The following is a 72089-nucleotide window of genomic DNA, read 5'->3' on the forward strand; positions in this document are numbered from 1 at the left end:
ACTGGGCTTTAAAGCTTTGATATCGATTAGTTTTGTATTTTATCAAGTTAGCGAAGAACTGCCTGCATGTCACAGCGTTAGCTTTGACACGTGTGCTTGTAGCTAAACTATTTAGATAAACATAGAACTGATCAGCACATACACTAATGATACAAACACTAGACACAATAAGAAGAAACCGCTAATGCTAACTGCTATCCATGTGTAAGCAAGAACATATCTGAAATCGTACTTGATTATAGACTTCTGCATTTTATTTTGATGATCACAACAAAAGTACTGACACAAAAAGAGCTGAGGTTCAATAAACCTTTATCGTTGTTATAGCATCTGTTTTAATATATATATTTTTTTACAGTACAGTTATTCAGTGTCAATGTTGCCTATGAACTTTTGTCAACAATACAGAGATAAACTTCACTGCTGAATAATTGACAGGCAGATTTTAATATTCATTTGACATTTTGCTGCAAATTCCTGTTAAAAACTCAATTTAACATTCAAGCCGATGGTTCATTTTGATCAGAATGAATATTTAAGCAATGTCATTGTGATGGTTGCTGGTTAATGACTCCATGTTTTTCACGTATGTGTTAAAGAAACTTATTTTTTGTATATATATATATAGATATATATATATTTATATGGCACTTGTTATCATAATGACCCAACCTAAAACTCTTATGATTGATATATTCTTTTAAGTTGATTTTGTCAATGAATATATATCTCAATAAACTTTTAATTTAAACATATTTCTGGAGATACCCTCATTTATATTTCTTTTCACAGGCCATAAAAACAGCCTTGTTTTTGTATGGCAGCCTCAATCCCACTTGAAGTCTTGCCCCACGGTTTCAAAGAATTTGATATTAAATGGCCTATAAAACTCCTGCAGCTGCTCTATGACCTCCTGTTCGATCTGTACATGAGTCCTGCCCTTGGATTTGCCGAGGCAGCGCGGCTGGCTGCTGCTCTCCGGTTTCTTGAGACAGGGAAAGCCTTTGGTTCGGTTAAAGTAAAAGTGCTTGTCCGTGATTATTCGTTTCAGCCCTAAGAAGTCCTGAACACGACCCATTTCCCCTGCTGGATCCGTGATCAGCCGCTCCCCGCTCACAAAGTGCATCTGCGACAGGCGAAAGTACTGCAGCCAGTTCTCCAGGTGCAGGATGTACATCCCGATCCGAATGGCGTTCCAGGAAGAGTCGACGAGGCCCTCACTTTTGTTCTTAAAGGCCAGCTCCTCAAACGTGGGGATGTCGGGCTTCTTGGAAAGAGTCTGTGTGTAGTCAGAGATGGCTCTTGTGACTGGGTTACGCACCACAACAATCAGCTTGGTCTCGTGGGACATGCTGCAGATACGTCTGGGAGCCTCTCTGGTGACAAAGTAGCTGGGTGTCTTCTCTAATGTGATCTGGCTGTCTAGCGTTCGTGGCATTAATCCCCTTGGGAGACAAGAAAAGAATAAAACACACATGGATGAGTCAGCAGATGTTATTTCCTATCCAGGAGCATTTCAACATGGCTTTTCTGCTGGAGGGATGACAGTTGATAAAGACAAGTAGAAGTCAGAGGGATGCCAACATTAATCCCAATGTATATTGCATATACCAAGATAAAAAACAATCCTAGAATTACCATTAAGTTATGTATGTCTCATCTGCCAATATCTCTTTAGAAGGCAGATTTCAGATGTGGTTAAACAATATTAAGATAACTTACACAATTAAATGTATAATTACTGTTATTTATACTGTATTGCTGCATTAAAAAAAACACATTTATTTGCAAAAGTTCTGCAAAAGAATGTTCAGTCAAATGTAAAAACGATTAAAAGTAACAGTTGTTGTAATGCTGCGGATTGCCATGTTACTTCTATTTTGGAAGTAATGGTTACTGATAACAACATCAGCAGTTTGAGGATTAAGGTGGAGAACATTGTTAGTTTTAATTTGCAGTTACTGTTAAAAATATCTATGGTGGCCTACTGATGCAAACGTGCATTTGTTGTCAGGTTTGTAAAGATGTTTTATTTTTATTTTCATGTATTTTGGCACATTTGTATTTTTTAAATTTTGCATAGGAAACTGCAACACTTTTCTCCAAATGGAAGTGTTTTGGGTCGTTGTAACGTGTGTGCACCTGTTGGCCACCGCAGCTTGCTGTTCAATTCAAATTGTGGACAAAAAAGAATTGCCAAAGAAGTGCACTGGAGTCAGTAGAAGTATAAAGCAACAGTAGAGGAAGCACGTTGTTAAAGTACCTCAGAACTACATTCATAAATGTCCAAAGATACCCTCTGCAACTGGAAATACAATATACACTTTGTAACAAGTAATATAAAATCTGTAGAAATTGTAGTACTACAAACACAGCTTTATAATACATCATATACTTTTTATCGCAAACTGTAGAGCTAACTTCCAGCTTAAACATAATTTGAAATAACTGTATCCCAAATAAAAACAATATTAATGATTTGTTGGGCATTCATTGGTTACAACACAGCTTGTACTACCAAAGCATGCATCATAATTATCATCATCCTGCTGCCAAGATAATGGCTGTGCAAACTACCCGCCAATGTTTCTTCTTGTCATGTGAGTTTTCCTTCCCCAGTATAATATGTCATTCTGCTTTGTCACTGCAGTTCAATAAAATTTGAGTAAAGAGCATCTGATGTTGGCTGTTCAGAGAGTAAATGTCTCGGCCGCAATTCATCCACGCTTGGCTCCCTGTAATCGTGCAAGCAGAAAAATAACTGTGCTGTAGCATCAGCACAATAACCCTGCAGTGAGGTGAGAATAATTACAAAATAGCATGATTAAACTGTTTATTAAACTGAGATGTAGCTCCTGATTCCTCTATTTTACAGCAACCGGTTTCTGGATTTCAGGAACCACATCGTTCTGATGATTAAATACCACACTTTCTTTAACATTTCTGGGGGAAGGCTTTGATTAAAACATAACCTTTCTCAAAGCTTTCCCTCACAAGGTAAGGGTAGCAATAGGTTACCTCGAAAGTCCTGGAAATATTGATCCATTTAGTTTTATTTATGAATCTTGAGTTGTTGGCTCGGGTGCCTCTGGGCCACCAGGCAACTATTAATCTTTCATGAGAACAGCACCTTTTCGAGCAAACAGCTTTGCTACACACTAAAAAATACAGACATTTTCCAGGCGCTGCAGAATATTGTGTTGTGGAAACTGACTTTATTATAAGGGTTGTCAATTCCATGCCTTTTTATTATCTTCGTAGATGAAGATTGTGTAGATGAGAGGACATATCGCAAGACTGGGCTGACAATGTGAACACAGACAGTGAAAGGTTTTAGAAGGTTTTGCTTAAAATAGTATGAATACAGATGCCTCCTGATGAAGATCATGTTTACACCCTAACATGAATTAACTGGAGGATTTCACACTGAAATGTATCCCTGACACCAGTTGTTTTTGATCCGTTGCAGAATATAAAACTTACTAAGCCCGTCTGTCAAAGGAAGTTATAACATGTCCTAAACAGTGACTTATTGATTTGAACAGCTGTGAGTCTAAGCGGCGTGTAAATTGCATGTCACGCTGAAGTTACACAGCATTGACGGGAGTGATCCAGACAAGATGAAAATAAGGGTGTTGAAAAAGCAAATGGCTGAGTGAAGTTTGGAAGACAGCGGCACCACTGGGATCAATTATCATCAAAATGTAAAGAAGGGTTTATTTTACTTTAAAGTGTTAGGACAGACTTGAAAGTCATTTAAACTTACACAAATCATCACAGTCATTCACATCTAGGTCCCCTTTTTCATTGGATATTAAAAACATGTTCCTATCTGGATAAGACCACGTTTTCCCAATACATATTAGAAGAGGAGCAGCTGTCAAATAGTGAATTCATTTAGATCATTTTTACATTCAGAATTAGTTCCAATCTTTTCAATAACATTTTGAAACTCTAAAAAGAGCCATATAATGTAATAGCTGTATCATGTTTATGAGATTGGGAAGCTAACTCAAAGTCAGACGGTTCAAACTGTGGGAGTCTGGATTGCTCTGACTTGGCTGGAAAGTCATGCACATTCTCTAATGAGCTTGAAAACAAAAGCATGAGGAAGCTAACGCATGCAGAAATTAAGCAACTTTTATAGCAATGGATATGGTTACATCTGAAAAAAGCATTGAAGTTCTACTCTATACATCCATGGCTCATACTGTATTACACTGACAACAGCAATGTGCAGGGAAACACTTTGAGGGCAGTCACAAATGCAAGACAAGTGGCAAAGCCGGAACTGAGACGGAAAGGTATACTGCTGGAAAAAGAGGTGCTGCAGCACGGGCAGTATGGGACAAATAAAGAGTCTATTGAACATTAAAGCATGGAAACATGTCACAAAAGAGGCACTAAATACAAATACCGCAAAATAAGCATAATAGGGCCCTCTTTGAGTATCTTCTCATAAGAGAAGTTGCACTGAAATAAAAACAAAAAAAATCTTTCCTTCATTATTTGATAACACATTGTTAAATAAACACAGAAATATAGCGAATGCATTCTTGCTGAGCTACATCGGAGTCAAATCTCGCCATGTAGCTCATTTAACTGATATCTACGGCTTTTAATCTGAGCTCAGTTTTTGGTTTTCCATTTAAAAGGATCGTATAACTGGCCGTGACTGCAGCCAAGAAGAACAAAGTACAACCCAATGATCAAAGTATGTTAGTCTTTATTTTTCGGGGCTATTTGTACAGTAAAGGATGCTTTCATGTCAGTGGGAGCACCGTGGATCAATAATTACCAAGTCGCCTGCCTTGAAGGGATGCTAATAAGGAACAGTGGGGGGCACCTGTCTGCAACCATTGGTTTGAACTACAAATATGTAGTTGAGGATCAATTAAATTATCTGGTTTTCTCAAAATGATCATGATTCAGCTTAGCTACAAATGAATTAAATGGTGGTATGTTAACCTTTAATGGCCATTTGTGATATGCAAGTGACAAAAATAGATTGATTATTTTTTAAATTATTTTCAAACACACCAGGCAGCGGCACTCTATCTGTTCCTTATAAAGATAGCAGGAATCCACCCAGAAGGGAAACATGTGATCCCTGAGGCAGGATTCTGAACCAACCATCATTTTTTTCAACATGCCCCCGAGAAATTCTGCACTGCACACAGCATCTGAGAGTAAAAGATAAAACTGAGGATCTTTATGGCGGTGAGTCCTTTCACTAAGAGCTGTTCTGTCCTTGCTTGGTAATGATTATTTCCAGTTAGAAAATCTACATGATTGTAATACCAATGAAACTGCTCACCGATATGTCTGACTCACTCAGCCTGCATGTATCAGCAGCAAAAAGTTAAACTAAAATACACTTAAATATATGAAATATATCTTCCTTTGCTTTTGCTTTGGGAAACACACACACACACACACACACACACACACACACACACACACACACACACACACACACACACACACACACACACACACACACACACACACACACACACACACACACACACACACACACATACCTTGATTAACTGACATTTGAGTGAAGTGCTCTGATTGATTACCACCTTCTCACTCAGAGTCTACACTAACTTCTTCGGGGTAATTTACAGTTTTTTTCCAATTCTTGGTGAAACTTTAAGTCAGGATGCATTACGGGCTCGGCTGTGACATTTTAATCACTCAGAGGAAATGAACCCAGGTGTTGAAGATCTGCTCGATACTGTAAATGAGACCTGTTCGTGTTTGAAAGCTGATTTGTTCTGGATGCTTCATGATTGCGTTTCATGCTTTAAATGCATAATTCGTGTTGGTCCTTTCTGTATACATTTGTTCTGGATTCAGTATTACTTCAACTGCTATACAATTCTCTGCATGTTTACAGTGTGTTACTGTAGACCTTAATAAAGGAAAACCACCTTTTGGCATCCAGGCACTAATTGGTATACACATTGTGTTCCTCTTATTGTGAAGCTTTTGATTTTGATTTGATTTCACAGAAGAGAGACTTTACAGTATATGAAAATGTGTGAGGGAGTATTGCCCTTAATGAAAACAGAAAAAAAGCAAACACTCAAGTTAAACAGACTTATTAGATGCATCTATATTGAATTTGGGTTGGTTACTCTAAAAATGTATTCTGTTACAATTACAGAATAATGTAAACAGAAACCTAATCTAAGTATCACGATATAAAATTAACTAAAAAGTGAGAAAATAAATAGCAATAAGATGTTTGTTTTTTTACTTTGGTGTAATATGTAACAATATAGAACAATATAACCTTAAAAAAAATAAACCAAGATAATTCATATATGTGTCCTCTGCTCAGAAGTCTTTTTTATGGTTAAACCTGCCTTTCATTAAGTATATTCAGGCAGCATATATTGTACAATTTAAAAAAGCAAGTAGGACATCTGAGCAGACTGAAATTTCTCCGTTTTGGTTTAATACATACAGTAGCTGTATAGATTCACACTTAAAGTATGAGCCTTAAGAACAGTTCAGCTTACGAAGAAGAAATTAAATCTGCTCCTTTTACGTCAAACACATAATACTGCTAGTAATCCTCTATTTAAAAAAATGCAACAGTAAGGGAATACAGTTACCTTTTTTGAATCCTGTTTAATGGAATGTTTTATATTAGCTTAATAACCAAGTAAAGAGAAAAAAAATGAGCATCCTTCAGCGGTTTTTATCTACAGGTAGTTAGGGTCAACAGTGGAAAGCATTGCAGTCATTGCCACTCATTAATGAGCTGTGCTGTGCTGAAAGCTATAGTCTGCATATTGTAGTGACCCTCAAAGAGCCTGTTGGCTATCTCGCTGAACAATTTATCTCTGTTCTTGTGGTGCAGGCAGGAGGTCTGGAGTCCACACTTAACTTACCCTCTGGACGCTGCTACATCATTATGGAGGAATAAGACGTAAACATAGATGTCTGTATTTCAATAACCAAGGACTCGCCATAAAACCTTGTGTGATGTGCATATTTTTGGTACTCAGGTGGACCCGCTGCATTTTGGGGCTTTTAATTCAACACAATCAAACTATTTTATGTTAAAATATTTAACAGATGTGTACTTTATCCCAATTACAAGCAATATAAACTGCATATATGGTTAATATTCCCATTATCTTTGTTAGAACACATTAATGAATTAAAGTGCAACTCATTTTCTGTTGGTTTTTTCATAACATATAATCAAAAAAGAAAATACATTATAATCAAGATATAAGTGGAATAATGCAACCAATTTATCAAATGAAGCAAGGTTTTACATAACAATTGATTTTTCATTGATTTGAATTTCATCTGAAATTCAACCCATTCACGACAGTTTACACAGCACAAGCTGACCACACACAGCCACCAGTCAGTCAAGACAACACATCAGTCCCATTGAACACATTGCTTTTTCATACCAGACTATGGGCGGAGTTCTTACTGTGTATGGGTTGCATATGTGCATTGCACTTGATGCATGTATTTGTGTTTTTCTGTCCATCTTGGGTCCACATACTTCGCGTGCCAGACATGTACAGTATTGCAACAACATTACACACTTACTGCAGATGGTGGTTCTGTATGTCGGGTGTAGGTCGTTTTGGAACTGGCTGATGCTAAATCTCATCCTCTTCTCCAAAGTCGGACTCAACATTTTCAGTACTATGATCCTCAAATTATGTAACCTCTTCCTCTACATCATCATCAAAATCTTATATTTCTTCCAAAATCCATTGCAAGGCCATCTAAGCATTGAATGTTCTGGCCATCTTGATCAGTTGTGATAAGGAACCACACTGGCAAAGCTATATTTATTGTGTCCTGTCCTCCAATTTCAGACTGGGATAGAACATGAGAGAAGGTAAAATGTGCGGGAATGTGAGAACAGATTAGTGTCATACTTGAATTCTACAACAATGATGCAACCTTGTGCGGGAACAGCACACACACACACACACACACACACACACACACACACACACACACACACACACACACACACACACACACACACACACACACACACACACACACACACACACACACACACACACACACACACAGGAGGATAGAGTGAGGTCCACAGGACAACACTACAATTTCGACATCCTGTATGTAATGTAAATGTTTAGGGGGGGGGTGTACAACGTGTGGTCATTGAAAATGTGTTCTGATATATGTTCTCCGTAGTAAAAGAGCCAAGGCCATTAAGTCTGAGTTTGAAAACAATAATTAATTGTATCGTTTTTTGCTTGATAATAAATGAAAATGGGTCCCCCAGACCCGAACACCATATACGGGTTATACCCAGATACAACAATCTCATGCAGTACACCTTCCTCTGGGAGAACACTTAATACAGTTTTCCTACCTAAAGCAATTAATCCACAATTGGTTTATTTGTGATTAATAGCAGTAATGATGCATTCCCTTTTGCTAGTTAATATCTGTATTTTGCTCTATTACACACAAAGGCTTAGTCATTAATTTGTGTTCTACATAGTTAACATGGTAGTATTTTGTATGAGCTGAACCATTCAAGATGAAACATTTAAACCAAGGGTCTGCCCTAGCACTTCACAGAGATGTGGAGAAAAGATCATCAAAGAATAGGGTATACAGTCCTTAGGCACATTTCAGTTTGAAACCACCCGCCTGGACTGCATCTCTGTTCAGTTTCTTTAGATGAGTATAAACAAGTTCATCATCGTGCAATATCTAGTGTATCTAGTATGTATCAGAGTTTTTTGGTAAAGCACAAATCATTTCCTAACTATGCAGCTGAAATGAACGAGTGCTCGTCTGGTGAAAACTGCTATGAGGGTTAAAAAACATAGATTTTCTTCAAAACATCTATGAGCAGTCCATTACTAGAATGGGATGGAAACTTCGGAAGCAATGGAGACGAAACTCAGAGAGACACGGGAGAGCTGGAACTTTGAAGGCTGAAGGTTTATTATGAAGTTAACGGCCGGAGAATTAACAAGACATGTGCTGCAGCCACGAGTTGACACAGCGGTTGCCCGACCAATTCTGAAGATCTCTTCTGAGGTTCGAGGTTTTTACCAGTTGAGAGTCTATTATTAACATTCCTCATCAGCGAGACTAAACAAATATGGATCCTAAATGTAACTAGCACCTACGTTCCAGATAAGAAGGGCTTCTAGATGTGCCTGAACAATAACTATCTCATGTCAGCTTGTGCTCGGTCAGAAACTGACAACAACAACAAAGCACCCAAGCTGCCCCTCACTAAGGGAGATTGCAGCAACCCCAAGGCCGAAAGACCTATGCCATGGGAAAAGAGACAGAGGAAGGAGAAAATGGTGAACTGTGTCAAAGGTTAACCACCTAAGCAAAATATTCCTTAACATCCATCCATCCATCCATCCATCTTCTCCCGCTTTTCCGTCAGGGTCGCGGAGGTAACAGCTCCAGCAGAGAGCCCCAAACTTTCCTTTCCCTGGCCAGATCAACCAGCTCTGACTGGGGGATTCCAAGGCGCTCCCAGGCCAGCGAAGATATATAATCCCTCCACCTGGTCCTAGGTCTACCCCTCGGTCTCTTCCCATCTGGACGTGCCTGGAACACCTCCCTAGGGAGGCGCCCAGGTGGCATCCTCACTAGGTGCCCGATCCACCTCAACTGGTTCCTTTCAACGCGAAGGAGCAGCGGTTCTACTCCGAGTCCCTCCCGAATGACTGAACTTCTGACCTTATCCCTAAGGAGATGCCAGCCACCCTGCGGAGAAATCCCATTTCGGCCGCTTGTATCCTTGTATGATATTCCTTAACAGAGAATCACAAACAATGGTCCTATCACAGCCACAGTCTCCACCCAGAGGCCCAGCTCTTACCTTCTCATAGGAGTGTTTTTTTTATACGCAGAATTTTGTGTTTGCAGTGTTTCGTTTATGCAGAACTTAAAGTAAACCCTGCACATGTGTTGTCAAGTTGGAGAAGATGTTTCTTAATTTGCATGTGTTTTGGCATCAGTTATTATATTTGCATCGTTTTTGAAAGTGTGGTGCGTTTCTCCTAATGGAAGTGTTATCGGCCACCATAGGTTATAATAGACTGGTAAACAGGCCTTTGTTACACCCAATAGCTGCCAGATCAAACAGCAAAACATGAACAACTTCTTTCCAATATAACACTGGAATAAAAACAATAACCATAGAGAACAATCAAATCCTAACTGACTCACAATCCAAACAGATATAGAACGATAAAAGCTATTTAGTACAGAGCTGTTGTATAACTGTAGACGTTGAAGATCCCCCTACCTGTATTTGACACTGCATGCATATGAATAAAAAAGGCTGCAAATTGCTGCATGACCTTCATGATGTGCATGATTTTGTTTCATAGGGTGAAGACGGTTGACTGTTCGGCTCCAGAAAAGGATGCATTGTTGAACAACTATAACCTCCAAAGAGCAACAGCGCTTCATCAGAGATGCAGACCATCAGAAAAAGTAAAGGTCAGCTTTGAATCATCTCCTTGTGAACGATCAATGAACTCAGAATGTATTACTGTCATTCACTGTGGTTTGAACTTAAAACAGAATGTTGCACATTGTCACTTCAGGACAAGTTCTCAGTAAATGTTTGCAGAATAAATACTAAAGTGTCACGCACCAGGCAAAATGCAAGTTCCATACTTACACCTTTGTAAATTCACATTCAAAATGTAAAAATTGCAAACATCAATTTTACATAGTTAAATTATTTTGAGGAATTTAGCCAAACATTGATCTGATTGTGATTTAACTTAGGAACCATTAATCACAATGTGAAGTGTTTCTGCAGAGCTTTAGAGAATGGCTTTGCTCCTCCCCAGCAACAAATTATTGTCATTACCACGATGAATAATGAACCTAGCATAGTGAATAATATGCAAGCTCACAGGCTGACCATGGAGAGACCCAAATGAAACTGTCCATTACATAGCTGTTTGTTTGGCCCTCTGGAGTAATTTAACAACAAATTAAAAGAAAAGGTCTCCTGGGCTCCATGTGCTAGTGTGTTATCACGTTAAGCAGAATGCGGAGCGATGGTGGTCGTGGTGTTTGGTCAAACACAAAAAGCTTGAGTAAATAAACTCAATTTTCTAGAAGAATTGATTCAAACTTTTATCAGAGGAATTGTTAAGTCAAGTATTATCCAATCAATCTGAACTAAGCCTTTCAAGTGCAATTACGTGTAACACAAGGACAACTAAATCCCCAAAACACAGAATTCCATGCAAAATTGGACAAAACAATTAAGCATTTTCTTGTAAGTAAAAACGTCCCCAGAGCCTGTCATAGCAGCTCCAGGATAATTCCTTCTTAAAAATTCCTTTATATATTTTCAATTAGAGCTTTTGAGTATTTGGTTCTTGTATTGCCAAAGTTTCCGCAATAAAAACATCAGATTTTTTTCCTCCCATGATTCCATGTCATTTTTACACGTGATGAATGGAAGGTTTCAAGTAGCTGTCTGCAACTCTTCTGACTCTGGGAAATTGCATTTCATTTTCATACAAACCATTTGTCCTGAAATGTCCTGAAAAGGCAATACCACACACCAACACGCACGCACGCACACACACACACACACACACACACACGCACACACACACACACACACACACACACACACACACACACACACACACACACACACACACACACACACACACACACACACACACACACACACACACACACACACACACACACACACACACACAGTTGCCTCCCTGCCTTCCAAAGCCATTAACAGTTTGTATTACTCAGGTAGACTGTGCAGAGAAAATGTTCCTATGCTGCGTGATTCTCATAATGTGTGTGCAACTGCACTTTCTAAAAATGGCATCTTCCTCTTTTCTTGATATGGCATAGATCCGGTCTCCACTGGAGAGGCTGCTCCATTATTAAAGTATCACTCACTTAGATTACAGCTGTGATGACATCTGATCATTAATCACCGGCTACAGAGGCCTGCCGCCTAGAAAGTCTATTAAGAGTTAACAAAGAGCGGCCCAGACAAATACGACAGTCCTGCAGGCCAATTCAGCTTTGAGAAACAGAGGTGAATAACAATTCAGCACTCTGGGAATCAAGCACCTATTTTTCTAATTAAATAGTAGACTAACTGTTTGAAAATATCAAACGGAACGAGCCAGATGTCTTGCAGCTGAGAATTATTGGCCTTAGCCACATAAAAGAATCAAAACATATTCATAGTGGGACAATACTGTCCTGCAATTCTGGAAAATAAATTGCATAATTTCTTTGACCTTAAACCAAAACCTATTTCATCGCTGTCATTTCAACACCAGGCTGTTGTTTTCCTCTAAATAACATTTATTCATGGGTTGGTCTGCAGAGGGAAATGACTGACACTTGCTCTCTCCTCGAACAATAACACGTTGAATCGAGCAGAGCAACGAGCTGTCACATTAACATGTTGCACAGAAAAGGTATTCACGGACACTGAAATGAAAATGAGAAATTCTTTGAATTCTTAAACTTCACATTATGAAATGAGTATTACTGCACTTTTTGCTTATTTTGTAGACATTGGATGAATTTACAGCTGCTGAGGTCCTGATTTAAAACAATTGACAGTGCAGCTAATACTATTTTTACTGATCGTATAATAGACATTAAATCACCTTCATGATATAAACATTGTGACTTTGTAAATGTCTTAAAGGGGCTAATTTCAGGTTTCATATGTGTATTTTGTGCCTCTAATGTGACATGTTTCCCTGCTTTAATGTTCAAAAAGGTCTTTACTTTTCTCATACTGCCTGTGCTGTAAAACCTTTTCACAATCTGTCTGCAACCAGAGTCCAGTCTGCTCTGATTGGTTAGCCGCCCGGCTCTGTTGTGATTGGTCAACTGCTTAGAGATGTCCCGCCACTTAACCTATCAAGTGCAATATGTTGGAGGGCTAACCAATAGAAGCACAAGTGTTACGCAGTGATGGAAGTGGGTTTAGCCTTTGAAGACCATGTATATGCACAAAAACGTATATGACACTTGACAGGAAATGGAAAATCCAATACAAATCACCACAAAGGGCACCTTTAATCAGCTACATTTATCACCTATTTGTGCACGTTTACAGCAGCATCTTGACTGACATAAATGGCAATTTTACTGACAATAATTCTTAATTTGCGTCAACACTGGAGCTTTTATAACTTATTTGTGGGTTTGCACCGTAGCCTGTAGCAATGTCGAGGATATTTATAAATGCAGAGAGGACAATCCACACACCTTCAGTCATTTTCTCCTGAGAGAGAGGGTGGGAAAGTACAAAAGGAGACAGAGTACGGGAGACACAGGAGGAATAGCTCAGACAGGATTTTATCCCTGGTCATTGGGGACCATCTGGGTTCGCCAGGAGGGGAAAGTTAACAAGCTGACATTCTCTGAGGATGAGCTTAGGTGAGCTCAACAATGCTGACTGCTGGATATTTCCAGAAGCACAATGTCTCCAGAATGCTAGTTAGTTTGATAGTATTGTTTGTTGTGGGGACTACTGATGCCTGATAGAAAAATGTTTGCGTTTTTGTGCTGAAAAGGAGTTAAATGGAGCAAGGTGGAGGATGAATTTACAAATCCCACAACTTTAAGTTCCGCTGTGGATTGCATCCTGAGTCCTGTGTGTGGTTCAGGCTACTTATACATGGTTGGTAAGGCAATTAAAAATATATATTGCATTACATATACGAGTTACCTAGAGAACACATACTGTACTACAGTTTAAAAAAGCGAAGATAAAATCTAAGCTTACACAAAATGCTCAGTCTCAGTAGTTAAGCTCACACACACAACCATGTTACGCAAAAGAACAAATGAACCAAAGAAAGTGAAAGCCATAAAGCAAATTCAGACAGTATAGATACATATAGATTCACACTTAAAGTATTAGCCTACAGAACAGTACAACGCATAAAGTAGAAATAGAATCTGCTCCTTTTACAAAAAACACATTATACTCTTTTTTGTTTTTCTGTACCATTATAATCCTACAATGAATCCCCATTTTAAAAAAACAAATATTTGATTTTGTATCCTGATTATTTAATCCAGTTACATGTAATCTGTAACTCTCCAAGCCTGGTCATACAGTACACAAAATGTTATGTTCATCAAGTCATTCCACGCTTTTTTTATATGCCACTGAGGTATAATCTGAGGTATAATAATAATTAGCTAACCCTGGGTTTAGATAAAGGGATGTCATTAGTTCATTGAGTCATAAACTGAAGTAGTGGAGAAATGATAATGATTGATGGCAATAAGAATGGTTAGGGTTAGGGTTAGCTTCTCAGGGATGAACAAAGCTATTGCTATTCATCTTTAGCCGAGCATGAATGTGTCCAACACATTTACGGCAATATATGAGTCAGGTCATCGCTTAAGTTGTTATGATACATCCTCTGGGCACCATGAATGTCAATTTCAAGCAAATCCATCTAATAGTTGTTGAGATATTTCAGTGATGGACCAACCAATTTTTTGTCTGTTTTATTACACAGTTTATTAAAATGCTAGACTCTCTGCACTATCAAATTTGAAGGATTGGCTGTATTGTTTTTTTAATTGCTTTACCATGTGAATGTTTCATAATGTACTCATGTTCACATTCTGCTCTAAATTATTTTATTAAAAAGAATAAAAGCACCAGGTCTCTGCGCTTCAGGCTTCATCGGGGAAACATCTCAGAAAGAGTTGTTTTTTAATTAATGTTAACAACGACATGTCTCTGATTTGCACTGGAATAAGGACAGCTCATTAATAATGCAAAATACGCCTCACAATCCCTCGCTGTATTATGTGCACTTTTCTGTGTTAAATGAGAACCATCAAACTTTCTGTCCTCATCAACCTTTCAGAAGATACTGTTCCGAGCCTCTGCCTCCCCGAGCCAATTAATGTGGACCTGGAGAATATTTGTTGCTGCAGCCTCTCATACAATTTCAACCCTTCTCAGAGAATCTACTGGAAGTGCTTCTGACTCCTGTGAAATCAATAGAGCCGAGATGCCCTTTTAAGTCTTGATGGTGTATAGCGACGTGTTTTTGTTTGATCTATCTTATATGTGGAGGATGGAAAAATGGGGAGTATATTTGTGCCGGCGAAATGTATGTGTTATCAGGTCCTGTATGGGTGTGCGAATAGATTCACATATAAAATAAATGAGGCCCATGTGTGTGTTCTGTTCAGGGGGCACAGTAATGAACACTGCACCATTTTTCCTGGGAGGCTAAATGATCCGTCACACGCTTAACGTAACAGGACAGACTGTGCAGAACAAGTGGCCACCACGCTCAAACTGACGAGAGTTAATTTGGTGTCACATGTATGTTTCCGTCTGTTCAGCAAGTTACAATAAGAATAATTAAAAGAAAAAAGTGTTATGAAATGTGTCAAAAATGAAGCGTTTATCTTTAAAAAGTTGTGTAACTCTTATATGACGATGAAGATGTTGATATCTTGTAACACATTCGATAATAAAGACTATGAGAGGGTGTCGCAGTTTGGAGAAAGCTACTTAGTGGGCCTTGCATCAAATATATGGAGCCCAAGGTCAATAATTAACTTCCACATCCAAATGAATTAGTCAAATGAACCAGAAATGAATCAATGGCAATTTCAGTGATTGATTAATTACCACATTCATTCATCAAGGTGGGTATGCAAGGCTATGATGCTCATTATGACTCATTAACATTGTCAAATGAGTTGAAAGATTACATCGTCAAGGACAACAAGGAACCTTATGGTTAGCAGTTCATATCTGTAGAATCAGGACATAAGACGCTAATTTCTAGCTTGTTAGTATGCTATGAGAGTATCCATTTCTACATTTGACTGTAAGCCAAGATCAAGTGTCTAGAGAAATCATGTTATGAACTGAAATGTAAAAAGAGGCCTGTCAGTGGTGTATTAGGAAAGTCATGGGATCCATATGTAATCTGGATCATGTATGTTTGTTTTGTTACATTTCGTTTCAACATTGTCCAGGCATTTCACTTCACGTAATATGTTTTGACTAATTACATAATGTAAAATAAACAGTAAGACAACAATTCTCAGTATTTAGAATTTTTTCAAACATCTTACATGATTGTAATATTTCAAGTTTTATTAACATTAACTGGGTACATTGTTTTATCTGATACGACATCATTTGTATATGAGACGTCCTTCTTTCCATAACAGTGCAGGAGTTTCTATTTCCAGGTTTCTATGTTTTAATCGGAGCTACACATAATTTCTCATTTATAGGATATGTGTGTTACACAAAGGTGCCATTTCCTTACAGGAGGTGTTGAATTCAGAGGTTCCTGGTGAGGAAGTCCAAAAGTGCATGGATAAAAATTGCTTTCCCCCAAAATAATAGCACATTCTGTTCTTGAAAGATAACTGATTTATTTATATAAACATATCTGTAAATTACAGGCCATCGTACATTGTGACGGAAAATCACTGAAGGCTGGTCAAATGAAAATGTCAGTCATGTTGAAAAACAGCTGACTAGGCCTGAATTAAACTAGCTTTTTTTGTTCATTCTATTCTTAAAGCAACTGTCAGCTCGTCACAAACATGCAATGTTCCTTTTTTATAATTGTGGCATCATCTTGCCATGGGACATTGAATTACCTTACTTGATTTTTAAGTGACATATAGAAAAGCTCAGATCTCTGGTGAAGTGAACTGTTGCCATTGCATCATTTAGGCTGCATTAAGATGGTAGATTAATGTAGAGGAAGTTTCCTGGTGCAGTGAAAATACTAATGGTTAGGGCAGGAGGATATCTGATGTGTCTGATCTGATCTGTGGGAGTGATAGAAAAATGCACCACAGTTGTTTCAGGTCTTTCTAGATGTTTTGTTCAAATCTGTAAAACTCAAGACTTTGCACTTTGTCTTCTTTTGACATTGTGTGTACCAGTGTACAATAATCAACACTTCCTTTAACAAAAAACAAGCATCCTCTGGGCTGTTCATGTGTCGAGGTGTTTGCTGAGGTTTTCAACAAGCCTTCAAGCTCATTCTGTTAAGTGTTACAAAGAGCAACACCGTTTTTTTTGCAAATTCTTCCAAATGAATTTAATTTGTGTAATACACAAAATAATAAAGACTAACTGTCCATAAAGAAGACCCTGAGGAAGTTTTACTTTAGTGTTTGAAAAGCTGTTTCCTGTAAATACAAATACAACTGTGTAAGATATATTACCAAGTAACAAGCATGACAAACTAAGTGAAATAAGAAGGAGACCTTAATGAACATCTCAATTATTGATGACGGTTTTGGTTTTGGACCAGGCGATTGTTTTTGTGTCTTACATTTATGCATCCTTTTGAAGCCTTTTCTTTTATTAGTTTGAAGATACAACTTACTGAATCCTTTTCAGCACTGGAGCAGTACACTTCTTCCATACTGAAATCACTGCAGTTTTATTGAATTTTCTATTTTCAATCTTTTGTATTTTTCTATGTGTAAGTCATACATTGGAAATAATGAACAAATCCAACATTACCTTTTATTTTCCTTCACTATAAAAAATCTCCTGTGATCTCTACACAATTCCATCAACTAACTTATTAGTTGATTTATGTATAAGATCTGTTAAAACTGGGTTTCTCCACAAAGAGTTTTGCAAAAGCATCCATTTTCAAGCTTGTATTAACCAGAAATGTTCAAAGAAATGTACTGAAAATAAATCATTCAGCATGAAGAAAGCCCTTTAATTGACTACACTACTAAATCAATATTATTGGACTTAAGAATAAAACAACCTGACTAATAAAAACAACTCAAATCAAACTGGTGTATTCATTTTAGATACAGATAGGTTGTATGTGTGTTTGTTCACAACATTGTAGGTGCAAAAAGTTAACTGGTTAAGAGACACACCTTTAGTTCTCCTTCGCCTCTTATATATAAAAAATATACCGTATTTTAACAAACAGCACCAAATGTTTTGTTATTTAAGTACATTTTCTGACATAATGCAACAATGAACCATCAAGCATTTTCGAGGACATTTGCAGACTCAAGTGCAAACTTTTTTCCCCTCTAGTTACTTGATCATAACAGTTTTTGTGAAGACGATAATTGAACTCTGCTTTATTTATCAGTTTAAGAAATAGAAAATACAAAATCTTGTCGGTGGCTTATAATCAACAGAGGCCATCTAAGAATTTTAAAGAAAGTGTGAGTGTTCGGGTTGATGCTCTGGGCTTGGTCCACCTTCTGAGTTCCTATGCCTTTACCAAGAACATTGTGTGCCTTGGTGCAGCATGTTTGAAGTGTGCTGCTGACCTGGAGGCTGCTGGTGTAAAGTGTGCTGTTGGCTGTGTCAGTTTGTGTGAACTGATCCTACATCAGCCTCATGGAGCTGTCTGTTCAGCACCATGGAGCTCCACTCACAGCTACAGTTACACTGCGGCTCTGAGAAAAAAATCAAACAGACTTAAAAGTAACTTGTGATCTTAGTGGTGGCATGCTGCATTGGTTTAGTTAGCATGTTAGTATGTGTGACAGCCCCCAAAATAGCCTTTGTGTGAATACAGTTACAGCGAACGTGCCCCTTTAAATTGTATAATAGACATAACATTTTCATACCAACTTTATATCTAGCAAGTGCTTTGAACTTTCAGATGGGCTTCAAGAAAACAAATTGTTTATAAATTTGGACATGGCAGTGTCTGGATCTCACATATCCCAAGAGACCCCCTGCCCAGCAGAGCAGAGGAGAGACTGCTTTGATTCGGGTGACTGCTGAAATCAGAGCATTTATGCAGAAAATATACAAAGACATGGGCATCTGTCTCTGAAACATGAGAAAATAAGTTTGTTTCACGTGTTCCTCACCTGTACCAGTCCAGCCCTCTGTCATAGTTTCTGTCGAAAAAGTGCGGCTCAGTTCCCAGTGCGCGCACATCTGGATGTATCCGGATGAACTCCAGCACCGCCCTGGTACCTCCTTTCTTTACACCGACTATTAACGCATTAGGCAGCTTCTTATTCCCATATTTTTGCGCAACACTCATGTTTCTCAACTTCATGTCAGCCAAGTGACTTCCAGACGAGGCAGGGGCTTTACTAATGTCATGCAGATCACTGTATCCTCGCGGGGCAGCGGACTCATCCAAAGCGGACCTGACTTCCAGCGAAGCGCAATTGTCTAATCTCCCAAGAAGTTTCTTCCCTCCTGCGTTTTTGCTTGGTGGGCATCTTCTCCCCTCGTAACCCCGGTTTGTCATGACTGTGCTGCGACAAAAAAGAATACTGTAGCATAAATATGTGCAGGATAAAGACACAGTGAATATGAAGGCGAATCTGGCGCTGAATCTGTTCGTAGATGAGAGGAACCTATGTGCCATGTCTCCATGGGTTCAAAGTGCTGCATGATTTTCCATCGGAGTCTTCCTCCTCTCTTGGTGTGCGGTCTGGCAATACTGGTTGCAATACTATAGGTTCTAAAGTCAGACAGACTGGCAAATGAGGATAGGGGTGGCTTCGCTGAGGCATCAACTGCGCGTAAATCGCATTATTCCTTTTCATAGGCTGCTGAAGTGTCCGAGAAACTTGAAGCAGAATACAATTAAAACAGCGTCCAAGGGAAGAAATGTCTCAGTCCTCCTTTAAACAAGTTTTTCTAAAGTAATTTGAAGTAGATCAAACTGTGAACAAACGAAGCCGAGGATAATTTGACGCCCATCTGTATTATCCTTCTCACTGATGCGTGTCGACTGTGAGAGAAAAAGCCCCGTGTCCCTAAAACTCACCAGCAGGATTGTTCTGCTCGCTTTCAACTAGGATTTTGATGCTCATCCCTCATTTTTTCTTTCAAGAAGTAGTGAAGATAAATGCATTCAGGCTACGGGCTATACATATGTAATCAATCCTCTGACGTCATGCACATGATCATAATTCTATATGCGTTTTATGTTTTAAAGGAACATCCTGAATATTTTAGGGAACATAATTTTGGGTGATTTAAATATTACACTTGGCTTGTTGGGTGTCAGTGATTAACATAGGGAATAAATACAAATAAAAATGCATGACTGAATATATGCATTGATATATGCATTGATATTGATGACTGATATTCATGCTGCTCTGGGTGTCAGAGTGAAATGGAGTTTATAATGTTCAATGTGTAAGCCACATGTTTCCAATCAAAACAAACCACCAAAACAAGAAGCTATCAACAGTTTTGATATTTATTTGTGACTGTATGTGTAACACGCCAGCTTTTCGACCTGATACAGAATGATTCATCAAGGCTGAGTATTTTTTTTACGCACACCTGGGTATTAGTAACCTCTAAAAGTCAAGATCACGCTTGATCCTTTGTGTTTATGCAGACTGGATGCTGACAGGAATGCAAAGTTTTCAGCCTTTTCAATGTCATGGTCAAAGTTTGTTTCATTATGGAGCACTGAGTAGTGTTTGCATTATGCAACACAGGGCTGCACAACGAGATGCAGTTGAAGTAGTAGTGCTTCTACAAACAAAAATGACAGGACAGAACCTAATGACATCAGTAGTACTTGTAGGGCATGCCTGAAGAACAAAAAATGGTAAATTATCTTGGCGGATATGGCTAGCATCTTTAACACAAAAAAATACAACATCAGAGAACTGTGTCAATCAACTTTGAAGGGTGCACCATCCATCACAGATGCAAACACAGAGCTCTGTTCATCTTATGTCACCTAAGTCCTGTCTTAAGGTCCGCACATTAAGTGACCTGGTAGATCTGGAATGCCATGATGGAGTCACACAGTCCTGATGCTCAACTGGGTCTTATTTTTCTGCGATCGGACATGCCCAGCAGCAGGCTGAGTATAACCTCACAAGACCTATATAGCTGGGTTAGCTTAGCTTCCCTCTGGACTCTTTTCCCTCTCTTCCTGGGTCGGTCGGTGCTAGTGTTTTGTGTGCAGGAATGACAAATGGATGTGTGTCTGGAAGATGCTGTGTATTTCTAAGAACACCAAAAGAGACAAACAAGACAATTGAAATACAAATGTAGCAAAGTTCATGGTCGCTACCGGCCAATGCATCTCCTTGCGCTGCCGTCACCATAAATAAATGTTGTCCTCGACTTTTGCATTACTATAAAGTACAACATACTGTAGACTTTGGAATATTGTAATGATATTTTACTCAGAACTACAATAGAATAGCTACCTCTGTAGATATCAGGTCTTACTCCGTTCGTGGGGTTTCAATTGAAAGTTTTACCACAACATTCATATTGCATGTGATTTAACCACACTCCACACTTAAAATAGTAGCATATTATCAAATAAATCTGAGCGAGACATATTGACTCCAAGATTTTGATTTCTTGGGCTTAAGTTATTAATCCTGTACATGCTTCCTTGGGTTATGCTGATGGCACTCTGATTTACTTAGCTACGTCACCAAGTCATATAATCCTTTAGATTAAGTTTATTGCTTGGAGTGAATACTTAGCTGAATGTAATAGCAACTAAATAAAGACAGACATAAATCAATCCTCTCCCTGTGCCCTTTTACGCTTTACCTCATGTGCACAGTTTTCAAAATCATCCAGGTTCAGCTATTGTCTTCAAATTGTACATTTTACATTTCATTTTCACTTTTGTTTAAATGACACTGACCCATCAACTTTCTGATAAAAGTTCTGTGTGAATAATAATCAATAAAGAGAAGCAGCAGTATTGGATAACTTAGACACATTTGCGGGTTATTTTTTCAACCTTTAGGGTTATAAAGTATCCTTCTTCATACATGATCCAATAGAACATTGTACATTGGTAAATGGGGCTATTTTACTAAGAGAAAAGTATAATGTTCACTGGTTTTGCAGCTCTGAGCACAATTATTTCTCTGCTGCCATTGGCTTATTAAAAAGCTCAATGTCTTTTGGAATCAATGGCCACGCACTTGCTTAACTTTATATGTTTTTTCAGATACCCGTCTGTTTTTTTCAGCAGGTTTTTTTTTTTTTTGCCTGAATACATGGTATGCAAAGTAGCAGGGTCTTGATGTTTCACTTTTAAAACTCTGGCTGGTTATCTTCAGCTATCTCCTCAACATGTGTGCTGCAGGTATTGGCTCATACTCCCCTTTATTCTGTTGTGTGATTCAACTGCACTGAATATCAAACCTAATATTTCAGGGGAGCATTGCATTGTGAATTAATTTGAACAAGAGTCCATAGTCACAGGTTTACGTACAGAAAGTTTGCGTTATTTTAATGTATTTTTCATGGGTGGTATAAAAGAGTAATATGGAAACAGCTTGGTGTAAATCTCGGGTCTCAGCCTCCTCCGTTTGACACCATCGAAATGAAGGATTGAGAAAACGTATGTGGCATTATACACTCCCTGTTTCAAGGATTTCAATTCATCAACATGTTTTTCTTCTTTGTAAATTGCAGAGAGGTGGAGTAAAGAGAGTCCTTTCTGGAGATCATTCAGAGGTTCTTTGTCACATCGAACAAGTAAAATATCTGAGATTCAGTGCTGCTTGGATAGCAGTGTCGGCTCCCTGGGATTCTCCACTACACTTCTGCACTGTACTCCAGAAAATAAAGAAGTGGCATTTTTTTTTCTTCGCTAAAGCTTGTTTATGTGTTTTTGAAGCCATCCGTCAGGCCCCTAGAGCTGTCAAGCGTTTCACCTGCAGCTCATGTTGAATGATGTCAGAAAGTGTAACCAGCTACGAAAAGTGTGATGATGTACAGCCTCTTGGACACAAGCAATTCCTTGTTAGTGTGCCTTTTTTCATTTATTGTCTCACTGGTGTCAGTTTTATTAAAAGTAGAACTAAATAATATTACATTCAAAAAGGATGAGACGACAACGTTCCTGCATTTGGTTTCAGTACCTTTTAGAATTGATTTTGCAATCCTTTTTCTTGGTTTGTAAAGCTCTTAATGGTTTGGCACCCTCATACTGTATCGGTGATTCTCTGTAGTTTATGTCCCTGGACAAGTCCTTAGGTCCTCTTCAGCAAGCTTTTTAAAAATCCCCCCCAGATGAAATGGGGGAAGCAAGTTTTATTCACTACGCTCCCAGCCTGTGGAACACCCTACCAGGAAATATTGTAGGAAACTCTGCAGACATTTTTAAACTACAACTCAAGACATATTTATTTAGATTAGCTCTTTGTAAGCCACATGCTCCTTTTCATTGGTTAATTGTTTTTTAATGATTATTATTCATTTTTTATCTCCTTGTGTTCCTTGAATTGTTATATTATGCTGCATGTATGCAAAGAGGTTTTTATGTTTGAACCAAATTCAATTTCTTGTTTTATGTTTTATGCGCCATGTGTTAAAGCACTTTGAGCTGCACCTAATGTATAAAAAGTGCTATGCAAATGAAACTTTATTATTATTACTACCATATTATTATTAGTCAACCTTACCATTACATACTGCAGTGAGAAGAGAAAACAAGCCTTAGAATGAGACTGAGCTGTTTTAATTGCTAACTCCACCTTTTAGCTACCTTATGACATATGATCAACATCAGGGAATCAAGGTCAAATATCTGAACAATATTTCTTTAAATAGTAAAACCATTTTGTTATTCAACAGAACAGTGAGGGACTTTAAACTGCACAAACTAATTTAAAGACAGCTCCAACTGTTTCATACTTTTTTGTTTTGAAGTGTCACTAAGACTGATTTGCCCTAGGCTGCAAGGACACTCAGACTTGGATCTGGTTTGCATGAATAAGGACTTAAAAGTTCAATTCAAGGATACAAAAGAAGAGGCTTTATAAAATCATTGTCTAATGTTAAAAAAAAAAACGTTTTGCTTTATATTCTGTCAAGGTGACTGATTCAGTGTGTCGTTTTTATTTGCTTCCAATGCCAAATTAGTTTGCAGTTAATGGTGAAACTACTATGAATTGGCATCATTGAATCGATCATGTGAAGTGACTCGTTGTCTTCTCGATAATCCTGCACATTGACCTCACTGATGAGGCTGTACTGAAGCTTTCACTCCACACTTACACACATGGAAAGTCTCAGCTTAGCCCGAAAATATCCCTCACTTAAAGTCTGCTCACATAGACAGCAATGCCTTCGCAAAACATTTCCTATAACATTTATACATGTGGACAGCTCTGCAGTTGTCTGCCCTCACATCCTTCAAACTGTGAGAGATGAACTCCCTCCCTGTGAAAAGCATCTCAGGACAGTAGACTATAACATGATATATTGAAGGCTTTTATCTTCACCATAGACCTCTTAGCCCCATGCAAACCAAACATTTAAGGGGCCTGGTTATGCCTCTGGGGGTTTCTCCTAGTGTGTTATATAGGGTTTGGTGCATGTAAATAGTCTGCAAAGGCTAAAATCCCCAAGGGAGTTTCTCTCTAACATTCACCCCCCCCCCCCCTGCCTGAAACACCTTGATTGTAGGCCTTTGTTCACTTCTGTAACATCACTATGTAGCACTCGCATACCACAATTGGCTAGGGCTCCAAAACATTGTTGGTGATAGGCTAGTCAGTTTGTGATAACCGACTGAGACTGAAAAGAGGTGCTGCAGAACAGGCAGTATGAGAAAAATAAAGAGGTTTTTGAACATTAAATCATCAATTCACAGCTGAGTTCCATTGTTAGAACTGTAAAAAATATGAAACCTGAAAAGGAACACAATAGCGCCCCTTCAATAATAAACTTACATGAGTGCACTGTATGCCATTAAATCTTCAGGAAATAAACACATTTTTAGGTAGGAAAACTTGGATGAAGATGAACTCTCAAGCTTTTTGCAATGTTGTGTAAAGGGATGCAATTCCAATAAATGATAGAGCGTGATGTCATAAAACTCCACTATGTGTGCAGGTATCCAAGAAAATGCTCCTAAATTACTAGTGTCTCCTATAAAGTGATCGTTTTTCATGCAGCACGGTTTCAGAAAATATGACATTTGTAGGGCAGCATCCTGACTTTCATGCTGTTCCTTCTGTACTTTTGTTCACACAGATCTGACATCACAGCAAACAAATATATCCCCACCACTTACTTGTTTCTCTGCAAATACCTATTGTTTTATGTCACAGTAGAACGTGTCTCAGATGAGTGCAGGACTCAAGACAGTTTTTTCACAACTATCCCGAAAAAAACTATTTTTATACCTGAAGCCAATGTAAAAGCTCCTTAAATCAAAATGTTGTTTCTCTACTCATCTTTTATCATCTATAAATATCAAGTAAAAAGTGGACCATTTCCAACAATCAAATCAATGGTTTGGTTAAAATAAACCCAGTATGTTGCCCTAAATAGCGCCCTGTGAACTGTCACCGGACGACTGACTACAACAGTGAACCATCTGCCCGTCCTTGTTGGCATCGTCCCGGCTGACTTCAGAGGAAAAGCAGCCACGCTGGCCCTCTCCAGAAAGGCACAGACAAGCACATCTCATCTGCGCCACAAAACTGTCTTGGAGACACCACAGCGTGCAAGTAGCTTCCTATGCAAACAAGCAGCTATTCACATTACCAGCTGATGCTTCCATTGCCGCCATGGTCAAGCCAAGATGGAGGGATCAGTGGAAGACGGCACAACCATCTATGCTGCACTGTTACATTGAGGACGCCCTGAACGTCCCTGGACAAAATCTGCCTGGAAAATAGTGACCGCCCTTGACCACTTGAGAACCAGTGTTTGACGTTATGGTGCAGCATTGAAGAAGAGGGGTCTCGCAGACGGTGCCATTTGCGAGTGAGGGGATCCATCACAGACAGTAGAGCACATAATCACCAGCAGCCATAAACACCGGCCAACAAATGGATACCTTGGTCTGATCACCGAAATAGACTAAATTGAAGCAGCGCTTGCATACTGGTTAAAAGTAGTGGGGAGTCACCAGACTATGACACAACCAAGAGAGGTCCATGGGCAAACAGCATTAAATATAATATTCAGCAAAATAAATATTGGGCTGTTTGGTCCAGTATGCAAGATTAGCCATGAACACACACACACACACACACACACACACACACACACACACACACACACACGAACAATGCAAGATTATTAGTAATATGTCAACAGAGCAATTTCAGCGGGGTGGTGTGGTTTAATTTAAATGGTAAGGAATTGGGATGGAGGACCGACAACACCAGCCGGGGACTTGATCCCAGGATATAAACATAAAAAGATCAGGACACAGGTTCAGAACTGAGGGTCAGAGACTGGTTTCAGAATAAAGTCAATTTTATTAATTGTAAATCAAAAGAAAAAGGAAACTCAGGAAAACGGTGCTGGAAGATAAAATCGTGGGTTATAAAACAAATGATCTTTATTATACGACAGGATTAAATCTTTATCTAAAATGTAACATTCAAAAGTCTATATAAGAAAATAAACTTAACCTAAGGTGGGCTAAGGCCAGTTAATCGGGTGGCAGGCTACTTCTCGTGACACTAGGGTGCAACCAAATACTCACCAGGCGCAGCCACAGCAAACAGACTCGTGCTCCCCGGTGATCTTCACCACAACACATAGTGAGGGTGAGTACCCCGCCAAATGAAAACAAGGTTAAAACAAAACGGGATCCCAGTTGGTTAAACAAAAAATAACTGAAATTAAATTATAAAGAGAAAGAGAAAACAAGCTAGCCTAATCAATAAAAACAAAACAACCCAAACAATACAAGGAAACATGATAAATGACCTAAACAAAACAATAGAAACCAAATCTAAACAGTATAAACCAAAAATGCTAAACTAGCATTCAAAAACAGTTAAATGGCCTACACAAAAACAGCAGCAGGTGAACCTAAAAGCAATGATAAAATAAGGTTAAAATGGTGTACCATGAGGTACACGACCACTACTCACCACAGGAAGAATGTAACACAGGACACACTGTAAGGAAACAGCTAGTGAGCCACGAATACTAGCAGTAACTAGAGCAATTGCATATTTTGAGAGAAAGACATCCTACCTGCACCACCGACCATGAAAGCAGAGCCACAGGAAGGAACAACCCCAGCAGGTGCAATTTATAGCCTGCACTAATTAGTGGTTGGGGGAGGAGTCAGGCCCTGAGCTGCATTCACAAGCACCCCACTACAAAATCAAAACTTAAAAAAAACATGTTTCTGTTTATTTGTGTTGACAACTTGCTGCTATGTGCCAATTAGCTCAAAGTATTTATTTGCTGTATACTGTATTTATACTATGCCCTGGCTGAAGCTCATGTTTTCAGAAGAGAATATTGTCCCCGGGGATGAAATAATCTTTCCCTTTTAAGTGGATACAAACCATTGAAAATAAGCAACCTTGCCAAGCCTCTGCACCGTGGCGCAGCAGAGTGCCCTGCGGTAATGAAACACCTTCCCTTTCTTCTTGCCGTCATCCTATAATGCCAAGGATATCAGGATATCTCCCTCTTTCATTTACTTTCTTGCTATTCAAAGATTATAGGATCAACGTATCAGTATGATATCAGGACTTGACAGCGTTAAGTTATTCCACCCACTCTATGCTAAAAAACCTGACATTATACGGCTAAATGATGTGGCACACTGCAGGCTGCAGTTTCGTACATAAACTTGAAAGGCATGACAGCGTGAGGACAATAACTTTTTGTTTCTTTTTTTGAAAAGTTTGACAGCAGGAATGAGTTTTAGAATTGGTTGATAAAAAATGTGTCATCGTATTTGTGGTAAACACCCACTCAGTGTTTCCTAAAGATTTCTATCTGTCTGGTGGAAAATCAGATCGAGAGACAACGTGACTGTGTATCTTCAAAATCCTCCTTCATCTGGATAAAAAAACAAACATATACACTGGAGGGTTAGTCATTAACTCAAAATATACTTCAATTGCTGTAAAACCCAAATGGTTAGTTGAAAGACGATCTAAGATGAAAAGTCTGCAGAGCCGTACTCTTTTATTGGACCAGTTAGGAAATGATTGTTGAGACAGAAGAGCGGGGAACAAGTAGCACAATGAAAACCCTGTGCAATGTTTTTCTGCTTTAAAACTGCATTAATGTTTCCTTTGAGACAAACATGAGTATGTTTATTCCACTCCACTGAATCCATAACAGTGTTATGCAACTGAACCAGCCCAGTTCATCAAAATGTCCAAGCAGTGATAAACATGTGGGCTGCTGTGAATCAGAGTGAGATGATCTGATTTATGTTGCGTCTGGTGGAAGAATGAGACACTTCTTTTGCTGTTTTAGTTGACATTTCTTCTGAAAACTGACATTTAGAGGGAAGTAAAATTCAGTTGATTTCACACCAATGGACCGCCATTATACTATGCCATCAACATTTGTTTCAGCTTGACATTATACAGTACAGGTACATTTTCTGTATTCAGGTATTTAAGAAAGAAACACACTGAAATGTCTAGAACTTATTTAGCAACTGTGCTGAAGCCAACAGTTTTTCTCAATCGGAAGAAAGGCTGCATGAATAAAGGAAATGTACTATTTTATTTATATTTTATGCAAAGCTTCAAGAGTCTAAGTTAATACATAAGTTGCTGGTTTCTGAACCTGCTGAATTAGCACTTTATCTGAATAATGCTGTTTTAGTGCCTGTCTCGATAAGCCCTCATCCTGCAACAAGCCCAGTCTGATCAGATTGGCTTGAGATAAAAACTGTTAAGCCAGTTATTAAGCTTAAGGTGGAGATATAGGGTGACATATTCTAATTAGCCTGCATGACATAAAATTTGGAGCCACATCTGAATGGATCCTTAATATTGGGATTGTGCAGTACCCAATGCTAAATGGACTCCGGTTCTCAAACTCCAAGTCAAGCTACTATATAAAAGGTCTCCATGCTAAATTAATTAGTCTGTGTACTTTGGATGATTCAACCTTATGCCCTCCTCCATCTTTGATAAACAGTACGGCTTCCAAGCAGATGGCCCAGTGGAGCAGATGTTGGCTTGTGTCATTGGTTTGGGATAAGGCATCATTTGGAGTTAAGCTTCACCAACAACAGTCTTGTGTATTTTCTTGACAGTGTCATATTAGTTGGGTCTGATTCCTCAAATTTGGTTGCAAACAAGAACTTCGACTCACAGGAAGATATGATTTACATGGCGGCTCTACCTGCATTACACCAGGCACCCTTCAGAACCAAATAATCCCATGCTTTGAGTTGGTTGCCTTGTTTAACTCTTTTAGGTTTGGACAATATGTCCACTGTAATCGAATGCTGAAGCGTCCTGTTAGCCGCCGATGAACAAGAGGAATGATTACAGCAAACTGTTAAAGAGACTATCTCAATGTTCATCTATAACTTGTAGTGTAAGTGGATGAGTGCAGACTTGTGTTTTTTCATATGCAAGACTCATTAAAAAGCTTTTAGTGCACTATGGACATGGCTAGTGTGACGTCAGGAACCGTTAGGAATCACTCGTGTCCATTAGCATTTTTACGTCACGTAAACAACAATGGCTACAGCACAGGAACCGGTCACTTTTTTATAGTGACTTCGCTGACATCCCAAAGTCTGTTCAGAAGAGTTTAAACTAGGGCTGTCAATCGATTAAAAAAAATAATAAACTACTTAATCGCACAAATTTCTGTAATTAATCGCGATTAATCTAACATTAAAGTAATTGCATTTTTCTACTTAAGACTGAAGCTTATAATGAATATTTATTTATATAAAATCAATCATCAAATTAATGTAGAATAAACACAGAGAAAGTATATTTAAATTCAAAGACCATTTTAATGGCTTAAGGTGCAAATATGCACAGTGCAAATACAACAAATAATTCAGAACATTGAACATTTTTCACTCCATAGACATAATTTACTTAGTCCTTCTTTACATTCAGCCAGTTACTGAGGCAGACCAGCTTGTTTACGTTATCAGGGGACAAAGAAGCTCGCTTCTTTTGAATAATGTGGCCTGAGAGTGAGAACAACCTCTCACAAGGCACTGTGGTTGCAGGGGTTGACAGGTACTTGCGTGCAATGGGTGCCAGCCTGGCATGTGCTCCCTCTCTCTTTGACCACCATTGTAGTGGACACCCCTCTATGTCCATTTTTGGCTCTGCTTTGTAGCGATCCAGACAATGCTCTATGGACTCCTCATCGTCATCTGAATAAGAAGAATATAGCAAAATGGACATCCTCCTCCTCTTCTTTGTTGATGGCTTCTCTGTTGTCTCAGCAGGTGGTTGTTGTGCACGTGTCTCTCTCATCATCAGGTCACGTACTGAAGCCCACACCTCACTCCTTTCATCTTTTGGAAGGCACTTAAGGTCTTTAAACCTAGGGTCAAGGGCAGTAGTGATCTTCAGCCATTTGAGGTTGGTGCTATCCTTCCGTTGAGCTAGGTCTGTGGTAAAAAGTGGCATAAGGCTGGCAAAAACCACTGAACAAGAGACATACTGCTCTCCCCCCAGCAGTTCAGTCACATATCTGCAATGGAAAGCACAAGGTGTTAAACATTACAGTACATCTTTATTAACAACACAGAGAACCAGTGCACGCACGCACACACACACACACACACACACACACACACACACACACACACACACACACACAGGTGAAAGACAGAGGGAGAGAGAGAGAACAACAACATACACACACACACACACACACAAACACACAGGAGATGGAGAGAGAGAGCTGAGAGAGAGAGAGAGAGAGAGAACAGCACACACATACACACACACACACAGGTGAAAGAGAGAGGGAGAGAGCGAAAACAACATACATACACGTGATGGAGAGAGAGAGGGAGAGAGGGAGAGAGCACACACACACGTGACAGAGAGAGAGAGGGAGAGAGAGAAAACGGTACACATATACTTTACACAGGAGATAGGGAGAAAGAAAGAGAGGGAGGAGAAACAAGAAATAATAACTTACCTGCAAGGTTCAAGTAGTTCCTTCATTTTTTGCAGTTTGGCCAGCTCCTGGTCAGTCAACATGGCAACCTTGCTCTTTTGCTGCGCCAGGGTAGCGGTCAGTGGAGATTTGTTTCTCTGCATCCTCTTTACCATCTCCAGCATAGAATTCCATCTTGTTGCAACGTCCTGAGCAAGTGATTCTTGCTTAAGTCCGTGTGCAACTTGCTGTTCGTTTAATTCCTGAGCGTTAGATTGACTATGCTTAAAGTGCCCGACAATCTTGCAACATTTGGCCAGAACACTTTCAAATCCACTGTCTTTAAGTGAGACTGTGACCGTTCTTTGCAGACAGTGGGCCATGCAAGGCAGGTGTTCAAATGGAAGTACCCTCGCGGCAGCTACCATGTTACGAGCGCTCTCAGTGCAGTGTGGTCAACTTTTCCTTGATTTCCCGTTGTTTGCAACATCCAGAAAATGGTTAGCACATGCCTCGGCATAATGTCGCTCCTTGGTTTTACTCACAGTAAGTGCAAACGACTGCAGAGTCCAGTCTTGATCAATGAAATGCGCTGTGACGCCCAAATAATTATCGTTGTTGACAGACGTCCAGTGGTCACCTGTGACAGCGATGTGCTTTGCTTGCTCAAGCATGTTCGTCCGCTTTGCCCTCTCATCCTCATACAACGTGTGTATGCTTGAAACGATGGTTCCTCTCGAGGGTAAATTATAAGAGGTAATCTCCCAATGCAACACAAATGACTTCTCTCAGTCCATCATCCTCTACTGTGCTAACTGGGCGGCAGGTTTTAACTATCCAAGTAACCAAGGAATTGGGTTAACTTTTCACTTGGTGTCGTTATTCGCCCACGAGTGCCACACTCCTGTAGTGTAGACTGGCGAGGTCCCGTGGAGGTAATTTCAGTAGGGTGCTTTGCTTTGAGGTGATACGCTAAAGACGTGTTACTTCTGTGGTAATTAAATTCGGCTTTGCAAACTGTGCAAATTGCCTTGGTTTTGTCCAACGAGCCGTCGGGCAACTTTTTCAAATGAAACTTTCCCCCTAAAAGTCCGTCCTTATCCATCTTTCCGCCATAGACTCTCCTTTAGTTAGGATAGATGTTTGCCCTTGCACTTCACCAAAGGTTATGGGTCAGCCGCCACCGGAAGTAAACAAAACCACGTTAATTGCGTTATTTTTTTTAATGCATTAAATGTTTAAAATTAATCGCCAAAATCAACACCTTAACTTTGACAGCACTAGTTTATACTCATATAATTCAAATAGGGTGATATCAGTGAGCACAATGTCAGGTGGAAGTCTAACAGGGGAAGTCCAGGCCTCAATGAAAACAAAAAACGACGATGTTGAGGTGCGAAAGTAAGGGTGTTGGTAGTGCTAGCTAATGTAAACACGGGACGATGCTGACTGTCTTTTAGCCGTGTTGGGGTATAGTAAGGGTTAGCTAGCTTAGTTGTTTTCAGCGTAACATACAACTTTACACGTTTTGCTCATAAATAACGTTACAACACACCGGGAATGTCTTAGAAACATAGCTAGACAGGTTAGTGAATTTAGGGTTGGAAGCTAGCGCTAGCTATCTAATGTAAACAGGCTGTGCTTTGCTGATTGTCCTTTAGCTGTCTTAGGGTTTGATGAGGGTTAGCTAGTTAAAATTATGTTAAGTTCAGTTCAAAGTTCATTGACAAATTAACTTGTTCACTTCTATTGAATTATTTCATGCACATCACTGTTAACATCTGAGGTTTGGCTAGCTAGAAACCGCTAGCCAGTTATTATTGTTCATCATTTGAGATCCAACTTACCGTATCAACTTTAGCCATCTCTTCTTCTCTTTCTCATTGAGGGGAAATCAGTTAAAAAGAGATGTTTTTGTCGACATCATTTCTGTTACTACAACACGGGACACAGCACTGCACCATGTTACTGCCGCTGTCAGTAGTAGAAACCATTAGAATGTTAGTGGCTTTTTTTGATATGATGACGTAGCAACTAGCCATCCCCATAAGCTCTGTATTTTGTGCAGAAATGGGAAGTCCTTCCACATGCTGAGTTTTTGGATAATTTCTTCCTTTATGCTCTTCCTGTGTATGTGTTGCTGATCTAAGAAAAGACAACAAGAACAAAAACCAAGCACCGACTGAAATCCATTGAACAGCAGGTAACCTCTCTCCTCACCAACCACGGTGTCTGCTAATTGCCGCTGACATTTCACCCGTGTTGTTTCTATCAAAACTATTCTAATGCACTTCTTTCTTTTGTTCCTTCACAAAAAGGGTACAAGGTTTAGAAATGCCATCCTCTCTGTGGTGCTCTAAGCGTCTCGATATTTGACAAAATCTTGCAATTATCACACTGTTTGCTCTGAAAGTACCCAGCAGTGTCCTGAATGCAGAAAATATGTCCGATCCTCTTGCACGGAGGGGGAAGTTGACACCAACAGATCCAGCAGCCACAAGGTCAAAAATCCACCTAACTGTCGGGAGAAAACCCAAAATTGCAATGAGTTAGAATTTAGGGGGGGAAAAGAGAATCACAGAAGCCTGATCCCTCCCGTTTCTTTTGCCACAGTTCTAACAATGGGACAGGATAACATTCAAGTCAAGATTAACATTGATTTATAGCATCTCTAGCTCTTACTTACATTAGCAGGTCATTTATTATGATTAAAGGGGCCCTATGCTCATTTTCAGGTTTCATAATTGTATGTTGTGCCTCTACTATGACATGTTTTAGTGTTCAAAAGGGTTTTTATTTTTCTCATACTGCCTGTGCTGCAGCACCTTCTTTCACCCTCTTTCTGAACAAGAGACCAGTCTGCTCTGACTGGTTAGCTGGCCGCCTTTGTTGTAATAAGTCAACCTCTCAACGGATGTCCCGCCACTATCACGTACAATGTGTTGGAGTTCTAGCAAATAGAAGCACAAGTGTGACGTAGTGATGTCACTATCTTATGGAAGTAAACAAAGGAGTCCAATGGAGGGGGGGGGGAGGAGAGAAACTACCTTTGGGAGGAACTTTGGTATTTTAGCCTTTGCAGACCCTTTCCTTGCACACAAACAATATAGCACACCACAGGTAAGGGAAAACCCAGAGAAGCATAATAGGGCCACTTTTTTAAATGGAAATTATTGATTGCAGGTTGTTGCAATCTCTGCAATTTCTGTTGGTTTCAAGTGATGCAGAGGCTGCCTGTGTCCCTGCATAATTAAAACATTGTCACACTTCTGACTGATTTCCATACACACTGCAGCTCTGTGATGATGGACAGCTGCCATCAGAGAAGGACATGTGGGCCGTTTGAAGATCAAGCAATTAATTTATCCTGATCACTGCTTTACACAACTCCCTATTGATCGAGACAAACCACATGGCTGATGGATTTTGTGTGCTTTATTTGGGTCTCAATGACACCAACAGACGGTTGCTTCAGCTAGTGATTGATCACTGTGGAAAGCTAAACCTCTGTTTCTGTTTCCCAAATGCAACAAGAGTCAATTGTTGGCTATGAAGTGGATTCCGATGTCCTTGCAGTGGCTCTCAGATTTGTTTTCTTTGATTGCATCTCCACACATTTTTTATTCAGGATGGTCAGCGCCCTGTGACAAGCACATAAACAGGGAGCATGTAATCCCTGCTGTTATTCTTAGGCTCAACGATCCTGAATCCCAAGGTGGGACCCTGAATCACAGTACAGCCTTGGAATAGGAAATAGGAAAAAGGACTGGGACTTGATGTCTTGATGTGCTATTGCCCAGTTAGAACTTTCCAAACTATACTCATCAAACCAGTCAGTATATTCAAGTAACTGAGAGGCTCCTTAGTGCTGAAGTCAAGAACCAGTGTTGTCAAATTTGATTCAGCAAATTCAAGTGCTGTAAGTTGTTGCTAACATCTAATATTTCAGTGTAATTTGTCTCATTTTCAGACTCGAGAGAGAATGAAATGTGACAAATATTGATTGGAATGTCCCACGGCGTAATAGGTCAGACAGAGAGAGCATATTTAATGTGGCCTCATTCTGCTACAAGCTAAAATGTGGAGTGTTACATTTTTGCACAGGCTGATGTTACTGCATGAACAGGATATTTGTAAGCCATTAAATGTGTCCACTCTTCGCTTGCCAAACAAACTTTCAGAGCAGGAAAGACATGAAAAAAAATAATGACATGCATATTCAATTCAAAATGGAATATGCAAAAATATTTTCCGGTCTTAAAAAAAAACATATTTATGACAAAGTAAATAAACAGAAAGGGTTAGTTGTTAGTGCAGACTAGATAAAGCATGCGAGTCCAAAAGGGCCAAGTAAACCCTCTTCAACTAAATGGATCTTGCTTAATGTAGCATACATTCCGGCAAATATTTTATACACATATTCATCAAGTGGTGATTCAAGAGGTCTTTTCTGATTTGCATTCAACTTTTATTTTACAGAATGTTGATGATGTACTTAACAAAGGTCAAGTGGAAACCTTAAACATTGAAAAATATTGTAGGAAACATGATGGGAATATGGCAGTTTGTTTTATATATTAATTTAAGGAACATATTCGGCAAATGGAGTTTGTCTAAAGTCTCAGGATGTCTAAAGTCTCAGGATTTCTTTTCAGAATTTATTCGGCAAGTCTTCTTTCATTGTTACACCAACTTTTCCACCAAAATCAAGTGTTGCTTCAAAAGTTTAAAAAAGTGCTTTATAGGGTCTTGAACCAAACATTTAAAATGTATGCTCTTAATTTTAGGCTTTCCAACAATGGTGCCTTTAACACTTCAGGATTCTCTATGTAGAAACGTGGCTTTTTTTATGCAGCTGTTGACATTTAAAATACAAACCAGTGAATGGAAGCACATGCCTTTTGGATTCATGTACTCAATAAGCAATGACAGCGAGTGACAGTATGCACAATACCAGACCCTGAAACTGAAGCAGCTAAATATAATGCAGCCATCAAAACACTGAATATGTTCACCTGTTCTTTTCTGCTGTGAAAAAGGATTGATAAATAAAGATTCAGGTGCGTGTCTTGGTAGCACCTGTTGGCTTGTTTGGATGTCTGGCAGATAATGTGGAGGAGGATCTGTCACTATAATGAAACACCTGGGCACAAAACTCCTCAGGTTATCAAGCCGCCATCGCATTTCTTGCTTTTCCCGTTTTCTCGCTAGGTCCTGCAAACTATCAATTTGGCTAAAAGGATGAAAAACTAAATTATAACTCTCCTTTTGGCCTAAAGTTACTGAGTTTGGCTGCTTTGGAGGCTAATTACTGGTCATGTTGGCTGTTAAAGAGAAGGGAGGGGATAATTCCTAAACTGGCTGTCGATCAGAACCAATTCAGACACTTTTTTCTATCAAGAAAGAAGAAAGTAAGTAAACCTTGTTTTTTGAACTGTTTATTCTTTAGCCTTAATCTTATTTCAGCCAATCCTATTTAGCAGCTTCTTTCTGGTTTTGATAAAACATTGTGTGTTTTAATCATGTTATTCCTTTTTATCCTTAGTTTTGGAGCACATTTGTATTGTCATTGCGGTCAGCTATACTGTATGTTCATCAACCCTTTAAAGTGGGCTTATTATGCTCTTAGAGGTTAAAGGTGCCATAGAATGGAAAACTGTATTTACCTTGGCATAGTTGAATAAGGAGAGTTCGGTACATTGAACTGATATACCGTGAACCTCAAACACCATTGTTTCCTCCTTCACGTGCAAATCATGAACATGCATATCACAGAGGTAAAACGGGTGAATTACAACAATCCTTGTGTGTGACGTCACACACGGTAGTCCAGCCCCAACATTTGCATACACCAGCTGCTGGAAACACTAACCCTAACACTTACCACTCCATAATGTTGCTCTCCAATCTCCGACTGTCACGGTTCGGGTCAAGGTTTGGTAGCAGGACCCAAGTGCAGCAGTGAAAGCAGGACAGGCAAGGACGGGGTTCCAACAAACAGTGAGCTTTATTAAAAGCTGTACATAAAAAGGAACACTGCAAGGGCAGGCCAGAGAACAAAAGCAACAAATAAATGAACAAACCGGGTCAAGGGAGGCAGACGGGCGGGACAGACTGGGGATCACAGGACTGGTACATACAGGAATAACAACCATATATTGACGACGACACCACCAGGAACACATAGGGAAGACAGGACTAAATACACCGGGGTAATCACAGGACTAGACACAGCTGGGAAGGGGGAGGTGAAACACAGGGGCAACAGGTGAGCATGATCAGACAATCAGACAGGAGGGAAACTAAAGACAGGTGACAAAACAAGATACATTTCAAAATAAAACTGGAAAACTATAAATACAACAACTGAACTCCTTACGTCGACCAACTGGCCTGTTCTTCAAATTCATCGGTTTCATCCTACGATAAAGGCTCAAACATGTACATTCCTTGTTTTTTTCTTCTATTAGCCCTGGGTCCAGTGGACCCGGACATCTTATATGTAATAGAAATGTGTAGGGGGATGTGTACGGTGTGTGGTCATTAAAAATGTATTCTGATATATGTTCTTCACAGAAAATGAGCCAAAGCCAGTGAGTCTGAGTTTGAACAATTAATTAATTGTATAATTTTTCTTTTAATAAAAAATGAAAACGGGTCCCACAGACCCGAACACCACACAAGGGTTAAATGAGCCCCCAAATAAGGGAATTCAGCTTGTTTCATTCTAGGACCAAATCATAGGGTTGTAAATCGGCCTGTAAAACCGCATCTGGACATTTTTTGGAACATCTAAAGTTATATGCCTTCGTTGTAGACATCTGAGCACAATTTAAAATACCAGATAGATGCTTTCTATGGCACCTTTAACCTTTCCTGTAGTGTAATATAAAAGTTTTTCTGCATGTTAATGAAAATCCCAAAGTTCTCTCCAGAGAGAGTTTTTCTCCCACACACTCACCCCCCTGCCTGAAACGCCTCCTGTGTTTAATTCAATAACATAGTGACATTACTATGTAACACTCGCACTTCTATTGACTAGTGCTCCAACACATTGTATGTGATTTACTTAGAGGGCGGGACAGCTCTAAGTGGTTGACCAATCCCAACAGAGCCGGCTCGGGTTTCAGATAGAGGGTGAAAAAAGGTGCTGCAGTACAGGCAGTATGAGAAAAATAAAGAACTTTTTGAACATTAAAGCATGGAGACATGTCACAGTAAAGGCAAAAAATACAAATATGAAACCTGAAAATGAGCATAATAGGGCCCCTTTAACAGGCTCCATCAGCAGATCGATTCTGCTTCTGTGGACATAAACACAGTAAAGTGAGCGGGTTGCCTAATACTGATTCCCCTCAAGCATGCTCCTCCTTGAACGTCATCTATGATTTCGTTGAGGAGCCTCGCAGCTCAGAAGTCAGACATTTCTGCATATCAGTTCTGTCAGGAGGAAGTAGCACTTTTTTATTTTTCCACTAAAGATTGGAAGTGTTTGGAACATACCCTCACATTTACCAATGTTGTCCTCTTTTACATACCAAAAAAAAGAAGAAAAACGTGTGCATTAACTCGTCCTTGTGTTGATGGTTGTCTTATGTCTTGCATTAAAACAAAAAAGTGAGAATCAGTGGAAACCTGAAGGGTTCCCACTGAAAGAAACAGTAAAACCTCGGACAGAAGTCTAAACCCAGCTAATTTCCCAGCATTCACGATACATTTCATATGTTTAGCAATGTGTTGATGCACGTTAAGATTTGCCTGTTCATAAACAAAACAGGTGGCAAACCTGAAGTGAGTTGCCTGGGCCTGAAAATGAAAGACACTGTAATGAGTTTAATTCTTCTCAGTGGGAAACGCACGGGAAATATTTGATCTGTGTCATATAAAAAGAGATTTTTGGCATTGCTCTCACGACCCCAAGTTTATGATCCCATATGGATCAGCAGAGCACTACACCATATCTATTATTGAAGCATGAGGGAGAATTTTTAGAGCACTCTGAATTTCTGCCGTATTCATTATTAATATTTAAATCCTTCTTGGTCCCCACTACATATTCAGATCTCATTTACTGTCATCCAGGCAGTCTTGCCGCCTTTATCCTCCAGGAATCTGGTCTCAATTAATGTTCTTATTGAGATTTGGGAGAGGAATTAAAAGGAAAGGTGCTTGGCAGTGACCATGGAAACACGCAGAAAAAGCAATCTGTGTGTTCTGACACAGGCATCGAAATCATTTTATTGTAGGGCAGTGATTTTGCGGCTATGAAATCATTGGCTTCACATGTGTGTTTAATTCAAGCTTTGTTAGAAACAGCACAACACCTATGAACTACCAGGACTTTATGTATTCATATTTCATTACAGCAAATTGATTGTTGCAAATACTGATGGAGGTGTTTAATTTTCCGCCTGGTTTGACTCTTCACAGAGGTCTGACTCTTCTTCCTTCACTGCTAAGGGGAAGCTCCACACACAGCCAGTGTCTGTCAGAGTAGATAGTGTTGCAACCATATAGAAGAATGAAAAAACAGCGGGAAGCTTCAATCATTCATCACCTCTCCCTGCACTAGTGTCACAGGGGTGGAGAATCAGAATTCAAAGCACAGGGTTCAAGGATGCTAAAACTGCGGTAACAGAAGAGAAAGCTTTTGGTGATTTGTCTTGTTTTTTTTGTGCCTTGTAGGCGGAATTGATAAGTGCTACAATTTGGCTTTGGGAAGGATCTTCAAGGACCACAACATCAGAAGTGTGGGATTTATTTCCACTTGTATGTTTGTTTTGTTTCTGAAAGCCCTGCTTCTGTTGCCATAAGCAGCATAAAAGCCAAAGGAAACAAGTAACATAAAAGTGTAATTCTCCAATCATTCCAAGTGTAAAACATACTATCACTTTTTATGTAACACAAAAAAGCTATCAAAAGTATAAGCATTAGCTAGCATATAACACAAACAATATAGCACATCACATTTTTTGTTAATTGAGCTGCTATCATTACATATACGCATTTGGACTGATGTAATGTAGCTGAATGACAAACATTAACATTGTTTTCATGTTTGCAAACTCACAGTGGACCTAATTTTCATTAAAATGTATTATTGTTGTTTACAAATCACAACAGTTTCCCCTTGTGCTACGTGTTAGCAGATGTAGGGCACATTAGCAATGTGGATATATTATTTAACACAAGCAAATGTTACACAGTTGATTTAATTATGAATTGAGGGAGATGCATATTTGGGTCCTCCTTTTTTCTCTTTAGTGTATACCTCTGGGATAAACAGAGAGAGCTCTGCAAACAACAGTTGTGATGCAGGCTGCTGCTCATTGCTTAAAGCTCAACAGAAACTGAGCAGAAGTCCATATTAATGAGGCCCCATTATGCATTTTGGAGTTATTCCTTTCCTGTAGAGCGTTTTATGAGTTTGTGTCCATGTAAATGGTTTGCAAAGTCTAAAAGTTCCCTCAAGAGCGAGTTTCTCTCCCACACAGGAGCCACCCCTGCCTGAAACGCATCCAGTGGACTCCTTTGTTTACTTCTGTAACATAATGATATCACTATGAAACACTCACACTTCTATTTGCTAGCGCTCCAACCCATTATATGTGATAAAGGCTGGACATCTCTAAGGGGTTGACCAATCACAATAGAGTCAGCCAGCTAACCGATCATAGCAGACTGGGCTCTGGTTTCAGACAGGGGGTAAAAAGAGCTGCTGCAGCACAACAAAAAATAAAGACGTATTGGTTCACATACAAATGTGAACCAATATGTCCTCTTTAAGAAGCATGATGGAAGTGATATAGCTAAAGTAAAAACTGTGTCAAAATATAAAGTTACATTGTTATTTATTTATCACGAACAATGCACAATGCATTGGTTTAAATATCCACAAAGAGAAGAGCATCAAGAAATAATACAGACATTGTAAAATATTTAGACTGTTTATTTCAAATTGAAAGCTATAGTATCTCTGCCGAACATACACATAACGTTAGCACTGACATTGCGTTTCAAGGACATCAGAAGCAGGGGAGATTACTAAATCCCACACCTCAAAGGCATGCAGCAACTGTGTTTTCATAAACACTGAGTAAACAAGGGACTTATAGCAAGGTTGTGTGCTATATAACGGACAATGCAGCCAACTTAGTGAGAGCCTGCAGGGACCTTCTTCAGGAAGGAGATATGAGAGCAGTGCAAACAGCGACACTTCAGTAAGCAAAGGTTAACTGGAGGATATCTATCAGCAGGGTGGAATTACCAAACATGCTCTGGAGGCAGAGAATCAAAGTTTCACTCATATAACAGACATTACGGTACTTAGTTGTATCAAGTTATGGTGAATACACTCGTGATCCTTAAATCCTTATATGTTTTATTGTTGACAAAACAAGTGTGGAAGTTGTACAGAGTTCCGTTCATTGGTGAGCTTTCTCACCTGCAACCTTACTGGTTACACTAATTTTCTGAAACATTTTACAGAAGCTTTTCTTTTATTAAGCTCTGCAAAAACACTATAACCTACTCAGCTCCAAACTGCAAATAGAGTGCTGCAGTAATAAGTCCAAATACCCGGATATGTATTAGCATTTTACCACTTCTGGTTCTGTCGCCTTAAAGTCAATCATTTTTCAAACATGTTTGTGTTTAGAAGCCTCAAGTGTGTGATTAACACAAGCTTATAAGATGTCCACGTTTTTTTCTAATACCAAAAAAGAAGTCAGTTTACACTCCACTCGTGAATATCGGAAGCTTACATGTGTCGAAAAAACAGCGATTGCTAACGAGTGCCTAAATAAACTGCTATCATCACAAGTCCAGGTTTAGCTAGCGTTGGTGATGCGCAATTGAGAGACCATAATGTCGTTTGTAGCATTACGTTAGCTTCTTAGATCTGCGAAAGACATAACGTGTGTTTATATGTTGGGATTATCCTGCTTAACTAATCTTGTTAAGTTTCATAAATGTGTGTTGTATTGAAATCCAATTAAGAAATTCCCATTGCTTTTTGTCGAGGGAAACCTTGCGATGCTAATTTCAGGGTCGGCAAAAAATACGTCATCACTGCACCACTCTATAGACACAGTTGATAACTATAGCTGGTGAACATAGTTGAGCATTTAGCAGCTAAATAATTCTGTTAGGAGTTGGTAGAGACAAAAAACAAGATATTGGTCACTATAGGAATATAATGTATGCCTACAAGAAGTTGTCCCTTTGAAGGGAAAGTGAAGTGCATATAGAGGAAATTACACAACTTCAGCTGAGCACACTTGATGTCCCAATGCACAGACTGAATTACGGTCCTCTAGTCCCTCTCTTAGTCAACCTCAACACATCCTATTTGAAGAAGATGACAACTAAAAGGCTCCAGTGATGAAGCTGACATTTCCACAGAGTGCAGGCTGTGATGTCCCAGCACTGAAGCTTGAATATTCGCCTCACTATGAGTGTAACACTGCTTTTGAAGTGAGTTGAAAGAACTTAAACCCAATGAAGACTGGGTGCACTTCATCGTCTGTGACCAAACTGCGAGTGACTTTGGAAACAGCAAACCTAATGAGGATTATTTTATTTCACATTGTCCTCCAAAACAGCCTTCAGATAAATAATGAATGTTTTCATCATACGTACATAAATTCAATATCATTAGATGAGGAGGGTTGATCCAAACCAGGAGAAAATACAAATCTTCAAATAGTAATGTTACAATGGATTAATATTCACTATGGGTTTCTTTCTAACTTGTCCTTGGTCTACAGACACCACTTGAAGGATAAATACATAATCCACAACCAATGCAATTTTATTTGAACAACATTTTTTGTTTTCTTCTTTAGCTCTGCAAGAAGGGAAACGTTTATCTTTCAATTAATGTTGAACATCTGAGTGGCAGGAAAACAACAGTTTTTCAAACTCTGTGTTATACCAGTGTTATATAAATCATGGTATCCTTTAGACGTTTACAAATTGAAATAATGGCCGTCATTAAGCACAATTGAAATACAATTGGGTTGTCAATTTAAATAAACTATGTTTGTCAGTAAATATTATGCCGATATATTGAGGTAATCACATTCAGAGTAGATTACCTCATCTGTTGTCCTTACACTTTCTGTTCTTTTTTGTTATACAAGTTACTTTTACCTTACATCAGTGAACTGTCTTTGACCCTTTTTCTTTTAAAAAAAGAAGTTGTTCATTCACTGAACTTTCCTTGACTGTAGGAAGGCCGAACAGTATGTGTTTTATATTTAGGCTGCTTTCAGCAAATAAAGCTTGTCATTGCGGTTTAACAACACCTTAGAGGCAATACCCTTGGACAATGATTCATGCCAAATAATGTGATAATGTGATGACTTTCAGCTTAATTAGTGTGTTACTTAGAGAGTGTTGTTTGCTATTGAGACTATGCTTTTAATTGCAAAATGTATTGAGTATATACTTTGACATAAAACAAAGTTAGCTTAGTTTTCTGGTCGACAGTACCCTCAAATTAAAGCTGTCCGTTAAAAGGTTTACCTCCACATTATTTCTTAATTGCACATCCAAAGCAATGGTGTCCAAAGGGAGTGTTTATAAAGTCGACCAACTGTCCCTTACCTAAAATGAAAGTTTTATCAGCTTATTTTAACAATGTCATCGCATGATTCTTTCCGATATTATTGCAGATCTGCCGTAAACTGGCTAGCTAACAAATCTAACCTAGTCATTTAAAATATACTAACAAAACACTGAAAATAACTCTACAACAAGTGCTCAGGTACCAGCTGTGTTCATCACGTTTTAGTGTCCTCGTTTCCGTTGTGTTTTGGGCTTCTTGCAGTGTTTATTTATTTGCAGCGTTTTGTAATTGCGGCATTTTGTTTATGTAGTGCAAAGTAGACCGAGCGCATGTTTTCAGAAGTTGGTGAATGTTCTCTGAATGCTGCGCCTGTGTCAGGTTGGTAAAGATGCTTGTGTTGTTGTTATGTTGATGGGTTAGGTTTTCATTTGTGTTTTCATTTCTGCAACGTTTTTGAAAGTGCACCTTTGACAGCAACTTTCGGCCTCTGTAAAAATTACAGTGTAAATTATTTCAACATAAAAACATGCAAAATTAATTATTATTAATAATAATAATAACAAAAATGATTATTAATAATAATAATAATAATAATAACAAAAATGATTATTAATAATAATAATAATAATTAATTGTAATTATGGGTGCCTTTCAAAGCTCTCAAGGACTCCTTACAGAGCATAATAAAAAACAAGCAACAAAGAAGGTTAAAAAACAAAGACTTAAGAACAACAATCAGTTTAGAGGAATTATGATATAGAATACGCCAGTTTAAAAAGGTGGGTTTTCAGGCATGAGAAATTGCATTAAAACCAGTCCAAAATCAGTCATTGCACCCCTTTTCAAAATAAAAGCACACAATAAAATCAACTAAAGAGTACATAAAAACACACAAAGCAACATACATTTGAATTCCTTCAATACTTCGCTATGTGACAACAGTTTTGCAAATCTTTAAGTTCACCAGGAAATCTTTCAGGCATATTCAATTCTGCCTTGTATTGCAGGTTGTAGAGGACGAGGGAAGATGGAGGGCAAAGGTGCAAAGGAGGGTTTGGAAGGCAGAATGTAGACAGCTGAGAGTCAGTGGTGCTAATGTGGGGTCTGAGTGTGTAACCTCACTCTCAGTGCGCTCTGATTAAAGAATGATTTATAGGCCTGCTGGAGAGCCCTCTCAGCAATCCGTCTCCTCAATGAGATTTTTTCCCTTTCGAGCGGTTTGGTAAATCAAGCCATGGTGGAGAGGATCGCGGGTGGACAATGTCAATGTGTTACTGAGAGGGAGCCATTAAACGCTATAATCATGAAAGCATGGGGGGGTTCACAGGTGCTTACAGACACACATTTGTCACATGCAGTGTTGGTCCTGACTCTTTCAGTGGAATAAATCAGTGTATGGAGACATTTACACATCTATCATTCCCACACACTGATCTCCGACTATTCTTAGTCTCTCAGCTTAAGTGTTCATTTGCATGTGAAGGTTTGAAATGTGTTTGATAATGAGTGTGTTGGAATATAATCTTTCTTTCTCCAACCTCTTAGTGCTTTAATGCTAAGTCCCCACTCGAAAAAAATCCATCTCCAGTTATTTTGGTATTTAGACCAAAAACGTTTTGTCAGCCATGCTAGCAGCTAAGTGCTAATGTCAGCATTGATTGTGCCCATGACATTATTTGTGCTTTCCCTCAGACTTTCAGACTTGGATTTGGGTATATCCCTGCAAACTTTCAAGGAATCACACTGATTTAATGTATAACGATGTATAAGGACATTTCAATACCCTTGTTCTGTCCTTTCTCTCTCTCATGTGAACATCCACAATGATATGAATCAGTCTGAACAAACATAAGTGATGCACAAAAATGTAAATAATCGGGATTTTTTTTTTTAGGCATAATGTTGACAATACTCACCATCCCTGTTTGGTGTGATTTTGATGATATGATGAGCTGTTGATATCAGCGCTGATGAGTCATTAGTTTTTTTTATCATGAACCAAAATGTTACACAAATAAAAGATTTGACCTGTTGGCGCTACAGTATATGATGGTTGAACTTATGGCAATCCCTCCTAGAGTTTCTTAGTAATTTTCCTTAAAAAAAGACATGCCAATCTCACAAAAGTCTTTATTGGTTTATCCTCTGTAAACCATGAATGTACAACATGATGGAGATATTTTGAAAGAGAGGGAAAACTTTGAACTCCTGGTGGCACTGGATCAAAATATTTAGGATTCACCCTTGAGGGATAACATGTCATTACAGAAATTCACAGCAATCTAATCAGCAATTTCTAAGATATTTCAATTCCAAACGACACAACACGAATAACAATAATTCACAACAATCAGTTTGAATGACAATGCATGAAATAATTTGATTTGTATTGGAAACAGAATCTCTGTGATTTTACTGTTGAGGAAATAAGGACCCAATAATCTACCAACATTACTTGACAAGATGGATATTTCAATTCTGGTGGGAGGACTTGTGCACAGAAGCAGAATAATGGCAGCACACTGTTGGGAAGCCACTGCAGAGTTCTGACACACCCATCGATCACTTACAAATCATCCGCAGCCTGAATCGTATCTATCAATGGTGACATGATGCCATTTGTCCAAAGCGTGTCCAAAGTGCAATGACAAAATATTAACAATGAATATCTTTTAATTGTCATATTGTGTCCAAACAGCACAGCATGTTTAAATGTGGATTACAGTATGGTACTGTATTTAAGGTACTTCACTTATGATCATACTGCATTACAGTTTGAATTACATCCAATGTGACTTTTTGTTAGCCAAAGCACACAACGACAATTATCTCTTCTTGTTTACCACAAGAACATCAATTAGTATGCGCTGTATTAACATAACCCAGAACAAATAAGCCATTAAGCTAAACCTATTATGTAGCTTCTGTAGAAATAATCACACAACCTACTGTTGCTATTGTTATATGTAAATACATGCAGGGACAAACAGCCAAAAACAAGCATGCTGATTGATTTAAGCATGAAAAAAAATTGTGATTCATGTTTTTATTGCCAAAGATGTGCTCATAATTTAAGTTCAATGTTGCAACGCTTCACATAAAATGAAAGCATGGTGTTTTCTAGTGAAGTTTTCTGATCTTTTATTAAAACTTTTACTATCAACACAACCATATAAATCATTAGTTAATTAACTGCATGCAAAATATAGATATATTACATGAACTGTTGAAAAATCTTGCGTTTTATATTTGTAGCCAGTCAAGGTGTAGTACATTTACTCAAATACAGTTCTTTAATACAAATATGAGGTACCTGTACTTTGTAAGTATTTTCTTTCTGTGCTATTTCTCACTTCAATAAAATTGGAAATATTGTACTTTTTACTCTACTAAGTTTATTTAAGTTGCTTTACAGATTTCTGATTTGTAAAAACACCGAAAATGTGAAGAATTTTTACAATTGTGAGCAGGTTAACTGAAAATTAAATAGCAACAATTTTGTTTGAGTTATTTTTGATGTAAAACATTTCATAGTTCCAGCTTTTAATATGTGTAGATTTGCTGCTTCGCTCTTCAAATATTTTAATGTATATATTTTAGTAGTAAGAGCACTTTTGCTCCAACATCTTCAAGTACATTTCCCTGATCTAACTTATACTACTTACTTTACTTTAGTATCAATCTCAATCCATACTTTTACATGTAATGGAGTATTTTGACAGTTTAGTATTAGTACTTTTACTCGAGTAAAGGATGTGAATACTTTTTCTACAACTCAAAATGTCTTGTAGCTGAGTATATAGTTGCATACAAAGTACCTTCAAACTGCTCTCAATTCAGAAAATGTATTAATTTAGCTTCCATCACTTTGTTCATCATGGGAATTCTGCAGGTAAAATATATTGAGTATGAACATATTAGCCTACAGTGTGCGTCCTTCAAGACTCTATACATTTTTTGCACATTACTTTTACTCTTTCACCTGTCTTACAAAAAGCACAAATTCCTTACAGCAGTGTTGCCCTATTATGCAGAACATTCTGTCCTTCAACGTGAAAGTCTTGAATCAACTCCAAAGCACTGTAAACAAAGTCAGCACAGCTATGTTTCCGCAGTGTGCTTCACTCTATACTTTCAGATTTGGCCTTTAACGATGTATCCCACGTACAAAGCTAACCCGCCTGAATAACAGTGATTAAATTTGGCAGACAGCTTGCTCATTATTATGGCACAAGGAGAGGGCAGTCACAGAATACTTGAAGGTGCTTAACAGTGTCACAGAACACAGCATTTTCTCTGCTGATTAGCTTACATATAGAGAGAAGAGGAGCACAGGTGATGATTATTGCTGAAGATGACAGAGGGTACATGTTGGAGCCCTGCTGGCTCTATAAATGTCAGGCCAGGGATATCATTTGTTGTTTTTAGCACCATTGAAGAGAAGACTTGGCAAAGACACAGAGGCATCTCTAAGAATGCTTTCAGACAAAAACAAAGTTACAATACTCTGTGTGGTTTACCAGGCAAACACTATGTCCTGAATATCTATTTTTTCTTGATTAAGTGCGAGTAGTTTGCAACAGAGCTGTCTCAATGTAAAAAGTGCCAATTATAATATTAAAGCTGTCTCTACCAGTGACCTTTTTGGATTTGCTCTGTATGCTATTACACTCAATCAAGAAAGGTCAGCGGTGGACGTGGGTCCCATGCGAAAAACATTTTTCTTCATCTACTGTCTGCTGTTTGTGATTTGGATTTATATGTGACTTTGCATTAAAATGTGTTGCTTGATATGAATTAAAAAATAACATGACTGTACTGTAGTTGCTGTTTTGTAGGAACGTGTATAACTGTGTTGTTCTTAACAGGTCTGTGTGGAAATAAGCCGCTGAATGTAACTTTAAACTGATGTAGGTAAGTGTAAGCGTAAGGGTCAGAGCTGGCAGGTTGTGAGACAGTTATGTTAAACATATTAGATGGTGTTTTTTCCATTCAGTTATTAATGTTACGCTGAAATATGACTTGTTTGGCGTATAGGAGGAACATCATCTCTATAAGCATCATGACTCGTTTGCATTTTAAAAATCAAATGAAAGTCAGCAGCATAAATCAATCAGCAGTGTTAAATCAGAATCAGAGTACCTTTAATCGTCCCACAGAGGGGAAATTTTCATTTGTACAGCAGAAAGAGCCAAAGACAGCTAAATATTAAACCCAATATACTAAAAAATATACAACAATCACACAATTGACAAAATACACAAAAATAGACCTGAGACAAAAGAGCTACATACAATAAATAAAAACAAAAGAGCAAGTATGTTAAATAAAGTAAATATAAGGAAAATACTCAGTGTGAGTAGGAGCTGCTGTAACAGGCTGCCTCTCCGTGCGGCGCCAAATCAAGAACCAATACATAATGCATAGCAAGAGTGTACAGACGTGTCAATATGTGTGAAATATGTGTATAAAAGCTTGCATTCTTTATTTTACCTAGAAAGGTTTTTAACATGGTCAGTTTCAAAGAATCCATGAGTGATAAACATGCTTTGAAAATAAAATGCTACTATATATTTTTTAATTAAAGTTCTGACTGAGCCATTTATGACACCATCACAAGAGAGTTCATTTAAGTGTCAATTTACTTACGGAAATTAAAAAAAAAACAATTAAAACTCTTCTAAACTAACTATCTTATATTTTTTTTCGATGTAATACATCACTAAAGCTCATTTTTGACAGCTGTTTGCACTGTATCTTATGACTGAACAACGCCAGAGGATAGCACCTGCTTTGCATAATCATATCAGAGTAAGAGAAGGGAGCCCCTTGGTGGGCAAACTCGGAATTTCTCCTGTCAAACTAAATGTGCAGCACTAAAAATGGTAGATACATCACATCCTCTCTTATCTCTATATTGGAATTCAGATGGTACAAACCTTCACTGAGATATATATATATATATATATATATATATATATTCTAATCAGATGTACTCACGTCACAACTGACATGAGTAGCATACCGTATGTTATAGCTGATTTTCTTTGTGTTTTTCTGAATGTAGAAATCTTCTCATGACCTTTTTCTACCAGCCCAATCAAACATCCCTGCAGGGACCATTTCCTGCCTGCAAAAAACTACCAGGTCAATTTTCAAAATCCTTGGTGCTGTTGTAAAAAAGTAACCTGGCAGATTTAGCACTGATTGGCCATTTGGATTGCCCAAAGAGGTCAAAAATAGAACAGACTTAGCATGTCCCATTAGGTGCAAAGCGCGTGCCTCTCACATTTCAAAACAACCATATGGGGAAAGATTTTCGTCTTTTCGACTTTGCAATTGCATGAAGGCAGGGGCTTTGGGTCTTTAAAAGGGCCCTATTAAGCTTTTTTAGTGTTTTTTTTTCTTGGCTGTAGTGTGTTATATATTTTTTTCTGCATGTACATGATCTGCAAAGGCTAACAAGTTCCCTTGAGAGGGAGTTTCTCTCCCACATATTCCCTCTTGCCTGAAATGCCGCCTTTGGACTCCTTTGTTTACTTCCGTGACATAGTGACTTCCTTATGTAACCCCTTGTGCTTCTATTGGCTAGAACTCCAGCACATTGTAGTGATAGTCTAAGGGGCGGGACATCTCTAAGGGGTTGGCCAACCACAACAGAGCTGGCCAACTATCCAATCAGAGCAGACTGGGCTCTGGTTTCAGACAGAGGGTGAAAGGATGTGCCCAAGCACAGACAGTGAGAAAAATAAAGAGCTTTTTTTTTAACATTAACACATGTTAACATGTCACAGCAGGGGCAAAAAATACAAAAATGAGCCTAAAAATACACATTTAACTCAAATAACAAGTCCGATGATACAAATTTTAAATACACCATGAGTGGTAACTATTCAAATAAGTCTATAATTTTCTCTCCAATAACTATGTAGATGTATCTCTATGTAAACATTGTGTTGACAACTGTTTGTTTACTGAATGATAATGTGCAGAATAATACATAAGTTTGCAAATCATCTTCCAGTATGTTTGTTTACACGTTGGCATTAATGAGTTGATATTTGCTTTGATGTTTGATTGACAAGTGGAAACTACAGTTCATTATGCTTAGATTATGTGTAACACACTGGAAACATGTATAACATTGCCCTTTTTTAAAAAATAAACCAAAGTGAATTTTCAATCTGAGCAGCAGAATGTGCCAAGAATATGTCATACATTTGTTTTTTTCAGGTTCAAATTTTATCATGCCATCTCCACATAGTTTTGGCATGGATACTGGATAGATACTGGTTAAAAAATAGGAGCAACGTGATACTGTAGCTGAGTGATTAATATTATTTCCTCCCACTTAAAGTGCCTGAAAGTGATTCCTGGCTCAAACGTTGTACTTAAATTGTATTCACGTCAGTGTTATCTCAGAGATGGCTGCCTGTGGCTGAATGAACAACCCACCACTATCGAAAAACTCATCTGTGAGCAGTTGGGCTTGTCCCCTCCATTTGTTGCTCGAGGCTATATTATATTCCACTCTTTCTGAGAATACATTTTGTTGCTCTCTGTTAGCGGAGCACTCACTTACCGTGTCGACAGAGACTGTTAAAATTTGATTCATCATTTCCTGTGGGCGGAGATCTGTCCACTGCCAAGCACAGACTTTCATTTAAATAATAAAGGGCAAATCTATTGGCCCCAGTGGGAAAGAGATATCCTCTATCACAGGAATATTTTGTCAGTTAGGCAGCAAAAAGATCATGTTTAAACAATCTTTTGCTGCTTGAGTCAAATATATGTTGTGTTATACACAGGAAATCAACGTGTTGAGGGCATTGATTCATAGAGGTGTGCTTTATTTGATCTCAGTGGAGTAAACCTTCCAGTTGAGAGATTAAAGAGTTAATTCCAGTTCAGTGTTTGCCACAGAGACAGAGTAAGGTGAAGAAAAAGAGTTTGTCTTCTATTAAAGTCATTTATTTCTCACCAACTAACCAAACTACTTTTTTAAAAAGCTTTGTCCTTGGTTTATAATGAAGAGCTTTTGTTCGCTTGCAGCAATTTATTGTATTATAAATTTAATATAATATCTTCATTTTTAATCAGCTGATCAACATAAAAAAACATGTATGCAACCTGCTTTGTGCCTATCCATGTAGTTGTGGAAAATAAGAATTTAATCAAAAGATTAACAAAATGTGTTATTTATTTGCATGTTTTTCAAACTCCTGAGGAAATATTATGAGAAAGTTATTATTTTGTGAAATTGGTTTTTATTCATAATAAAATTAGACGGTCCACTGTCTTTTCTTCAGTTAAAACCTGTTCCTATTTTCTTTAATTAATTAATACAAATAAATAAATACAAAACTGCTTGAATAAATAAATAGTTATTTAAAAAAAAAAAAAAAAATCAATTCACATTTAACATCCATCTCTCGAGCTGCAACACATTGCAACTTAGGCAATTTTTGACCACATACATATTTAATTTCTGGAAATAAAAGGGTGTAGTTCTTTCACTCTGACACACTGACACGTACATTACACTCACATTAACCCAAGCTTTTAAGTGGGTCTATTAAATGAAATAGTCATCTTTGATTAGCTATTACTACTCACATAAAACATGCCCTTTGAGGTACTTTGTGATAATGAACCATTATCAATGTTTCTATAATGTATTACTGGAGTTTTTTCTTCTGATGTACACTACCATGAATCCCATTAAACTGTTAATTACATCACTCTCAGGCTGCCTGTGTTCATTAGCTGCATTTATAAATGTGCACATTCAATATACACATTTAAGTTCTGGCAATAATGTGATTATTATGGTTATTATACATTGCGTCTTGTGTTTAATTACACCCAAACAACATTTATCATGTTAATGAAAGGAAGTTGCTTGGCTGAGAGAGGTCTATAGTTAGAAGCGTGGGTGAGAGTGATGGGCTGGAAGTAGGAGCTCAATTGTCCTCGTGTTGATTTCAGTGACCTCTGCAGGGGTTCATTCACGTCTAATCAATTCACCGATCAGTGCAAGCTGAGCTCAGAATAACCCCTGCAACCACATCCCAGGCCTGGGCAAAAAATGCCAATATAAATAACAGCTCCCTGAGATATCATACATCAGCGTATGAGACTGCTGCTTACTTTAGCGCGTCGCAACTTTCTGAGATCCCTGGAGTGCTTCATGCTATGGCTCCGTCATACGAAAGGACTTGTCTCTACTCGCAAAAAGCTTGAGATTGAAAATCTATAGCAGACTAAACATCAACATCAATATTTCAATCACTTCACTAACAGGATAAACAGGAAGGCGCTGCAGACACTCTGAATGTTAGAAAAAGCCACCACGAGAAAGGAAATATTAAAAAGCCTTTATAGTCGTGGCTAAATCAATGAAGAGTCTTCATCAAGGCAAACAAACGACATGGGTGTGGCCTTACTGTATGTTATCAAATGACCGGCATGAAATGACAATAGCATAAACAGTGAAATGTTATATATTTAAAGAGCACATAAGATAAGACAAAACATATTTTTGAATATATAATAAATGGAATACATGTACCGATATAGACCTACAGTTTAGGCTGTGAAAAAAAAGTATGCTGAGATAAACTGGGATGCTTAGACACTTGTGTTTGCGCAAGTTTAAAATAAACAATAGGGGTTCATGAATAACAGATCAAATGAAAGATACTCTGCTTTTGTACCAAACAAATATGATTGCTACGCTCTCTATACTATGTGTATGCGTCTTTTGGGTCACCTGTGTGAACAAGCAGGACTGTTCCTCTGTTGATGTAGTGCCACCCATAGACAGGTACACATATTACATCTTCCTCTTCAGTCTGTCAGTGAACATGGTAATGACACAGATACCAGGTGGAGAAATGAACACCAGCACAATGCAGACAATCTCCAGAGCATTTTACAGACACATAGTAGTAACGCTGTATAAGTGTATATTTAGGCTTTGGACAGGTATTTGACAGAATGATTTAATGAATACATATTTCCAAAGCACAAACATATGTGAGTACCATATATGCACACTGTTTTATGCTAATACTTAAGATTAGCAAAGGAGGGACTCCTCTCTGATAAGGTGAGTTTGGTGAATTGCTTCAGCATAAGAAAAACATTAGCACACTCAGACAGCTTGTGTGCTGCTGTCCCGTTATATTTGACCAAATCAACCCCTTTTGAGTCTGTTTTAGAGGTATTGATTAGTGATGCCTGTAGAATTCTAGAGAATAAAACAGTGTCATATTACAGTAAAAGCTTCAGTGATTTCGACTTCCTGCCATGCACGGATTCCTCAGGAGAGGCATGTTGCCAGACACATCATGCTTAGCCAGAGGGTTGTGTTGGTTAGCCATGTATTGCGTTGGACATCATGCCTAAACAAATGTCCACCTGGCAGTATTGTTTCCCCAAAACACATACATATTTATAGTACATTTTCTGCTCTCCCTGCATAGTGGCTATGGATTGATCTGTTCCTGCAGTAATGGGGGGAGCTTTCACTGTCAGCCTGCAGCCTGTCTGTGGGTTCCACCACATTGGTTTTGCTTGATGGTATATGTCAGCGAGTCATCGAACAAAATAGTTTTGAACAAATGCTGGCAAATTGAATTCCTTCCCCATTTGTTGGATGCCGCTGTAAATGGATGCTTATTGACAACCGTACTGCTGAGGCCAAGATGACCAACCCTCAACATCATGGATCGATATTAAAAGAGACGTCTGTGCATCGAGTCTTTGTGATTAAAAAATAGCAAATACGAAGAGAACGAGCACATTTCATATGAAAAAGTATTTAACTGAGAAACAGGACAATGCTCCATATGGAGTCCATTCACCATTGGTGTTGTGTCACCTTGTTTAATAAGTCCTCTTTCTTCACCTATTTGTCATCGCAGCGACATTGTCCATCGATCAATAACCACGGAGCAAAGTAGTCAACATGAATAATGTTCTAAATTAGGATCTTTAGCACTTATTGATTATGAGTTTGCCCCTGCCCTTGAACTCCCTCGCAGCACTTTGGTTTATATGCAAAGAGAGCTTTATGTCCTTTTATCACAACAAGAGAAACGTACAGTATAGGTCAGGTTCTGCGGCGTTCCATCCATTTTCAGTATATTGTGCATGTCCTTACAGTGAGGCATCCTTAAGCACTGCCCTTTAAAAATGGGGAGGCGAGTAAAGCATACAAAGCTGCAGTGATTATCCCCGTCCTTTCCCCCGGTGGTGAGTGTGGTGTGGCGTGCCAAAGAGAAAGGCCTGATCAGCCCAGAACACTTTGTAGCAAACCGGCTTTGCAGCAATCATGGCATGAAGCTCTGGCGAAATGTGGCCAGAGACATGTATTCAGAAATTATGTCTCTGTCTCCCAGGGTAAACAAGCCAGCACACATTCATTAAAGAGCTCTCCACTGGACCTCAAATGTGTATTGACCAGCTGGGGACAAATGGGAACCATTTCCCTCTATGAATTGAAGCCATTTGTTACAGTTTAGGATTGATTCTTTGTCATGGCAACCACCGCCAGAGTATGGTCATGAAATAAGGAATTGCATTATCTCGACTGAAATTGATTTAAGATAAAATAAAGCGGGTATGTTTGACAGAGCGAATGACCTCATCAAAATGTGACCCAGGAAACATTAACGAGTGTGTCAGTGTGTCAGAAGCAGATCAAATGTTGAGATTATCACTCAATGCTTTTCAAAGGTTTCATCCTCTATCCAGGACCTTCCATTCTTTTTTAGTTATACTTCACTTCTTATATTACATACTGGATTCATTGTATATTCACTATTTCAAAACATTTGATTACACTTTAAGTAAAAATTGCATATTTTTGAGAAGGCTTATAGCAGCAAATTGTAGAATTTCCCGACAACTGTGAGCAGTCTATTGTGCATTACACAAACGGAAGAAAGAAAAACATGATAAACAATGAATTTGTGATTTTCTTCTAATGGAAGAGTGGATACATTAGGTCTATAAAGGCATGTTATACCTAGTCAAAGAGGATTTAAAGAAAAATCATGTTTCCCTTCCAGATTGGCCTAGTGATAGGAATAATTTGATGTGTTCATGATTTATGAATAAGAAAACATGTATCATTACCTTGCGTTCATATGCCTGGATGTACATACAAATCAATTTCTGCCAATAAAACGCTTATTTCAACCATGGTGTCAGATTAAATTGTACTATCATATCATAACATGTATAAATTAAAATAGACATAAATATGCTTACAGTGTTTGATGTCTTCATGAAAGCTGTGACACAAAACAGATTTTTCATGCAGCCCAATGTTTCTGGAACAACATCCCATGATAAATTGAGGAAATAAGAGTGAGTGCTGTTTTTAGAGGGGGTGCGTGGGATGTAGTGGGTTGTTCCCTCGCATTTCCAAAAAGGGTGCAACCCATCAGGAGAGGATCCTGGGGAAGAAGTGTTACTGTTTTATAAAAAGATGCCAACAACCTAATCCCTGTGAAGCACAGGTCCAAAAATACACCTCCCCAGTGACTGGTGTTTTACTTTTTGCATCCAAATTCACATTTTATTCATGTTTAAGCATTTATGGGGTGGTCTGACATATGAGAAAAACTATAAGAAAATTCACAACTTAAAATACAATTGAGAACATGGCAATGACAGAACAAATATATTTGATAAATGCACATTTTAAAGCCACACATGCTTGCATATTATGAATTATTATGTATTTTATATGTATCTGTTTATTTTCATTTCCAAAGGGAATATACTATAAGGACTTTTTTTCTATATTGTTGACACATTTTTTTACTAATACACAAAAAACAGCAGTTATTATTATTTATGATGTCTTGTTATATAGAGGCCTCAGAACTCATGTATCAATTATGATACAAATGGTCATTTTTAAATCCCTAAAACTTTGCACTATTGTCTACACATACCTGCATGTATAGTACTGGATATGAATAAGCCAAAATATCTAAAATGCTGGGATCTAACAATGAACAAAATGCTAAAACATGCCATGAATAATAGAACTCAGATTCCTGCAGTTGAAATATTTTCTTGTTTTTTTTTGTAATTCATTCATGTAGGCTCCACACCTTCCTGCTGTTCACAGTCACACCTGAAAGTAAAGGATCTCTGGATCCCCTGTAGATCTCAGCTGGAGCTCTATATGCTCCCTCAACACCCCGGACAGAGACATCCAACAAAGCAACACTGACACAGAATCAGTATTACATTTACCTCTGGTTTGAGAAGCCATTACCTTGGCACAGACTAGACAGCTTTATTTAATCTACAAGCTGCCAGCTCTGTCCCCCTTCCCAGACTGGCACAGCAGGTGCTTGTTCATTCAATCTGTAAGGCCTGGCATGGGTCTGGGAATTTCATTATATCTGGACGCCTGAAAAACCTGGCGAGGAGCAAAGTTCAAACGGGTGCCTATGTGCACAAGTACTGTGTAATCAGTGTTTTTGGTTCTTTGATTTGCTGCATAAATTATCCTGCAAGTGTTGACATTTTGTGGTAAATTTTCAGGGAAGAGGGAAAGTGAAAGATACATTAACAATTCATCTGTCTTTATTCCCTCTGCGTCTTCCTCTCCCTATCAAGCCGTGCAGACTCCAGAAATATGTTTTATTCCAGTGTTGACAGGCCTGCGCAGCCAATGAATAACATAGATCTTATCTTTGCAGTCACATCTGACCTCTGAAGTGCCATTTTTATTTTCAGTTTTTAAACAAGTGTAAAATGTGAGAGACCATGTATGGCCGGTCAGAGGTCAGAAAGCTGTGTGTGCAGTCGGGGATTGGGGGATAAAGGAGCACATCCAGGCTAGAGGGTTTAAAGCCAAACAAAAAGAGGTGCCAGAAATGGTGCGTTGGAGTCAGACAGCAAGCTGCACTACAGATTAAATGGGATTGTGGTCATGCTGACGTGTAAGCCTGCATCCACATAGTACAGTCAGCGCATTATCCACTGATTTGAACTGATACTCAAAGGCACACCGCTATTAAATATTTTAATGACCCTCTTAATCCTCTTGAAAAAGCTTCTATCCTATTTGTTTTTCTGAACTCATTCATATTCAAAGTGCAACAAGGTTTTACTATTGTATTACCAACAACCAGCCAAGGCATCAAGGTCACTAAATACATGATATTTTAAGTGGGAGATTTGGCAAAGAGAAGAGAATTTGCACATTAGTTTGTGAGCAAGCGATCCATTTAGACACACACACATGCACGGACATATGCAATGAGTATTTTTACAGACACTTTTGGTTTTACACATCAAGATATTCGGATTTGTGTGTCCTCACAGCCACTCTGCTCCCATTTCTGTGAGAGACGGAATATAAATTGAAAATTTATATTGTCTTCTCCTTTAGATCCTGATTTGTGGAAGGAGTCATTTCTCTTTAAAAAAAAAAAAGAGAAGAGGATCTGCTGGTGTCATTTGTCGTACCACTTTTTGAATTTCCCCCCCTTGAGTAAACCTCTATAGTCCCCACAGCTCAGCGTTTGTGTGAGGATTTTAACAGGTGTGAGGCAGCAAAGTCAATGCCCAATGAGCTGTCCTTCTTATACCATTACAGGTCACGTCTCTTCTCATTCTGTTCACACTAACAAATTGCACTTGGCCTGACACAGTAAATAGACATAATAAGGGGCTGTTTGTTTTCCAGCGACCTCTTCGAGACAAAGTCAAGGCTGTTAAATGTTTGTTGTAGCTATAAGGTATTTCTCTGCTGACTGTGCCTGAGGTCTGCTTCGTTTGGGCCGTAATTACTCTGTACTATATTTCATGCTTGTTGGTTCTGCATACAATAAAAGCTGATCAATGAGCCACTGCACATTTCCTGGAGCTGTAATTGAATAGTGAGAGGGAGAGGCAGAGCGGGCGCCGGCTGTGACCGTAGTGTGCTGCAGATGGCAGTAGTTGAACAGTACACAGGTGAGCCGTGTTCTGATTTTTTCTGTCTAGAACGTTAACTCCTCCACAGGTGACAGATGAGAACATAGAGCTTCCCCAACAGTGTAGTAGTACTTTTAATCTAGTTCAGATTTATGATGTCAACAGAGGGAAAATACTCCCTTGCTTCTTGTCTGAGATGAAATGGAATGTGTGCACGGATATTAAATAAAGAAGGGGGCTGTTTTGGGTGAGTGATAGAAAAAATAGGTTTTGCTTCATATTCACCGACGTGTATACCCCCGTGTGATTCATCCCACAACCTTTTAGAAGTCTGACTGAGGGAAGGCATGAGGTGAGCTGATAACCAGGCACTACATCAGACAGGGATGAATTGAAAGACAAAGTGTAAATTGCAGCAACTCCAGGAGAGATGAAAGGCAGAGCTGAAGAAAGTTCAAATTGGAACTTAAAACAGGGCCAGAAAAAAAATAAAAAGAAGAAGTTGATGAACAGCCAATATAGATAGACTCTATCTAGTGCCTCATTCAACATGTACACCCTGTGGCTGGATTCCTCATTTCCATAAAAGTCTAGGCCTTCATCTGACAAGAGGAGAAAAAAAAACACTTGCTGCTGCTTCAAGAGAACACAAAGCATGAACAGTATTGCATCACGCTGCTATCCTGCAGACTCTCCTATGTGGTTACACATGACATATCCATCCTCGCATTAATGTGCTGTATAAGGATGGTTTCTATAAAACATCTAACTGCATGCAGGCTGCAGTGAAAGGCAAATCCAATTAATGTGAGGAAGAAATGAGGAGCCAATCAGCCGAGCCAACGCTGGACCCAAATGAGGGGTCAATCTAAATAAGAAGACACATTCTTAAAAGGGAAGACGGAGCATGAAAGATTCATACGAGGGACTAGAGACGGAGATTTATAGTCCTGTCTCCACTGAAAGTTTGTACATCCTGTCAAATGTGACACCGCTAAATCTGTCACGATGAAACATAGCCGTATCACACTGCCAAGACCAATTGTTTGTTGCGTCTCGAAGATCGGAGCATGACCTTAATGATCTGTGCAACATTGAGTGTTGGATTACCGAGTTACTTGAGCCCTCCACTGAAAGGCAGGCTGCATGTTATATTTTGATTGTGTGGGCATGAGCTGATACCCCCCCTCTGCCCTCCCCCTCGTGGAACCTGATGCCAGCAGCAGGACACTCTGGGGAGGCTTCGGCACAACGAGGCATTCAGCCAAATAGCGACACACAGCTTTGCAATTTGTCTTCCTCCTCCTCTGGACACTCCTCATGAAAACAAATGAACTCTCACCTTTGTTGCTACAGCCAGGAAGCACGCAACAATTCAGTTAGAGGCTACAATTCATTGTAGGATGCCCGGGTTGTTATGGGTTGTTGAGCATCACTCCCTCAGGGGGCGGATCCTGACTTCTGTACCCTTGTGATTGGATTCTGCTAAAATTGTCCCGGGTTAAAGACACAAACAGAAAGAAAAAAAATAAAAACGTGAATGAAGTGACCTCTAATGTCCTATGATGTTAGGCCTCCAGGGTTTGTGGACTACATCAAAGACATTAACAGAAAGCAAGTGTTGGAAATTCACTTAAGGGTCGGGGGCCAGGTGCTGCATAAGCACTCCTGCTGCACAAAGATCATAAAGCACCGGGTGGCCTATCGATTTCAGGGCCTTTATCAGCGTTTCCATGTGGCCGTTGGCCGGAAAGCTGGGATGGACATGTCCGTCATCTTTATGTGTGCATTAACAGTGCCCAAGAGGAACAATAAGTGTTAGAGCCTCATCTATCTATATCTGTCAAATGTGAAAACGTGTCATTTTTGCTTGTGTTTTCCTCATTTACAACAACGATTTAGAAGAGCGTTCTATCTGTTTACACTGGCAGCACAATATAGTGGAATCAATAATCTCTGGTTTATTGCTCTAAATCAATTTAGAGCATGCCATACATGGAACCAAACACAAGTTATGCTACTAAGGCTCTTTAAGAATAATTATAGTTCATTAGTGATTGCTGCTACATAAAAAATTGAAGTAGTCACAGTGACATCAATCGTTTGTTTGACACTATTCTTTAGAAGCCTTGAGTTTCGGGCATAACTAGGACATTTTCAGGGGACCAAATGGTAACTGTTAACATTCACGTTCTGAAAAAAACACTTTGGATGGGATACAGTTCTACAACAAAACCATGGAGAGCATCAAAACCCTACAACACCTTGATTGTAAACTCTAAACAAGGAAGCATTCCCTGCTTTGTCGACTATTTTACTATAAGCGGGGAAACATTTTGAAAAGCAACATCATATTGTACTGAAAAGACTTAATACTAGCCGTTGAAACTCATTACAAAAATATTTAAGGAGGTTATAAATCAAGAGAGAAGTAGATTTTCTTTTTTAAAGATTTCTATATAATCAGACTTCATTTTCAACCAGTGAACTTTGGCTTCACTATTCAGTCCTGAAAGTTGCCATTTGGGTAACACCTATAAAAATAAGATTGAAATTTAGTTTTCTTTCAATACTTCTGGGCTCCTTTTGCATTCATCTATTTGCAAGTTGAGGTAAATCATATGCATTAGAGTGTGACTTTTATTTTCTCATCAACAACTTTGAGGTTAATGATAGGTCAACGCGGGGCTAAGTGAGTCAATATTTCCATCCAGATTTGAGATTAAATTTTGTGACATGTTTCTATCAGCAAGTCAGTTCACTGAGAAGCCTGAGCTTGTCTGGGCAATGTCTGAAGCTGAATGAGTTCAATAACCCCACTTCATACTCGGGTTAATTATGTCCGCGTCCGTAAATAAATGCAGGTAGCAGCCTCCGTAACCTGCAGCTGCTACACCTACTCTCCGTGATTGACTTCCTCTGTAGGCTTTGGGGATTAGGTTGACCCGGTAGCCCAGTAGATCAGCTGTTTCTGTGTACTTCACGGGTGTAATTATCGGGGGAACATCGCAACTCAATTTATTGAATACCTCACTGCTGTCATAATTTTATGCAGCCATTGAATAGCCTCACTTCCTTTCTCTTGAGCAGCCTTACAATCAAATCCTGCTTTGTGCTGCCAAATTACAATGTCATCGCCATTTTCTACCAACCAACCGCAACTATCGTGTTAACATTTCTATTCATTACAAGCCATCAGAGGTTATGTTGATGCTATACACATGCAATTATAGTATTCTATAGTATTATAGGTAAATACATGAATCCACTTGAACTGGTGTACTGCATGTAAAAGTTTACAGCAAGCTTAAACACTTGGAAATCTACTAGTAATGTTATTTAATAGATGAATACAAACACTTACACACATTTAATACATTAGTACTACTTTGTATTTAACACTGAAGGTGATTTCTGAGTAAAAATAATTTTGTGGTCTCCAAAGATTCATTACATTGATCCTTCTGATAGTTGTCTCCTTGACCCTTTTGCAATTCTATATGAGTAATGGACATGCTCTCAATCCCATTAAGGCAGTAGATAAGGTACTTAAAGGCCACTGATTGTCGACTGTTATCAGATTTTAATCCTTTTCTCTGCCTATTGTAAGGTAGCTGCATGCCTGGCTTATAAGATTAAAGGAAGACAGCAAGAATTTCATACTTCAAACATCAAGTATCTCATTTTACAAATGTATTTCCTATTATGTTTTGCAACCTCGATTTAAAAGTAGTTTCTTTCTCGAGATTATCCTAAAACATTCAAATGTTTAGACTTTTGGGATACAAGATTGTCAAAAGAGGGATATAAAGGGGACTCGTATGCTAATTTCCAGGTTCATATTTATATTGTTTTGCCTCTATGTGACTTGTTTACATGCTTTAATGTTCAGAAAGCTCTTTATTTTTCTCATACTGACTGTGATGCAGCACTGCTCTATGCGTCCTCTTTCTGTGAATATTACATAGTGAAGTCATTACGTAGGAAAAATTCACAAAGGAGCCCAATGGAAGTTTTTCAAGCAGGGGAGTGTGTGTGCAGACCATTTACATGCCTAACAACCTATATAACGTCCTACAGGTAAGAGAAAAACCCCCAAAATAATAGGGTATCTTTAATATATTATATTGCCATTGGATGTTCAGTTGAGGAAGAGATGATTCACTATGAGAAATGGCTTTAGTGGAGGAGTTTGGTAAGATGAGAAAAAACAGCCTTCCTAATAGAAATGAAGGAGGAAGAAGAAATACTGAAAAAACATCTTTTTATAGAAGTCAGACAGGAAGTTAGATAAGATAACCATTTATTTTGAATGGATTCTAAAAAAGGGTCAGGATGTGCTTTGTTTTTACTCTTTAAAAACGCTAAAGTAGACCCAAGAACATTGAACATATAGAAACTCTGCTTTATCAATATCCTTAACAGTGTTGCTACTTCATCAGTTTCTTTAAATATCACTTGCTGGTTGTTTTATTGTTACCTTAAGATTAATTTATTTTGGATCAATACTTACATGCATTGCATACCATTATGTGTTTCGCCTTAGTCATAGTGTCATAGTAAAGTGATGTTTTTGCTGATGTAGACATCAACAGAACAATAATTGTAGTTTCCTTGACACCAGAAACCGGGAAAAAAAACAAGGAAAAGCAATGGGATTCTCCCCAGAGAGTAGAGTCAGTGTACAGCCTTGATTGTAGGAAGAGATACCTTGCAGCGTTCGGATGAAACAAGTCTTTAACCCTGGGGTTTAATCAGCGTATCGACTGAAAAGATGTTATTTAGGTTTCTAAGATTTGCCAGTAAACATCACATTACAGCGAAGGACTATTTTGAACATCGCTGACAAAAACAATTGAACAATTTTGTTTGGGAGAAAAAAATCTCATGCTCCTCACTATTTGAAAGGAGCGCCCACGGTAAACGCATTCAAATATTTAGCTTCGCTCTGTCTCATTCCCTTGCTTTTTGAGTCGGGATGAATGCGGAGGAGTGGAAGGTCAGCAGTTGTGAGTGTGCAGGTGTGCATGTGTCAGAAGTTAATAGAGGCAACAGTGGCTCTGTAACAGATTACAGCAGCTCTGTCAAAGGAAGACGGGAGGCAAGGGCCTGCAGCCCATTCATCACCGGGGCTGTCTACTCCTCAGCCTCAGTCTGCTTAAGCCATGTGATAAAGGTGCATGTCAGCTCCTCTCTGCTGCTCAACTGCATCCCGTCCCTGCACAATCCACACACATAGGATCAGGTGCCACTGTAGTCAAAGCAAGACCAGCGTTGTCTTCCTGTAACAGTATGTGAATGGGGCTCCTTCAAATTCATAGAATAGGATAGCTGGTGTAAATTCACAATCTTCATTTTACTACAGGAGATTATATATGTCTAAAGTATAAAAATCCACTATCAGCTTGACTGTGTAGGGGTCTCTGGTATTAATCTTGCCTGAAATAGACACTGTCTTACTCTGTGGTGTTCTTATGGCATTAAAACCTAACGATAACTTCATTCAGGCTAACAACCAGTTGAAAGTGATTTCTGTTGACCTAGATTACAACATCAGGGGATATATTTCCCCCATTAGTGACAGAGGCTTATGTTTGCGCTCAATTTAATGTGTAGGTGGCTGTTGGTTGAGTCATTGTATCAACGATAAGCCACTTAAACACATTACACTTCAGTATAAGAGTTGCAAATGCATTAAGTATTAAACATCACAGAATCATGGTTCTTTAAAAAACTGAGTCAACTGTTTCAATTCAAACATGCAAAGTCTTTAAAAACTACATTTCCTACAATAAATCAGTCACTTTATCTATCTTGGGTTGTGTTTGTACTACTCAAGATCATTCCTTTCACATAGATTAACTGGGATAGTGCACTAAGCAGAGTGCAGATCCCCCCAGGTGTGTCGTCCTCTCCGCTTCCAAAAGAAGAACAGTTGAATCCTCTTAATTGTCTCTCCTGGTTTCCTTACTGTCAAGATGAAGGTGAATACAACCAAAATAGTGATTTATTCATCTTGTGTTGTGCTTAACTTTAGAAGATTAGGAATATAATAAATTGAATTAATCTGCAAATGCTCCCAAAATGTGACCAAACCTTTCAATGGATATCAGTTTTTTCTCCAGCAGGAATGAAGTAAAGCCTGGTTTAGCATGGCCAATTGCTCAAAGCAGTTGTTATTCACCAGGGGACCCTATAGATTGAATAATAGCTTCATATACAAGAGGTCCTTGTGGAAAAAGTCATACATGTGCAACATACAATACAGAGAGAAGGAGGTATACAAACTCAAACTAACCGAACACATGATGCCAGATGCAGATAATAATTAGATTTTACCATGCGCTACACACCTCATGACTTCCCTATGATCACTTGCAACAAAGAGAGGCACATCTGCTTGTTTGGTTCAAACACAATCATCTTTTTTAATACATTTTCAAGATTAAAGAGAAAAGCCTGTTGTTTCCCAACAAATTAACTACCTAGGTGTCTGCTACAGGTGTAAACAAGAGGACAGCTTCAGACTGCTACTGAGCGAACAGTTGGTCAGTCAGAGTCAAGCTCTTCATTATGTTTATTACACCAATGTAGGTAGCTTAGGCAGTTATGCAAAATAGAATATTACAAACATATTTATCTACCAACCACAGAAGACATTTCCTATTGTTTGATTTAATGTAGGAAATACAGGGTATAATAATCTGGAATCCAATTACCACTTATTTTGCACATTTATCCCAAGAGCTTATTTCTGGAAACTCTTCATTTGTATCAGAAAAAATATTTGTCACTGGTGAACGAAAATAGCTTTGGAGTTGCATTAAACCAATGGCCATAAAAAGGTCATGATATATTGGCATATATACTACGGACAGCTGAATAATATCCAGCACACATAGCTCATATTTACCAGACCTCCTTAAAGAGGCACATTAAAGACATACTTCTATTACACACATGGCCCAGTTTAAATTCCTTTGTGCTTTGATTAAGTGCACAGGACAACAATCAATATCGTCAGCCTTTGCCATTTAAAAAATGAGATCACCCAATTTGACACATAATTTCCTCTGTTCTTTATAGATCCTGCCCTGGAACTATTGCCTGATGACCAATATGCTGCAGAGCTTATTTGGACTGTTTCACAAATGCACCTATTTGTTCCAATCCTCTATCACTGGCCATGCGTAATGTCTTTCCATTAAGCCAGAGAAACATGGGCATTAAACTTGCAAGAACAGACATGTGTCGTGCCTTTCAATGCGGCCATAAATAAATAGCACCAAATTGATTAACATAAAATAATAAAGGATTCTTTTCCCCAGAAAGAGATTGATTCTCGAGAAGCAGCGCTGAGGCAGGAGTGGAAGCATGATCTATATTTCAAAGGAACAACAGCATCTGGTACAAAGGAGGGCTGCAGTATGACACTCATAATGATACTTTACTTTTAATTCTACAGTCCATTTCATCTTCAACCTCAGCTATGTCCAGGGTCCTTGAGGTGTGCTAGATGAAATGTTCCCCCATATGAAGTGTTGTGCAGAATACTGCGTTCGTTTTGCAGTGTGCATCCAACATAAGAAGTATTTCTGTTAACTACCCTGCATGCTAAAATCCAACTCGAAGTCTTCTCTGAAATGAAATTCCCCTGCTCCACCTTACAACACATAGTCTTAAAAAAGCAGCACATATCAAAGTCATGAGAGACACACGAGAAGAGGTGTACTGTCCTCCAGAGACAGCAGATATTTGATTTATTAAATTATAAAATCTTCGGACGGAGGGGGATTAAGCTGGATGAAACAATTTCTTCGATGATGGGGATCAAACAGATCACATGAATTATTAATCAGGAACATTTTGTCACTGATACCCTGAGGATAAAGCAGGCTACTGCTAACACAATCCACACCTCGGTTATTTTATGGAAAGTTAATAAAGGATATACTAAAATATAACTGTTGGTGTGGGGAGGGAAACATAAAAAATAATGAGTGTCATAGCCTCAGTATCAGGGTATATGGGTTTCAATCAGATAACAGAGATGTACTGTTAACCTATGGCCAGACAAATGAAAAATGTGTTCACCTATGACTCGGTCCACAAAACTGTTTAATCCAAAGAGTAAATTCATAGGAGGACTTCTGGTACATATTTTAAATACACAACAGCAACAGAGACACACATAACCCTCAACTGTTGGTATTAAAATACGAAAAAAACAGCTATGCTAGCAATTTGGTCTGTCTGTACTGAAGCACAGTGGGGATCTGAGCTTACCATAAGCATGCTAACAGACTGATATTTTGTAAGTATAATGTTGTTATTGTGTAATATTATATTACAATGCTAACACTTATAAATTAGCCCTTGAAACACGAAACAGCGGAGGTTGATAAAGATAGCGGAGTTGTTCATAAAGTACAGATTTAGTCAAATTTGAAACTGAAATCCAATGATGGATGAATTATAGGATCTCATCTAACTAAATGATACATTATAAAACAAAATGTCATGGTAATCCATTAAATATTGTAAACAAATGTCATTGTGAATCTTAAAAGTAAACCGGAGTCAAAACATAGATAATCTTATGACAGTGAAGGTCTAAATGTTGAGCAAATAGTATTAAAACAAGAAGAAATTACAAGATTTAATTTGATCAAATCACGATAACATTGTAAATTGCCTTAAAGCAATACCATTTTTTTCTCGAAAGAGCTTGAACTCATCATAATGAAGGCATCTCAGGGAAGATATCTCCTCTCTAGGGTATTTTAGCAATGCTCCTGTACCACCAGTGGCACCTGTACAACAGTTAGGGAATCACTGCACCAGAGGAACATCCTGAAACCAATAAAGTCAGGTGGCTTCAACCTATGGGGACAATGAATGTCCATACTAAACCTTAAGTCCGTCCTTCCCGTATATGCTGAGTTATTTCCACCTCGACAGATTGACTGAAATCTCTAGGGCCTAAACACCAGCATGGATTAACAGTTAAATAAATCAAACGTGCGTGATCAAGAGGATGATACTTCTGCAACATCTGCTTCTAATGGTACAGGTGCGGAGAAAATCTCTGTTGAGGCTGTTCTCAATATTCTTCTTAGTATTGTTGTAATTACTGTACTTAATCTAAATACACATCTCTAAGCATATGAGTAAACCTTCACCACGTAATAGAGTTTAATATAACATCTCCCAACACCATCAAATCAAATAGCTGAATTGTAAATGACCCTGCATTAACTATATAAAACTACATACTGTATGGTCTGTGCCGTTCTTCCATATTCTTTAATATAATAGCCTTAAGAGAAATATTAATTTGAAGCAAACATCCAATCATAGTGGCTCAGCTTGCTTATGCTGATAAAAGCCTGTGCCGCATTACAGTGTGATGTAAACTCGTTGCAATACAATTTTTTCTTTCTGTATCGACGCCGTGGGCACTTGGGGCCTACATTTTTGCCAAGGAAACATCAGTACAATTCAAAGCTCTGCACTCCAGAGTGTCAGTTGGGTGCCGAGGATGCGGATGTGCCCTCAGCGCTCGCCTGTGATGGGGAGCGTTGATGAAGAAGTACAATGCCATGGCCAGCGGTCAGCAGTGTTTATGAGGAGTGTCATCATGGCTGACAGCATTCACGCTCTATGATTCATAAACCTCCAATCGCAACAGGTACCTGCCGAGAGGTAACAACTTGCCCGCGGAGGGGTGTAGGATTGTTTCGAGCGAGAGGTGTCCTTGATGCCAGCAGACGTAATGACACTGTTTGATGTCTGAAATTCAACCGCTGTGCAAACATTTACCGGGGGACGCATTTCAGGCATGTTTGATAAAGGAAGCTGTACACGCCAGTCAATTTTATTACAGTTCCACTGGCATCACTCTTATGAAAACATACCTTTTTGTGACAGCAAACTCAAATGAGTTCAGATGAACCTTGATACAGCCATGATTGTGTGTAAAAGTTACAATCTTTGTGCAAACTCAAAGAAACGCAGTCAAAGTACAAATAAAAAACCTCCTAAATCTTCCTTTCTAAATTGTTGTGCTGCCCATTAGGAGGTTGATTCATCTCGGCATTTCACTCATATGAATGTCTCCTGCAGTGTGATGCTCCATTAAAGATGAATAACACACCTACTGGCTGTGTAACACTGTGTCTATACGAGACAAACCAGTATAATTTCCCTCCTGAAAGCCATCTTTAATTGGAATCTTCGTTTGTCATTTTGCGTACAATTGCCTGTGGCACCCCATAAAACAGGCATTGACACAGGCAGAGCTTTGGAATTATTATATAATTAGCTAATAAATTGGTGATATATTCTGTTCTTGATTCTTTAGACAGTTACATTCACACACTCCTATCACATTTTTCTATTAAATGACACATTTTTGTCTCGCAAAGCACAGATAAGACTAATTGGACATTTGAGAGTCTTATGCATTGATGGTATGGCTTGAGTTGCTTTTCATTCAAAACGTGGCATGAATTGATAAAAGTGCCACTGCAGCTTGTGTGACTCCCTCTGTGACCTTCACTTAGCTTCAGACTGATGTTTTTGTTTTGCTTCTTTTAGATCCTTTTTAATTTGTGGGCAATTCATAAACTGTACTTCACTCTCACATGCAAGGCCAAATGTGGAGAATACTTAATTTCCTATGAAAATATTACAACACGAATGATCACATAATATAAACTGTCACTGAAAAGGAATCTGTGGCAAATAAGTTAACAACGGTAAAGAAAATACATAATAAATCAGTAAACAGTATTAAAAATATATACATAGAAGAGGGATTGTAATGAATGAAAAGTTGGTTTTTAAGTTGCTCAAAATGTCCACAGAAAATAGCTCCTACCATATTTTGGCAACATTTTAAAGGGGCCCTATTATAATTATTGTCAAGTTCATATTTGTATTTTGTGCCACTATTGTGACATGTGTACATGCTTCAATGTTCAAAAAGTGTTTTATTTTTCTTATACTGCCTGTGCTGCAGCAGCTCTTGTCATCCTCTGTCTAAAACCAGCTCTGCTTAAATATGTCCCACCCCTTAGCCCATCATGTACAATGTGTTGGATTGCTAGCCAATGGAAGAGCGAGAGTTACATACTGTAGTGATGTCAGTATGACACGGAAGCAACCATAGGAGTCTAATTTAGGAGTTTAGGCAGGGCGGGGGGGGGGGGAATGTGGGAAAGAAAAAGGATTTTAGCCTTTGCAGACCATTTACATGCACAAATGATATAACACACTACAGGAAAGGGAAAACCCCAAAAGCATTATGGGGCCTCTTCAACTGCTTTTCATGCCTCAAAACACTAACTCAATGTGACTGCAGTCTAATAATAACCAACACAATCACAACTGCTGTGTCTTTAGAGTGCGGTTCCGACAACTTTAGGCTTTCCGATTTCCCACCATGTCACACTTTACTGATAAGAACTGGGTTTATCCTGGAAGAAATGGAAAAACCAAACAAGAATTGTTATCGCTCCAGATAGCGGATAAACTTAACCTCTGTCTGGGTGTTATCAAACTCCAGTGAGCTCGACCATATTTCTTATCTATGTGAACATTTACCCTCTGGTCGTCTCTGAATGGAGAGCTACAGTATCCCCAATCTTACGTCTGGACAAATGTCCCCTTTGCACCCAGCATGTGCTGCCCATGATAAATCCTTTAAATTACTCCAAGGTTGTTCACATGAAGAAATATAGCAGTCTTTTGCACATTTGTAGCAACACACAGTTAAGAAATATGGCTTGTTTGGGATAAACTGCGGTGCAAACATGCCACCAAAACAGCAATATGAATTTCTCACTCATCATTTTAAATAAATCTGATCTTATAATGAGGAATTCAATTCAATAAATCTCTACTATTAGAACATAATCTTATATAACCATTTGAATGACATTTTAGGAAGAGTGTTACAAGAGAATCTTGTATTTATGTTGCTTACAGTTGTCCGGGAACGCAAGCCCTTAAAGTGGATATTCGTTTGCTCTTTTTCAGGTTGATATTTGTATTTTGTGCCTCTACTGTGACAGGATGACATGCTCAATGTTCAAAAAGGTCTTTATTTTTCTCAAACTGCCTGTGTTGTGGCACGTCTTTTCACCCTCTGTCTAAAACCAGAGCCCAGTCTGCTCTTATGGCTGGTACTGTTGTGATGGGTCAACCGCTTAGAGATGTCCCGCCCCTTATCCTATAATGTAGTATGTGTTGGATTGCTAGCCAATAGAAGCGCAAGTATTACATAGTGATGCCACTATGTCATGGAAGTAAACAAAATTGAAATCAAGGCGTTTCAGGTAGGGGGGCGTTGGGTCTATACAGGGGGGTGGAGGTGAGCCAAAAATAACTACAGTAGTGAGGTTACTTAAGTAAACAAGAAACAATTAAGTCAATGAAGGCTTCTGGGTTAACACGGTACACTAACAGCCCACCGCTCCATATACAGAGACCTTGTTGCTCTTTATACCATGTCGCCTGTCCTTGCTCACATATGGATAAGGATTATATACTTAAGGGCATTACTGTTTATAGGTATAGCTACAGACAATGTATAAAAACAGCCTTCACCGAAGGAAAAGGACATTGTAGATGCCAGCATAATGAACACAGGGTTACAACTGATGCGGTAAAAACTTAAACACATCAGGGAAAAGAGAGAACATGTCAGACACATTGAAAAGCAAATTAGTTAAAAAAGGGTTCAAGAATAGTTTAATCGTTGGCTGATCTGATACTCTGGGGACGGATTTTGTATTACACCTTCTCAGTGCTGCCACAGATAAAACCTCATCAGCCTAACAAGCAGTAGGTAGGTTGGAAAAAAACCTTGGAGACTTAAACATTCAACCTTAATTAAGAGGCAGTTTCCAGATGTGAACATGGAGAACAGTCTTTCCAGAGAAAGTCAGTCTATGCTCTGTATTTTTCAAGCTCAGCAACACTACCTTACACATAGGAATAGAAGTGAGGAAGAGGTGTTGAGGAAGATTCAGGTTGACTATGAGGGCACGCAAGGGAAGAAATCTTGAATCTGAATTATTTCTGATGCCTGCAATAAACACTGACCCTGGTGTTTTTCCGACATCTGATGCAATGTGTGAAAATAAATCCCAGTCCAGCAGAGCAGAACAATTGTGGAAACCCGCTCTGCATGTCAGTTATTGGTAAATCAGGTGGAGAATCAGAGACAGCTGCCTCCACTATCCTTTCTGTGCATGAAACAGGGCTCCTCACAGCTGATGTGGGCCTCCGTATTTCAGAAAGCTGTCATGCCGGCTTTTAGATGCAGTCAGGAGATATGTTATTTTGTTAACGGTTGTACTGGAATTTTTCCTTTGAACTATGTAAACAGACGTTACAGTAAACTGTGGATTATCATTTTTGTGTAGCTATTATGCTTATTTTGTTCACCTTTACTCTACTATCTGTAAAAATAAAGTAAAATAGAACAATTTACCAAGGGAAAATATACTCAAAGAAAAAATGACACGATTATGAGTTCATCTCACACAGGTCGGATGGAAAAGAAACACTCTTTGATCAATACAGCACAGGTCACATCACATCTACAGCCTGATCCAAAGCTCCATTTTACAGTAATGGTGTATCTGTTATCAGCCCATTGAATGACCATTA

At 38.7% G+C, this 72089-nt stretch overlaps 1 protein-coding gene across 1 annotated transcript; it reads right to left on the reverse strand.

Moving 5' to 3' along the window:
• Positions 1 to 396: 396 nt before the first annotated feature.
• hs3st2 (heparan sulfate (glucosamine) 3-O-sulfotransferase 2) lies at positions 397 to 19467 on the reverse strand. The gene is made up of 2 exons (XM_063904359.1): positions 18913 to 19467; positions 397 to 1445 (listed from the first exon to the last, which is right to left on the reverse strand). Exons 1-2 carry the CDS (start codon positions 19422 to 19424, stop codon positions 827 to 829), a joined length of 1131 nt encoding a protein of 376 aa, XP_063760429.1. The 5' UTR covers positions 19425 to 19467; the 3' UTR covers positions 397 to 826.
• Positions 19468 to 72089: the final 52622 nt, after the last annotated feature.

This window comes from Eleginops maclovinus, chromosome 16 (genome assembly GCF_036324505.1).
Source record: "Eleginops maclovinus isolate JMC-PN-2008 ecotype Puerto Natales chromosome 16, JC_Emac_rtc_rv5, whole genome shotgun sequence".
Classification (NCBI taxonomy): Eukaryota; Metazoa; Chordata; class Actinopteri; order Perciformes; family Eleginopidae; genus Eleginops; species Eleginops maclovinus.

Coding starts and splice junctions, on each gene's coding strand:
- hs3st2 (XM_063904359.1), bottom strand. CDS start 19,424: ATGGCACATAGGTTCCTCTCATCTACGAACAGATTCAGCGCCAGATTC. Junction 1,446..18,912: donor AGAGGGCTGGACTGGTACAG/GTGAGGAACACG, acceptor TTGTCTCCCAAG/GGGATTAATGCCACGAACGC.